The following is a 60,948-nucleotide window of genomic DNA, read 5'->3' as shown; positions in this document are numbered from 1 at the left end:
CGAGTCTGCGCTGAGGAGGGCGGCCCTTTTGATTTGCTTCCCCAAACGCGTTCTTATTATGGTCCCTTTTGAGGCGGCTGGAAGCGCCGCAGAGGATGCTGGGAACTGTAGTCCTGCTCCCTCCCCTCCGTTTGCTTGCAGCGCCCCCTGGCGGCCGGAGGCCTCCCTCCTGCGAGTGACCGAGGCAACCTTTCCCCCCCTTCTCCTCCTCCTCCTCCTCCTCCTCCTTGTCCTCCTTCTCCTCCTCCTCGTCTCCCCATATCCCTCCGGATCCCTCGGGGAGGCCTTTTTTATCCCTCCCCCGGCGGCGAGGCTTCCCTCCCTCCGGAGGCGAGAGGCGGAAGGAAAGGAAAGGCCGGGGCCTGGTCGCCTTGCCTTCTTCCCTGCTTCATGGAAGAAGAGTCCGTGAAGAGGCGGCGGGGAGAAGCTGGAGGAGAAGGAAGAGGGCTACTTCTCAAGTCTTAACCCACTCTGCAGGCTGTTCCCCCCTTCTTTCCCCTTCAGGATGGCCGCCCCAGAGACGACCCAGCTGGAAGCCGGTGAGGAGGACCAAACCCCTTTAGAGCTAGAGCTCTATGTATCTATATGATATATATCTATTATCTTTACATCTATGTATATCTCCTCCTTCTCCTCCTCCTCTTCCTCCTCAGAGCTCTACTATCTGATGGCCCGCTTCCTCCAGTCCGGACCTTGTAAGAAATCCGCCCAGGTGAGAAGGAAAGGCATTAAAACGGGTGGTCCTCCTTTTCCCGGACGCGCCCTCCATCCCTTGCCCCGGACATAGCCCCCCCACGACTGACAACCATTTCAGGCTTCTATGTCATAGGGATTACCCCCCCCCCAAAAAAAAAGGGTCCTCCATTGGGGGAAAATGGGTGGCATTGGGTTCCCCTGCAGGTCCTCTTTTTCCCGGACGCGCCCTCCATTTCAGACCCCTGTCCAGGAGGGACCCCCCCAATTTGGAGAATGCCTAACAAGCATTAATTTATATATCTATTTTGAGCTTATTTATATTATTATTATTATTTGTTTGGGAACGTCCTACATTTCCCTCTCCGCTGTCCTACATTTTAGGGTGCCTTGTCCTCCTTGATGGGGAGGGCTCTACGGATACCTGGGTCCCATTTTCAGAGCTGGGGATGAATAATAATAATAATAATAATAATAACAACAACAATGACCTATTGTTATATTTATTTACATTCCACCCTTTAAACAAAACTGGGACTCAGAGCACCTCACAATATTAAACAAAACAGTATTGTTATTATTAATATTGTTATGAATATCCTCTCCCTTTCCCCAAAACTGGGACTCAGGGTGGCTCACAACCTGAAAAAGACTGAATTCGAATCCAGCTCCCTCAAAGGGAAGGGAGAAGTGGCATTCCCCCATGGCCTCCCTTCATGCCCTTTTTGTCTGCCTTCCCCTCATCCGTTTTCTCTCTCTCTTCCCAGGTGCTGGTGGAGGAACTGGAGGAGTACCAGGTAATGCTGTCCAGGTGTGAGGCGACCGGGAGGAAGGTGGATGGACACCAAAGAAATAGTTGCCTTCCAGTCCTTTCCGACTTATGGCGACCCATATCCTTGGCAATTTTCCTCAGAGGAGGTTTGCCATTGCCATCCTCTGAGGCTGAGAGAGTGTGACTCAACCAAGGCTCCCCATGGGGCTTCCATGGCTGAGTAGGGATTCGAACCCTAGTCTCCAGAGTCACAGTCTGGCACTCAAACCACTGCACCACACTGGCTCCCACCAAAGATAGAAACAAGGGAAGAGTGTATGCATGGGGGGTCTTACATCCCTTCCTCATTCAAGGAGACCGCCTGGTCTCCATTGGCAGCTTCTTGTCCCTGGCTGCTTCTTACATCAAAATATCTTCCTGGAATAGGTCTTCAGTTTTGTATGTTTTTGCTCCAAAACACACTGCAGAAATAATCCGGTTTGAGACCACTTGAACTGCCCTGGCTCAATGCTAAGAATTCTGGAAACTGTAGTTTTGTGAGACACTTTGCCTTCTCTATCAGAGAACTCTGCTGCCATGGCAAACTACAATTCCCAGGATGCCCTAGCATTGAGCCAGGGCAGTTCAAGCAGTCTCAAAGTGGATTATTCCTGCAGTGTGTTTTGGACCCAAAGATACCAAAGGAAGCTGCATGCAATTGAAAGGGTTCTGACTGCCTTAATGTGTCACCTTTCAATTGTTGTTGGATGCCTCCAAGTCGTGTCTGACTTATGGCAACCCTAATGTGATCTTGAGCCAGCGTGGTGCAGTGGTTTGAGCGTTGGACAATGACTCTGGAGACCAGGGTTCAAATCCCAGCTCAGTCATATAAACCAACATGGCAATTTCTGGAGATACTTACTAAGAAAACCCTATGACTCGAAGGCACCCAACAACAGGAGGTGACCTTATCATACAGTTTTCTGGGACTTAGAGTGTATTACTTGCCTAAGGTCACCAAGTGAGTTTCCATGGCCAAAGGGAGGCATTGACCCTGATCTACTCCTAGTCCAGTGTTCAAACTTACAACCCACTGTGAAGCTGAAGGCTTTCACGGCCGGCATCCGTAGTTTTTTGTGGGTTTTTTGCTCTATGTGACCATGTTCTAGAAGAGTGTATTCCTGTTGTTTCGCCAGCATCTGTGGCTGGCATCTTCAGAAAAACCCACAAAACATTACAACACACTAATGCTCATTTTGGGCGCACCTGGTGGGAGCAGGTGGGCTCCAGGTGTATAGGATCATTGAGGCCCTTGGGAATCCGTGGTCTTCCTCCTTGCTTTCTATAGTGACTAACTAGCTTTGTCTTCCTTCCTCGGCCTTGGCTCCAGTTGATCCCCCGGCGCCTGGATTGGCAAGGCAAGGAGCACCGGAGAAGCTTTGAGGATCTGGTGAGTAAAGACTGGCTTTTAAACTTGTGCAAGGAATAAGAAAGGTTGCTGCAACCGAGGAAGACTGGACAGAGCTGGGTAACTTCTTCATTGTCTCCCCTAAAAGATTGGAAAATGAAAGGTAGCCTGGAGTGATCCTTGGTGTATTTTTCTATATGGCTTCTTCCTCCAAGAGGTGTCTATTGTAGCAGAGAATATATATATTTATATATATGTATATTCTCAGGGAGGGTTATTTGAGGGCACGTACAAGGGGTTTAACCCAGGCCAATGGTGCTGCACATACCAAGCCCGAGTTCCGTGTTTGCAAATGAGACTAGCTTCCTGATTGGCTGTTGGCTTGACAGACAGCAGTTGAGAGGAGGGTGCTTTTTGCTGCATTAAGGAAGAAAAATGCTGCTCCTTCTAGGCCCAGTTCTGTTCAATAGTAGCAGAATTTGTACAGACAACGATTCCCACAATTTAGAAATGCTTGAGATGTGAACTAGAGAATGTCAGTCAATGCAGCCTTAAATGGACAATTTTCTTTTGCTTTTCTCTGAGGATCACCAGTGTGTGAAAACATATGGCTTTAAAGATGGAAAGCACTCATGTTTACATATGAATTGACACAGTGGTATTTACAAAAAGCAAAATAGAGAGGGAGACAGGTGAGTGGAACTGGGTTTCTGTTTTAGCTGTGCTGGAGGTAGAATAAATGGGCTCAGAACACAGATCTATAATGTGAATGTCAAGCACCAGGTGTGTTGGTGCAAACTCACTTTTCTGGGTAGAAAATATGAAGAATACATACAGTATCTTCTCCTATTTGTCCTGTTTTAGTAGGTTTGGCTTTTTCAAAATGCTTGCAGCATTTCCCCAGTAGCCAGAATTTGGGTAGTACAGGATTTCCAGTTGTGGCCAAACTGCAATTCCTTTTAGCCTTTGCAATCACAGCCAATGATGAAGCATGCTGAGAGCTGCACTACAGCACTGCCTTGACAGCCATGCCTCTTCTGTCCTGGTGTAATAAATACTGTTCATGTATGTGTTATTTTGCAATTCGGGGTGCTGTAAGAGATCATTTACCAGCTAAAGCATTTTAAAGAAATGGTTGTATTTGTGTATGCACAAAGGGGTCTACCTAGTAGTGCAATTAAATGTCTGAATTATTGAGTAACTCTGCAAAGGAACATCAATTGTTTCTGTATCTGAAGAAGTGCGTTTATATCAGTGATGGTGAACCTTTTCGGGGCCGAATGCCCAAACTGCAACCCCAAACCCACCTATTTATTGCAAAGTGCCATGTCCCTCTGGCTTTCTCGTAACAAACTCTGGCAAACTCTGTGCCGGGGCAATGGCACATGTGCCCACAGAGAGGGCTCTGAGTGCCACCTCTGGCACGCGTGCCATAGGTTCGCCATCACTGGTTTATATCAACGAAAGCTCATGCTAAAATAAAAACCAGTTAGTCTTAAAGGTGCTGCCATGTTCTTTTAGCCAGGACAGTTAAAGCAGTCTCAAACTAGATTATTATTTCTGCAGTGTGTCTTGGACCAGAGAAAGCTGCACAAGTATGTTCGTATGGTCTTGTAATTTTTTTATGAGTGCATACTTTTGTTTTGGCTCAGGGGTGAGAAATGTGTGGCTCTCCAGATGTTTCTGGGGTATAATTTCCGTCATCCCTCAGCACTGACTGCTGGCCAGATTTAGATGAGAGCTGCAATCTAATAACATCTGGAGATTCAGTTTTACATTTAGATCAAGAAGTGATAGCTCTTCACTTGTGGGAATATGTATGCAACCCCACACTATAATATTATGTGCAATCGTATCTTATGCAGAGTTGTGCAAAGGTAAGCCTATTGAATTCTGCTTGGTTTCCTCCTAAATAAATATGCAAAACTTTAAATACTGTTATTTGGACTTAATGAACCCTAAGCAGTATTCAAAGATTAAATGCAGTTGTGCCTTCAAGTCATTTCCAACTTATGGCAACCCTAAGGCCTTTTATGACAAGTTTCATCAGAGGGTTTGCTGTCCTCTGAGGCTGAGAGAGTGTGATTTGCCCAAGATCACTCAGTGAGTTTACATGGCTGACTTGGGATTCAAACTCTCCAGAGTCCTAGTCCAATGCTCAAACCACTACACCACACTGGTTCTCATTGACTTTAATTATATCAGAATGGCAAAACAAATGCGAGTATTTGTTAGTCAGGTGTAGAATCAAGAAGCAAACAGCCAAATATACACCTTGGGGAATCAGCACATGGGAAAGTGCACAGAGGATTGTACGCCTAAATCTAAGTTTTATTTACTTCCAACTAGAGTAGACCCACTGAATTAATTGGAACTGTTAGTCAGCACTAATGTAAGTTCCATAGATTGAGTGGTTCTTCTCCATTTTGTAATTAAAAATTAGATGTAGTTTGTAATGTTTTATGGCTCATTTCAGTATCTAAAATGCATCATTTCATGCATCATCTCAGTAATTGTTACAGATACTTCATAAAGGGGATCAATAATACGGTTGTGATCATGCTTATGATGTGTATGTATACCCTGCCTTTTCCCCAAACCTGAACTCAAGGTGGCATACATGTGTAATTTATGGTATATGTGTTTGTGCAGATAAAAACCTGGCAAACAGGGTACCTCATGTGGCCCAGCAGCAACAACTTGTAGTAGCAGAGAGAGACATAGGACTGGTTGTCTGAAAGTCATGTCTATATTGTTGTTGTTGTTGTTGTTGTTGTTGTGTGCCTCCAAGTCATTTCCTACTCATGTGGACTCTAAGGAAAACCTGTCATGGGATTTTCTTGACAAGATTTGTTCAGAGGGGATTTGCTGTTGCTTTTCTTTGACACTGTAAGAGTGTGATTTACCGAAGGTCACCCCAGTAGGTTTACATTGCTGAGTGGGGATTTGAACCCTGGTCTCCTGAAGTCCTAGTCCAATACTCAAACCACTGTACCACATTGACTCTTGTTTTCCAGTGTCCTGCTATTGCTTACTCTCTGCTTCAGAGGCAAAGCACAGGGTGGTGGAGTGCACTAGAATGGCACTGTTTCATACTCTGGACTTCTGGAGCTGTAGCCAAAAGGGTTGGATACCAGCTGAATAATAGATCCTGGTATTCAGAGGTGTGAATGTTGACTCCACTCTCTGCTTGCAGCTGTTTTACAAAACAAAGAGGCTTTGTTATTTGATTCTTAAGTCTGTCCATTATCACCTGTTTGCCAGTGTCAAGTGGATTTTAATTTACATATGAATTGGTCCTGAGCTCTCTATGGAACATAACCTGCATAGCAGTGTGAACACTAATCATTGCATTACATCGGTAATTGTGTAAATAGTTTAAAAGTAACTAATAATTTGAATCTGTGCACTAGTTTGGGGGATAAGGCTATCAGTAGCTGCTAGATATGATGACTGTACTTTATCTCCAGTCTCAAATGCAGCATTCATCTGAATTACAGTTGTTATGAGGAAAGCCAGTGTCATGTACTGCAGGGCTAGGATTCCAGGAGACCATGGTTTGAATCCCTGCTTAGCTGTGAAAACCGCTTGGTGACTTTGGACAAGGCACACACTCTCAGCCTCAGAGGTAGGCAGTGCAAACTCCCTGGGATAAAACTAGCTAGAAAAAAGCCTCCTTAGGGTTGCCATAGATCAGAAACAATTTGAAGGTACACAATAACTGAAGAAGGGGGATAGAAGTGAAGGTGTTCATCTGTTGTGGTGGTGGGCCTTCATGTTGTTTCCAACTTATGGCAACCCTAAGGTGAACCTATCACAGGTTTTTCTTGTCACGTTTCTTCAGAGGTGGTTTGCCATTGCTCTAAGGCTGAGGGAGTGTGACTTGCCAAAGGTCACCTAGTGAGTTTCGTGGCTCAGAGTACTCAAACTACTATGCCACGCTAGCTCTCGGTGTTCATCTCTTTATTGGCAATTTTCTGCTGGCACCTTGCTGGCCATTGGGAAAAGAAGGTTAAGTAGATAGGCTTCGGATCAGATCAAGCATGGCTATTCTTATGTCTTCTTTTGAGCCACCACTATCCAGTTATCTTCTCTTCTTACATGGAAAACCAAATTCACCTTTTCCATCCCATTCTGCATCTGACCTGCCATAGTCTATAGTAGTTGCATGAAAGGGAAGAAAAACAACTATTTTAAAAAGGAGATGTTTTATTTGTAGTGTTTTTGCACCTGTGGGAAAAGCCTGTGGAATTTTCTGCCATGTGATGTGGTAATGGCTTAAGCAGCTTTAAAAGGCTCAGGAAAACATATGGAAGGTATAGAAATGAAATGCTTAGTCATCATAATTAAAATGAACCTTCTGTTTCAGAGATAGTCATTCTTAATCCTAGTTGTGAAGGATCCCTAATGTCCGGCTGGTGGACCTCTGAAAGGTATATAGCTGGCTATTGTGGCAAACAGGGTAGTAGGCTAGATGGTCTGTGGTCTGGGGCAGGAGGTCTCTTTGGAAGAGCAAATCTTTCAGAGATGAATTCCCCAATCTGTCTGGTGTACTGCTTTGCTGGAGAAGCACTTATCTTCTTACTAAAGAGAATGGAAGGCAAGAGATTCTTGGTTTGTCAGTCGCATTGGGCAAGCTAGAAACCCTCATTTCTACTGCTTTTCACAAAGTTGGAAAATGTTTCCTCATTCATCTAAGTCAGGGGCGAGTAACTGTTGTGAAGATGTTGTGGGTTGTCGGGGTTTTTTTTTACCTACAACTCCCATCAGCTCTTAATAATCTCTGTAGTGATGATTACCAGAGTTGCAGCTATATATCCATTAACAAACTAGATGGGTTCCTGGCCATTACTTCTTTAACAGAACATTTGGTCCCAGAGACATAAGTAACATGCCAAGAATAGGGACTGTTTCTTGCTCCACAAAAAGAAGAGTAGAATTCAAAAATATAGCCTTAGGATTTTCTCTTAAGATCTGTTTTTGTCAACCTTGTTCTTGAAGAACAGTTCTTCATTTTTGTAATTATAATTTGTTCTTCAGCAGTAGCAGAACTTACTCAAACTTGTTGTTCTTTCTGTGCATCATAAATTCATATGGGGCTTTGCAACTGAAAGAAACGGATGGAAAACATGATAACGGTCTAACAGGTGTCTTTGTGAAAACACCACGAAGCCTCTTGCACTGAAGTTGCTTCCAGATGGTAGGCTGAGAAAAGATGTATGTCAGGCTTGCTGATTCAGTACACTTGACACTCATAAATCAAATTATTAAGAGCTATTGCTCTTATTTATTTCTGCTTTTGATGGTTATGCTGATCTTCTTTTTTGGCTTTTAAAAACTGCTATTGTTTCTGTAACATGTGCAAAGGAGGAATACAAATTACTGGATAAATAAAACATTCCATGCTGCTTTTGGCACAGGTCTGATGTACAGTTTGTTACCTATGAATTCTGTTTCCAATTCTGTTTCTTAGTCACAGCTTTGGGCTGCTATTATGAACCATTGCTTTATTACCCTACCTAATAATGGACTCAGACTGGGCTTAAAATCCTGCTTCAGCAAGAAGTCACAATATTTCAGCCTAAAATAACTTACTGATTTGTCAAGAGGAAAAAATGGGAGACAGGACCGTGTATAATGCCTTGAATTCTTCAGATGAGAGATGAAATAAAAATGTAATTAACAACAAGGTTTAACTCTTATTTCCTGTGGCTTGAAAAAGGAGGGAAGCTTTTTATCATTCTACAGCAATTCATCACCACATCAGTTCATCAATACAACTTATAACTGTGCAGCTACTGGTTTGTTAATGATGGGTTTTAAGAGTTGTTTACTCTGCAACTTTGCACCCTACTTTTTGGCCCCCCCCCCATTTTGTGTGTGTGTGTGTACTTCTGCATTTGCCAGCTGAGATGAAGCGAACAGAATTCATGAACATTTGTGTCATAACAATATTGACCAGCCTTTAAGGTGCTCCAAGTCTCATTGGTTTTGCTGCAGTAAATTGACATGGCTGGCTCTTTGGAGAAAGTATTAATATGTGGATAATGCTGACTTCAAGAATGTTGTATGCATTATTAATGTACAAAGTATACATTGAATTTTCTGAAAGCACTGCATAAATGCTAAATATTGTCATAGGACACTTGCCACAGTCCTACAGTAGATTGCAAGTTTTGCATATTGTTTCTTAATGCTGTTTTCTGCATGTTCCTGACTTTTTGCTAAACCGTAGAAAACTCACAGTGGGCACTTCTACCAGGAAGGACCCTTATTTCTGAGTCTGTGTCAGTTCATTCTTTTAAAGTTATAAAATTTGAATAACTTTAAAATGCAAAATTCTGTCTAGCCTTGCAGTTAGTGTTGCCAGGTTTTCAAACTAGCAATAAGGGACAGTCAAAATCCGTGACAAGCAGGTTTGATAAGCAGGAGGTAGATATTAAGAAGTTTGTGTTATGCCTGGGTACCAAAGGAAAGTACTAGTTTCAGTTAATTTTACCATGTGTATCTCTTTGAAAGAGATACACATCAGGACTTGTGTCATGAAACATAGATAGAGGGCAGGTTTTGCATTCACTGCCACAAAATCCTCAATATCAGCATTCTGCTGCCCAGGATGGTAGCTATTATCTTGCATGAGAAGGTAAATGTGTACAATACTTGCATACTGCAAAGAGTCCATGCTCCTCTTTGTATAGAAAGCCATTGCTAGACACATTTGAAAAATGTGTATGGGCCACAGCTGCTACAGTCTTCCAAAAATGTGGCTGTGAAAATGGGCAGTACTTACCTATCTTCACTATAGTAGTAAAGCAGATATTCTGTAGATATATAGTAGGTATTCTGAGCAGACATATTAATGTATATCTTGTCAAACGTTGGTTAAGCATAACAATAGTTTGACTCGACTAACCATAGTTATGTAGTTAGTTAGCTGGGTTGGAGAAACTCTGGTAGACATGAGGAACCAGCCCTGGTCAAAATAAATCATGGTTATGCGGTCTGATCTCCTGATGTTTGAACAATTCTTTCAATAATTCATGACCATTGGCTGTAATAGCTGAGGGGGACAGGAGCTACAGTCCAAAACAGGAGGCCACCATGTTGCCTGTCATTGGAATAGACAGCAGTGGTTTCGATTGGCAACTGATTTGAACCTGATATAAGATAGCTTCTTAAGAACGTTTAGTTTGCCTGTCCTTTGAAGTACCAAACCATGGTTTTCTATCTGAATTATAGTCATACTTGTTAGGACAAAAAGCATACCACTTTTTCAACACTTGCTTATGTGCGCAAACTTCTGTATATTCCCTCTTAATTAAAGCATTTCAAAACAGTATCTCACAATGGGGAGGTGTAGGGCTTTGGAACTGCATTAAAATGCTGTCATGCCCAAAGTGATGCATATACCTCCATCCATGTGAATTGGGAATCCTCTGTGCACATTGCACTGTGCACAATGTTCTGAATAAGGCTGTTTTATTTTATTTACCTAAAGAAGAGTCACTCACACATTTCAATATTGTTACTGTATGCCTTCAGGTCATTTCCGTATTATGGTGAATCTCAGGTGACTCACTCTGTCGCTGGTTTTTCTTGGCAAGATTTGTTCAGAGGGAGTTTGCCCTTGCCTTTGCCTTCCTCTGGGGCTGAGGGAGTGTCACTTGCCCATGGTCACCCAGTGGGTTTTCATGGCAGGGATTCAAACCTTGGTCTTCAGAGTTGTGCTCAAACCCACTACATCACTCTGGCTCTTACTTTTTGGCCCTCTTTTTTATTTTTGGTAGGCACAGGTAAAAGACCCTTTCCCTATTTTGAAGTCAGTTGGGTAGGAACATGGAGCCTGTCACTCCGCTAAAAAAAAAGGCATAAGCATGGGGAAAATAGATACTTTCCACCTCCTATACATTAAGGGAAAGGTCTGAAAGTGCCTCTCATTTTTAAACTACAGGTAGCAGCCAATGCTCACATCCCTCCAAATTACTTACTCAAGATTTGTGAGCGGATCGGACCCCTGTTGGACAAGGAGATCCCACAGAGCGTACTTGGGGTTCAGACTTTACTGGGGGTGGGTCGCCAGTCCTTGCTACGGGCAGCTAAAGGTAAGTTGTGTGATATTATGAAACCAAGCTTGATTATATATGTTTCCTTTTTTTATTTCAATATTTATATTCTGCCTTTCAGAGGCTCTGAATTTGGCTTCTGAAAATCTTACACATGTTACAATACTAACCACACATAAAAGAAACAGTTAATGTAAAGTAATAGTACTATTTTAAAGGCTAATTACTCTCAGCTAGGCAATAGTACTGTAAATAAAGAAATGAACAGATAAATGGTAACGTGTTGAAGTATTTTTAAAAAGGCAACAATGCTTGTCATGATGGATTCTTGTCTGTCATTTCTTTTGAATGACTAAAAACAATATCCATAAACAGTTTTATGCAAAAGGAGAGCATAGGAAGAAGCTCAAAGAAGTTTTTGATGTTCGGGGGTTTAGCAGGAAAAGGCAAGTTTTGTTGTAATCCCTGAGTACTCGGTTCGAAATTTTGATCAGCTTTGAATCCTGTTTAAACAGACTGCAGGCACACATCATGGAAGGGATCAGCATTTGCAGCACTCCACAGAGGCAGGCCTCCAGAACTACCTGTAAATTATGGAAAACCACCAAATGTGGGTAAGAAAAGTTCTCTTACCATCTTTAAGTACCCATTTTGATGAACATTTATGTGTCAGTCTTTTGAGAACTGGAACTTTTTCTTTAGCCAAGATGTTAATCTTAGATTTTTTTGTGCAACCAAGAAGCAACACTAGTCTAAGGGTAAGATTAACTTTCTGGGCTAAGTAAGTAGCAATTCAGCTATCAAGTATCAGCTAACGTTTATCCACTTCTGGAGTATGTGGACAACACCCTTAAATGTGTTGTTGTTTTCACCTTGTAAGGAAAATTTGTCTAATATAATGCTAACGATTGGAAAGTATCAAAAAGTAATCTACTTTGTATCATGTTGCAAGACAGGACCATCCATTTACCAGACTTGCTTGTTAGGGTCTTTCTTTCTTCCCTTCCACATTGAGAAGGAATTGCCATGGTTAAATATTGCAATGTCAAAACCACATTAATTGAGCATGAGTGTCACATATAATAGAATCAGTGATTGAGTGCGAGGCCTGGATGAAAAATAAAAATATCTATTTAAACAAATGGAAACTTCTGAAAACTAGCAGAAACAGGGGAATTGACAAAATACACTATGCTTTCCTTCTAAATTTGGTTTCTTTGGCTTAGTGCCCAGATTTCTGTTACTATTGCCAAGTTCAGTGTTATATAACATGCAACCCAAGTTTGCCAGAACTGGTGCAAAGAAAATGTGTACTTGTTCTAGTCCTGGGGACCAAATACCATGCACAGCATCATTCCCCTTGAGCTATTTTTTCCATGTTTGAATTGAGGTCTGCCCAGCTATTGAGGGCCCTTTTGCTCCTGCTTAAAATGGTAGTATAAAGCTTTTGTTTTGGAGGTGGTATAGAGATTGAACTATCCCATATTCAGTAGAAAAGATTGTCCCCAAATTTGCTTAAGATCCAGCAGTTATTCCATTTTTGTGGGGTCTTAATTGTCCTACATTTCAAAACTGTCAGAAAGAAATCTAGGCAAAATATCTTTAGCCAAGTTCTAATCCTGATGCATAATGCTGTTGCCTTGCAAATTTGTTCTTCTGCGACAGACAAAATTTAACATGAGGTAAATGCAAGCTAAATGAAGACATAACTTTTGCCTTTTCCATATTCCCTTGCATATCAGTCAATATAATCTGTGCCAGGCAGACAACTGGATATGGGCGTTTCAGCCATTTGTTCCCATCGTCCTTCTATCAGCACATCAAGATGCACAAGAGGATTCTGGGGCATTTATCGTCTGTATATTGTGTAGCATTTGATCGCAGCGGGAGAAGAATTTTCACAGTGAGTTCAACAAAAGTGAAATAATCCAGAACAGTGGAAGGCTTGAAAAGGAGTGTTGGGTTTTGTTTTTGAGTTTCATAATGTCTTCCTGACATTTTAAAAAAGAAAAACGATCAATAATTAATTTAGATAGACAATACAGGGATTGTATATAACATTTATACACTATACTCTAGAGCATATTTCTTGGCTCATAGTACTAGAGAGTGGCGCTTCTGCATGTAACACTTTATATGGTGTTTTTTGTGTGAAATATTAGGGTTCAGATGATTGCTTGGTGAAAATTTGGGCTACAGATAATGGACGTTTGCTCTCAACGCTCCGAGGACATTCAGCTGAGATTTCTGACATGGCTGTTAGTTATGAGAACACCCTCCTTGCTGCCGGCAGCTGTGACAAGGTAGTCAGAGTCTGGTGTCTTCGAACCTGTGCACCAGTTGCGGTGCTGCTGGGCCATTCAGCTTCCATTACTTCCATACAGGTAAGGAAAGTAGACATAGTGGTTGTGTTCTGGCCTGCCTTTAGAAATTAGATCCATTTTTGCTTGTTTACATATTAATATTATTTCAAGTATTTTGAGATTTCGTCTGTTAAATGACTTGTCTTGCAAAATGTGTTGTTTGATGCTTCCTCACAGCAACATCAGCTCCAGACAGGTCTTTCTTGAGGCCAGCTACACTTATTAAATAACCGTGTGGCATACAGACAGCAAATAGCTGCTGCTGATGTTTTATAAACTGGAATAATTTTAAAAAAACATGCATACTGTTTGCAGTAATTTTCTTTCTTTCTTTTAATCTTTAGTTTTCTCCAGCAAGAATAGGAACAACTCGATACCTCACTTCTACTGGTGCTGATGGAACCATCTGCTTCTGGCAATGGCACTTAAATACAATGAAATTTAAGTATGTATAAAGTAGTTTACAGTCCTTAGATTATTATTTTTTTAGATCTGCCTTTGGAAAATTCATAGAGCTGTCCATTCCAGAAAAGGCATAATTTGTCAGTCTTCAATATTTTCATTCAAGAACTTGTTTTGACCAAACCTCAAAAAAGCCAGTTCCATTATTTTAATTGGAGATACTCACAACTAGAGGCAGTTCAGTTCCAAATGGGTTTAGTTCAGTTTTGGCAGGCAACAAATGAAGAGATTATATATTTTTTTCTTTTGCAAACAGATATTATTATTAGGAAAAGTTTATGTTTCCACTTAGATAACGTTCATATACTGTGATTTGGTGCAATTTCCAGCAGTAACCTATTATACAAATCTAAATTGTGTTCTTAACTGAGTTAATGTAACCTTTGTACCACTTGGTAAAGTCATTAAAAATGCTACATATTTACATTTCAGGGATCGGCCAGTCAAATTTGCTGAGCGGTCCCGGCCTGGTGTTCAGATATCTTGTTCATCTTTCAGTTCTGGTATGTACAATTTTTCCAGGAGCAGAAATTACTTAGACAGTATAAACATTTCAGTGTGAGAAATATTGCTCCTAGTTTTTTTTTTAAGAGTTCAGAATTCAGAGACATAGCCACATTAACTGTGTTACTGAAGACACTTAGAATGATTCTGAAAGGAAAGGGAAAAAAAGAGAGCATACAGTTGAAATGCCTGAGATAAGCAGATTTCTGAAAGATGCTAATCAGAACCAATATTAATTGACAAAGAAATCTAGAAAGTCATTGGGAGCTAGGGAATTGTTTACTTTGCTGTACTTTAGAAAGATAACTGATAAAAGTTTCAGCTTTGCGCAAAATAGGCAAGCATATGTCATTAAGTGTGTATTGAGTCCTGGTAATTTGATTCTGTTAAGAGTTGATTTTCCTAGCATGCTTTATTTTGGGGACAGGCTGTCTTATAGCTGAACAGTTCTGTTGAAGAAAAAATGTTTGTAATAGATTCCACCCTGTTTTTGTTCTCTTCGTCAAATCAATACAGAAATTCATTTGATGTTTCATCCTATTTCAACTCGAGTTTAAGTGTTATACCAAATAGTAGCATTTTCAAATCTAATCCTCCCAAATTAAAATAATAGTTCAGTAACTCTGAAGACACCAGATCCTACCTGATCTTTGAAGCTAGACTAGGTCAGCCCTGGTTAGTACTTGAAAGGGAGACCGCCATGGAATACCAGACGATGTAGATTATATTTCAGAGGAAGGCAGTGAAAAACTGCCTCTAAGTATTCCTTACCAAAGAAAACCCTATGAAATTCATGGGGTCAAGATAGATGATATGAAGGCGCATGTGCGTGCATACACACCCACACACACACATACAGATGCTTTGGTTATGCTTTGATAAAAATATGCATCTTCAGTATTTTGTTTGCTCACAGTAGAGGGATCATTGCTCTAAAGGACCATGCAGCTTTTGAAGGAAAAAGGCATCCAGTGTTTGTCACCTTGTTCCTTTAACATTTTTATTTTAGAATCTGACATTGCAATTTGCTTTTGTGATTGAAAAGGATAAATTTGCTTTCCTTTTCTCTTTTTCAGGTGGTATGTTCATTGCAACAGGGAGCACTGACCATGTCATACGAATATATTATTTGGGCTCTGAATCTCCAGAAAAAATAGCTCAGCTGGAATCTCATACGGTAAGAGCAGAATAGGACATCACTAGTTTTGGGGTTTTTTTTAAACTAAACTTCTATAGAGGCTTAGGTTATATTTATTTTTTATTACATTTTCTCTGAGTAAAAAGAACTCTTCTCTGTACAGACTTCTTTGTTCTCTTTAGTGGGTTATGCAGCTTGCTTCTTCAATGAAATTGGCAGAAAAACCCTTGCAGACTAGTGGGTGTGCTGCTTGCCTTGGAGCCTTTTGTCTACAAGCGACTCTTGGTTTAAAGGAAGCCATTTTTGTTATACTGTTTATCAAATATTCATGCTAGCTGACCAAGATCTGCTATAATAAGCAGCCAAAAAAGGAAATAAAACTGATAATAATGACACACATTGTGTTGGTTGTCTTGTCGAAAATTATCACAGCACATTGCTACTCATTTCGCTTTTAGTTTAAAACATTTTGTAATAAGGAAAAGCAATGTGTGTTGGTTTTTTGATTGCAGCAGCTCGGACACCAACGTGTGGTGAAAGGACATGACATTCTGAGCTCCTGTAATGAATACATTGAATGATGTGTGATGAACAGCTCAGGTTTTTATGGGTAGCAGATAGAGAGGAGCAGGTTATTTTCCATATACAATCAACCCTCCACTTTCACTGGGGTTAGGGGCAAAAGACCCCCATGAAAGTGGGAAAAACACAAATAACTGAGGGGCTGTGGAGGCCCACCTTCCCTCCCAGGTTTCTGAAAGCCCAGGGAAGCCAGCTGGCATGGGAAGGAGAGGAGCAGCCAGAACAGGCCCTACCTACCTTCTGTCCTAGTAACAAGCTCGCAGATAATCAACTTTGCAAAAGTCAAAGCTGTGAAAGTGGAGGGCCGACTCTATAGCCCAGGGGTAGGCAACCTTTTTGAGCCGGGGGCCGGGTTGCTGTCCCTCAGACGACTGGGGGGCCGAAGCCAAAAAATAAATAATTAAATATATTTTTAAAAAAATTAAATATATAAATAAACCAGGACAAAGGTAGGACAACATTTTCAAATGGAGGACACTTTTTGAAAAATGGAGGACACGCGAAAAAATTTGCTGATTTTTTTAAAAATGTTAATATAAATGCATGTTTCTGAGGCTTCTATAGACAATTGGCCCCCAAAGGCCCCAGCAGCAATCGGCGGCAGGACCAGGCAGGGGCCGGTCCCAAGGCCTCACCGGGCCGCATCCGGCCCTCAGGCCGCAGGTTGCCTACCCCTGCTATAGCCAATACATTGGACTTCTGATTTGAGCATCTGTGGTATTAAAAGGAGGGATAGCGGCGTGGAAATGTGTCAGAGGCAGCAGTTATTGAACAAATTTATGCACTGCAGAAATAATCAAGTTTGACAAAACTTTGACACAACAAGCAGAACTTTGGTGCCACAACAAATCACAGTTCCCAGTATTCCATAGAATTATGGCAGTTAAAGTGGTGTCAAATTGGGTTATTTATGCAGTGCAGATGCACCCCTTGAACGACTGATTCACACAGGACAGGCCCTATGACTATTTAATACCAGGCTGTGACCATACATCAGCAGTTCCCAACCTGTGCTCCGTGGAACCCTACTCTTCGAGTCAAAAATGTTGGGAACTCTTGCCATACATTGCTCCCAGTACCTCCTGTTTGGCTCCTCAGTAGTTCACTGGTATGCCATGGATCTGGGTTGCTGCTAAAATGGATTGGATAACTAGTAGCCACCAAGATGTTGTTCAGCTGCAGCTTCTATCAGCCCTAAATACTATAGCCAGTAGTGAGGAATGCTAAGCGTTACAGTCAGGCAACATCTGGAACGCCACACTTCACCCATCCATGTTCTGATAAGTTTGGAACATTTGAGCATTTTGGGGGGGAGATAGAGCAAATGAAATTGTAAACAGGGAAATTTAAACAAATTGACTAAAACAATGTTTGTTTGTTTTTTAAACTTAAAGGACAAAGTAGTTGCTGTACAGTTCTGCAACAATGGAGACAGGTAAGATCTGTTCAGATCTTCTTATGTTTCAGTGGTGACATTTTTACATAATATATTTTAGGCTCTTAAACAAGGAACTGAACTGACCAGTTTTGAACTCTTGAACAGAAGCATCTTGCTAAAGAGGAGTAGGTTATCCTTTTGTTGAATCTCCTCTTTTTCTGTGAGCATATGTTGGGGTAACCCAACTATTCTAAGTTTCATAGGTAGAATTCACATGTATTATCCTCTTACAGAATAACAGGGACAGTTGAGTTATTCTTTTTCTCTTGCTCCCTATGGTTTTGCAAGTTGCACATGGGTAAACATTACACAAGTATATATGCTCATGCATGTGCTTGCACACACAGGGAGAAGCAGCTGTATCACTTTTACTTTTGGGGGTGGACAGGGGACATCATTATGCCTATGTTACCCCCAAGAAGTAACATGTTGTAGGTACTGCTGTTGGAATACAAGACACTACTTCCAAACTTTCACAGAAGTGGAGGGGTCTGTAGACTCAAGGTTGGCTGAAAGTAGGTATGGATCTGGTTTATCTAAAATAGGTCAACAAGGATTTCTGATTCATAATTGTTTAACAATAACAGCAAGAAGATGATTCTAATTACCCCCCAAATCATTCTGCCAGATGAAAGAAAACTTGGGGCAACTAGAAGTAGATTCATGTGCAGGATTAAGTTTTTCCAGCTGTGTTTCTGAAAGAAGATTATTAGGTCTTTTCTTCTCTTTTGGTGACTCTTGGGTTCTTGTAAGAAATAAAGTAGACCCTGCAGATCTATAGTTTGCCTACCGCTTTACAAGTGTAATTGTTTTTGTTTCATTTTGTTTTAAATCTTCAGATTAAGATTCGTCAGCGGAAGCCGAGATGGAACTGCCAGAATATGGCAATATCAGCAACAAGAATGGAAGAACATTGCGCTGGATATGGCTACCAAGATGACTGGGTAAATGACAGAAACAAATTTATAATTTAGCATTTTACAGACAAAGGAATGTAAATAATTCAAAACACAATAGGCTTAATTTCAGCAGTTGCAACGTGGAGTGTTTATACACTCCACATCATTCTTCTTCTCCAACACACTTTTTTTCAGACTCAGTCAGTCAGTCATAATTTATTAGTCTGTAGACCCAAAATTTAAGTATTCTGTCAAGATATACTGACTGGCTTACTCCTCTAATACTCTTCTAGTTTAGCTTTTGTGCAACCCTCAAGACTCTTGAGGATGACCCCCTTCCTCTCTTTTCTCTCATCTGTTCTTTAGGCAAGTTTTTGTACTGGTATCCATGGTAGCATTATGCTCTTCCAGAGTTAACTTCCATCCTTCTCTAGCTGCCTCTCATCGACATGATACGTGTGGCTCGTGGAGCTTGCTGTTGAACATTTGTGAAGCTGTAACAAAATACATGTGCACATGTGTTCCACCAGGTAGCAGCACTGGCCCACTTTCCAAACTGTACATGAATTGCTTGTTAAGCCAGCTCCAACTAAAGGGAGCTCTTCTTTCACTGCAGCAGGCTAAAGTTCCTGTAAGGGAACTCTGCAAGTCAGTGTTGAGCATAAAACAGAAGAAAATAACTGCTAGGAATGTTTCTGACTGGCAAATCTCATATCATTTCAATTGCTCTGTACAAACTTCCATTTCTTGTTCAAGGTCTAGCAACGTTTCGAGCGTTGCTTTGGCACAACTTCTGGACTCTTAGGATGCATGCATACCTCCAAAGTGACCCGAAGCAGCTTTATTTTGGCCTGTTTGTAAGGGACCATAGCTAGCAAATAAGGTTTACTTACAAATCAAGGCCAAGTAAAAGCCAATGTGGTATAGTGGTTTGAGGGTAGGAATTAGACTCTGGAGATTGGGGTTCAGTTCTCCACTCGGCCATGAAAAAATCCATGGGATGACTTAGGGCAAGTCATACACTCTCAGCCCCAGAAAACCCCATGGTAGGTTTGCCTTAGGGTTAATATAAGGTAGAAATGACTTCAAGGCACACAACAACAACTAACATTATATTTGGAGAAATACTATTTGCTTTCTAGGGTCCATTCAGTGATATATATGGGAACTGCGGGTTATGAGTAACATCAGTACAAAAAACATTACTAAGGATTCTATATGGTGTGGCATGAGAGAAAGGCAGTGGGGGTGTTTGTGACACCATGAGTTACTGCACTGAGTGAAGCCAATCCCAGTAGTGCCACTGGTTGGTACTAAGAAGCTATTTTTTATATAGATACCTTTTAATGATTTTTTTTCAGGAACAGCCTGCAATCTGGAGAAGACAAGGTGTCAAAACTCAAGGTCACTATGGTTGCTTGGGATCGATATGACAGCACTGTAATAACAGCAGTTAATAATTTCCTTTTGAAAGTGTGGAACTCTTCTACGGGTCAGCTTCTTCACAGCCTATCTGTAAGTAGATGTCCATTCAGCTGGCTTTTTTTCTTTCTTTTTTTAATGTGCACTTTGCAGTGCTGTGTTTGAGGTGACCAACATATATTCACATGTGTTTGGGATATGCTGAGCTGAATAGCTGTGGCATAACTAGCAATCATAGGAGTGACTACTTTGCCATTGCGAGAGACCAACTAGAGGCAGATTATGTGACCAGAAGCCATTTGTTCCTTCCTATGATTTCTCCCTGCTTTGTATGACCCACTAGTGATGGAGCAAAACTCCCAAGTTGTGTGGTGTCTAGATTTGTCTGCATCTGAATTTTGTTGTTATGTGTGAAGGAGTAATCCACTATATGAAAGCCAGTGCAGTGTAGTACTTTGAGTGTTGGACTAAGACTTCAGAGACCAGGATTTGATTCCACGCTCATCCATGAAAGCCTACTGGGTGACCTTGGGTGAGTCACACACTCTCAGCTCAAAAAAACCCCATGAAAGGATTGCCTTAGTGTCTCTGTAAATCAGAAATGCCTTAAAAGCACACAACAGAATCTACTATATTACCTGCAATTTAAAATAGTTCAGCCCAGATACTGGTTGAAGTTCTTTGTAGGAGCAAGGTGGTTGTTGTTGTTGTTGTGTGTGTGAGAGAGAGAAAGAGAGAGAGATGGAGAGAGAGATGGGGTGAAAGAGTGAGATAGAACCACTTGCACGTGTGTGGTGGAGAGTGAGAGGAGTCTGAAGATCCATTCCCCTGGATGTGTCTTCTCCCTGAAATATTACTTCATTTGCATTTGTTTCAGGGACATGATGATGAAGTATTTGTTTTGGAAGCTCACCCATTTGACCAAAGGATCATGCTTTCTGCAGGCCACGATGGGAACATTTTCATTTGGGACCTTGAGAAAGGAACAAAAATTCGCAATTACTTCAATATGGTAAGGTATTACATGAAATGTGCAAGCAAGCCTGTGGCAATTATACGTTCTGTGTGTGAGAAAGGAAACCAATCATTGTTCCTGATATCAGAGACAGTAATCTGCAACCCACTTCGTTTTAGAACATTTCCACATCAAAAATGTTACCTGTTAGCTATGCCTTATTAAAAATGTATGTGTGCTTTACACTTTCTTATCGTTAAAAATGAATGTGTATGCTCCTGCTAACTGCAAATGAAAGAGGGTATTGTAAGCTGGAGAAAGTACAGTAAGGGACAACCCAAATGATCAAGGAACACTAGAAAGGATTGTGGTATTTTGGACCTATTTAACTTAGAAGAGAGGTGAATAAGTAATTAATAAGATTATGGCCATCCTCACTAAGGTTGTTTTTAGGTTAAAGTGAAGTACTGTGATGGAGGAATGGTAGAATAAATGCAACCCTAGCCACCCATTTCCTCATGCTTACTGATAGCTCATTTTAGCTTCTCTCACAGCCACACACACACAAAAAATGTAACCAGAAACACCATATTAGAAAACCAGACTTGTGCAGTAATCTATAATTTCAGGAAAGAACAACCTGAGATAAATGGAACCTTATTATAAGACCTTTGTCTGGAGAAATAAGGAGTTTCTAATGTATATGTATTTTACAGATTGAGGGCCAAGGTCACGGTGCTGTGTTTGATTGCAAATTCTCTCCAGATGGTCAGCATTTTGCCTGTACCGATTCACATGGACACCTCCTATTGTTTGGCTTTGGGTGCAATAAATACTATGAAAGGGTATGTCAGAAGGCTGTTATTGTTTTCTTGATGTTTGAAAATATGTTGGCAGTGCGCATGGTCCAGCCAAAATCAAAAATTTTAAACCTGTTTACTCAGTGAGAGGTTTAAGGATGTTCGTACTTATAATCTCTCTGAAAGCCAATGGGACTTAGCAAGTTTTATCTACCGTAAGCAGATTTTCCTGGGCACACTTTCTTCAGGATACAGGAGCTAATGTAAATTCCCTTTGTTGAGGCATTGACAAGATATCTGCCTTTGTCTATTTAGGGCTTCACTTCATTCCAAAACATGTGAAATTTTATAGGGCATTGCCCTGATATGACATTTCTCTTTGCACTCATAAGGGCAGAGAAGCATGCTTGTGATTTAAAACTAAAAGCCACACAGGAAAGTCACCAGAATCTATGCTCTTATATCGAATATATTCAGACCTGCTTAAACTTGGTCCTCCTCCACCAGAGTTGGAATGCTCTGATGAGGCCAAAGTAAAACTTCTCAATCTCTCAGATAATTTCTTGCCAGAACAAAACCAAAAATAGTTTAAAATTTTCTGTAGACTGTGTTACATACAGAGAAATAAACAACATTCCTATATTTTGCACTAATTTCTAAGTTTGTGTTTCATGTAGATTCCAGATCAGATGTTCTTCCACACAGATTATCGTCCCCTGATCCGTGATGCTAATAACTATGTGCTAGATGAACAAACTCAGCAAGCCCCGCATCTCATGCCTCCCCCCTTCTTGGTAGATGTGGACGGAAATCCTCACCCCACAAGATACCAACGACTGGTGCCAGGGCGGGAAAATTGTAAAGATGAGCAACTCATTCCTCAGCTGGGATATGTCGCAAATGGTACTTATTCTCTAATAGATCTGAATTGAATTGTATGAGGGTGGGTGGAGCATCACCTCTTATTGAGCCTTTTTGCAAAAATTTAGTTTAGATTTTTCAGTTGCAAACACTATTTCCTACTGATAAGGATGTATTATTTAATCAAAGAAACATGCTCTCAAATGGTGATGAATTGGTAAAGCAAGATGAAGGTATTCCTAAACATCTATAGGACAACTATAGAGAACAAGGCACTCCTATCTTTAATAGAATAAAGTAGTCCTTAACATGGAGGATGCAGATTGTAGCATTATACAAATGTTCCCTAAGTTTCTCTGTTAATTATTTTTTTTTAAAGTTCTGTGGAAATGGCATCAGCTACTTAATAAGTTCTTGGTGCCCCTTCAAAGCTCCTCTTGCATTTATAGTAATCTTGGCTCCATTTGAGAATTTTTCATGCCACACCTTTTGGGAACTGCTGTAGCAGATACATCTCAGATGGCTTACTGTGTATTTTTGATTTCACAAAGGGGATGGTGAGGTTATGGAACAAGTAATTGGGCAGCAAACCAACGACCATGAAGAGAGCATCCTTGATGGAATGATTAGGGAACTGCAACGTGAGCAAGATTTGAGAAGGCTTAATGAAGGTGAAGCACTTCCAAATCGTCCACAAAACAGACTGCAGTCTGTTAACAGTAAGAGTTGTTTCCTCTCGTCTTTTATAGATTTCAAAAATGTTCTTTTGGTACTACAAATGCAATAAAATAGTCTTGCGGTATTTTTGTTTGTTTGTTTTTTGGTAGCTTTGAGAAGTCCAAGTTTGGATATTGCTTCCCCCCCAAATGTTGGACTTAGACGGAGTGGTCAGATTGAAGGTGTTCGGCAAATGCATCACAACGCCCCCAGGAGTCAGATGGCCACAGAAAGAGATCTCATGGCATGGAGTAGGAGAGTGGTGGTGAATGAGTTGCATCCAGGGGTTAGCAGGTTTGTTTGTCCATGTTTATGATGTGATCTGTTTCAAGCCAAATGTAAATTCAAACTATTCCACCCATGGAATGCTGCATGGATAACATTCCCAGCCAACTGCTCTCCATAGATTTAGAAATAAGCATGAAAATATCTAGGAAGTATATTTGCAAAGTTGTAGCCAATAACCTTAGCTTGTTATGCTTTTCTGCTCAAGAGTTCAGGAGGAATGCAGAGCTGCCAAAGGTGAATTAGAAGTCCACCTGTATACATCTGAAAAGAAGAGAAAACCTTCTTACACTTTGCAAAGGGTAAGAAATACGTATTTTTAGTAGTGTGATGTGTTTTACGAACAGAGCTACCTAGTCATGTGAAAGTGCAGTGCATGGATGAGACAGCAAAATAGGGAGGAAGTGTTTAGATTTGTTCAGGATTGGGAAAAGCCAAGCTGATACAGAAGAGAATTGCACTTGAACTGTGGTAAAACCAAATAGCCAGCATACAGCAGAATAAAGCTTGCAAAGTAACTTTGAACCTGACAGTTGGGGGAGCTGAAGAATGTCTTATGTGAGATAACTCATCCTTTTAGGAAGAGGGTTGTGTGTTAAATCCACAAGAGGACTAAGGATAGGGTACTACTACATTGGGAATTAAAATTGTAAGAAACTATTACCATATTGTGTACCAATATGTCTCCTAGCTAGTTACTTGCATTATGGAGCAAGGGTGGGCAGGATTTTGTTTATATTTCCTGGAGTAATTTGTTGGGGCTGTACACCGTTGAGGGAATGAGTTGCAACCCAAACTAAGTAAGCCCAATCCTCTTTTCTCTTTCTTCTTTATCCTCTCTCTGTCTCTCTTCCTTCCCATATAGTGGCCTTCTTGAACAGGTCTAACTGATAAATTGCAATGGGCTTTTGAAACTGGGGCAAGGGCCACAGGTTACCCGTACCTGTTTGAACCCATAGATTTATTTACTCATAAAATGTTTGATGCTATTCCCTAAAATCTTTTTCTTCTCTGGTATTGTGAAAGAGTGATTATCAGCCCGGCAGTGGGAGATTGTTGCGAAGAAACCAACGCAAGCGCCAGCATGCTTATCAAACACGCTCCACCATTGAACATAATTCACAAGGTGCAAGGAGAGGTTCACATACCCAGGAAGACTCTGAAAGCTCCTCTGAGGTCAAGCATCTGACTTTTTTTTTAAAAAAAACAAATCCCAGTCTTAAACTCTCTTTCTGAGATTAGGGCTGTTCTTTTGTTCTCCAAACACTTTAATTACCACTTAAGAATGTTATAAATCCATGTTGGGTCAGGATGTATTACAACCAAGAATCAGTGTATGCTTCGTTTTAGAATATAACTCATTATGTTCCATGTATCATGATAACTTTGGTGCTCATGCAATGCCATAATATGCAAAAATAAGTAAGGAAAATTGGGCATTTGGGACATTTTTTAATTGGTACTGACTTGTGCATGGGTGTTTTGTAACAACAAAGACTACTATCCTCTGTGAAGTTTGCTCACATAAATCATTGTATTTAAGAGTTGTTGCCACATAATGGCAAGGAAACTGAACTTGGAAGTCCTTGACTCCAATCTCTCTTCTGCCATGAACTCTCAAAAAATGATTTTAAGAAAGATACTCTTGCACTTAAACTCTAGGAATACAAAGGTAGTACTGTATGCACTGTAACTTTGGCGGGATACAGACCGCCCCTTTCCCCGACAGATCGGGGCCTCAGCGGCCACAGCAACAGCCCCAGAGGCCCTGATCTGCCGCTTTTCCAGGCCTCAGGGAAGTGGCAAAAAGCCGCTTCCTCGCGGCCTGGAAACGGGTGTCCTTGGCGCCGTGGTTACGTGCTAGGGTTGAGGGGCATCTGTAAAGGATGCCCCGAGGCAACCCGAGCACGTATCCAGGCCAGTGCCGGTCTGGATACCACCTTTGAAACACTTGGAGCACTTGAGTGTGCTATGTAGTAGCCACTGCTTCTGCTGATAGTGATCATTATCTAACTTCCTCAGAGAAATGCAAGTTGTTTACTCAAAAAATGTTCTCTGTTATGGATGTGGAACTCAGCCATTTCTGGAATGCTGTTAGAACAGCTTGGATGTTCAGGCAAGGTACTCCTACACTTTTGTTCCTCTTGCATATCTAAGGTATGCAGCAAGGTTGCCTTTAATGGCTAGTAGTTTTTGATTTTACAGTTTGAGAGGGAGGCACACATTAGCACTCTTTCAGCTCAACCATTTATTGAAAGCATTCTTTTGCCCTGCATCCCTAGAAGGGTGTTGTTGAAAAGCTATCAGAGATGATGTTTTGCAAACAAAAAACCTTTAGGGTAAATTTTAAGTGACTGTAGCAAATTGCTGGAGGAGATGGACACAGTTTCACTTTTTCTTTGCTTTTCTTCTTATCTCAGGAAGATGATACAGCTGGCACAAGCGATGCCTCTGTGGATGATAATGTGGCTGCCTGGCAAAGTGAAAGCAGTTCGAGGTACTTTTGTAGTGATCTCTTTAAGGGCAGCATTTTTAAAAAATGCTTGCATAGCTACAAGGGTGCCCAATACATGGAGGTTGCAGTGTATATGGAACAGTGTACTGTTGAATAACTGAGATCTTATAACTGGAAAGAGTCAGTTCATCTATGTGGTAGTCTAGTGTGCTACATGTAACCCTTTGGGAGGCCTAATGTGGTGCTTGACCACACTAGACTCCCTGACCAACCCAAACCCCCAAAATCTCCACTAAAATTTAACACCCCCCCTGAAAAAAAAGGGACGGGCAAAAACTTCCTTAGGCAGATACTGCTTTACAACATTATTTCAGAAAGGGAGGGTTATCATGAAACAACACAAAAAGGTTCCATGTGCTACCTAAAAGTGACTAGGTCACTTATTTTTGCTCCAGAGAGTGGTCATAAAGGCTGTGTGGGGTCTTGGGACAGCCAAAAATGGTCTTCAAAATTTTAGAGGATGTCCATCCTTGATCTTTATTGAGCTGAAAGTAAACCTATGAGACATTACTGTTCCATTTATTCATCTACAACCCTGTACTGAATATCATTCTTCTAAGACTCCTATACATTTTTATTCAGAAATAAGAAACGTAGAATATACTTCTGTTTAAACAGGATCCTGAAAATAGGTCCTCCCCCCCCCCCCCCCCAGCAACCTTTAATTTTCTAGAAATGTAGAAATCTGCCCTCTATTGAGCCAGAGCATTGGTCCATCTACCCACTATTGTCATTCCCGACTGGTATTTCCATGTGGGCTTCTATTAACATATTGGTCAGGCCAGAGGTGAAAGGTGGCTCCAAAAGACAGTGAATTCACTTTCACTTTGGGACAGTGAATTCATAATGGGTTTTACAGGAGCTATCCACAGTGTTGAACCTATTTTGGGAAAACTGGAGTAGCCCCCCAGTTTTCAGGTTCACCATTCCAAAGCAATGGAGCCACTGACCACTTCTGAACAAGGCCCAACCTAGCTTAGCTTGTGAAATCAAAGGAAGTTGCATGTATTCACAGAAGTAAAAGTGATCCATAGGTTCCCTTTGCAACTTTTCCCCACCATCTCCCTTGTATGTTTTTCTCAGTATTTCATTGTGTGATGTTTTCAGTGATTCGTCCAGTGAATATTCTGACTGGACTGCAGATGCTGGAATTAATCTTCAGCCTCCAAAAAGACAAACAAGACAAGCAGCTCGCAAAATATGTAGCAGTTCTGAAGATGAAAATGTAAACGATACAAAGGGACAAGAAGAAAAACGCAAGAAACCTAAACAGACACGAAAAAAGGTGAGGGTTTTTTTGGGGGAGGGAGAGAAACATTTTTGATAAGCCTTTTTTTCTTGGAAAGACTTAAATCAGCCATTCATGAGTTCTGATTTATTTCAACCCTAATACTTCTCTATTTTAAGAAACCCGGTGGATTACTTTCAATAGACGGCGAACCCACTGAAGAATGGTTTGCTCCCCACTGGATATTGGACACTATACCACGACGTTCCCCCTTTGTCCCACAAATGGGAGATGAGGTACTTGTTCATTTATGTAGTTCCATTTGTCATCTTCTTCCCAAAAGAAAGCTTGCATCATAAAACAAAGTTGTCCGGTATTCTCAAACTAGCAAGTGAAAACTTGTTAAAGAAATAAAATGAAATGAAAACTTTGGGGCATTTATTTTCGGAATCTGACAGTTCATACATTTTAAAGCTCAGCTGCTTCCTGAATCCAAGTTTGGTGTATGAATAACATTTTCTCTCTCTCTCTCTCTCTCTCTCTCTCTCTCTCTCAATCTTAGGCAATCTATTTCAGACAAGGACATGAAGCTTATGTGCGTGCAGTCAGAAAAGGAAAAATTTACAATGTTAACATGCAGAAGCAACCATGGAATAAAATGGACCTCAGGGTAAGTGGCACTTCAGACATTCTTTTATTGCCAGTTATCACAGGAATCTACCTTCCTTTGTCCAACCACTGTTTCACACACATAGTTCAGTATCATGAAGAGTGTTGGGAACCAGTCTTCTTGTGGTTCAGACATAGATCATTCCCAGTTTTATACTAACCAGTAGCCAGCCTCAGAAAGTCCATGTTTGCATTTATTTTGTTTGCCTATTGTGAACTTGTATTTCTATTCTTCCATTTGTATTCTCAGTGTTTTCTTTCTTGCTCTCTTCTGCAGAGTAGCAGAAGCAGCATAGTCACATTGAGGATAGTAAGTTGTTTTTAAACTTCAAAGAACAGCTAGAGCATACTGCTCCAGTACAGAAACCTTAGTTGTTTGAACCTTAAGTGCCAAAGATATCAGCACCCCTAAACCACCACATAATCTCCCACTACCTTGAGGATAAACAAATAGGGAATCATGGATTGTTACTGTAAATATATTGATGGGAACATGGACATGAATGAGTGTATATGTGAGTTAAAGCAGAATGAAACAGTGTTGTGTTGATTGAGTAATTTTTTAATCTTTCTGTAAAAAATTCAGGGCCAGTGTACATTATTGTTTTCCATAGTAACTTAAATTGAAATGAAATGTCAGAATTCAGTTGAAAAAAACGGGATGAAATTTGAGGTTTCAAGGATGTGCGTTGTTTCCCAAATCCTAAATATCTTGATGTAAAGTTTCCCATGATGAGCTGCACCTGTTTGTTTTTCAAGTCATGTGCATGTTATATGCCTATAGAGTGCCACTAGCTTGTCAGTGCACAGAGGTGCATCTCATTTTTCTTCCAGAAATGGAAAATGGGGAAACATCCATACAATGGGAAAATTTTGTAGTTTGCCTCCTCTCCCTAAAGTGTCAAGTGCTAAATAAAGAGAATCCAACTGAAAAGAGGATCAAAATCAATTGAAGTGATTTAGCTCAGTCCTCTTCATTTACTCTTTCCTAGCCACTCAGGGAAACCTGGCTATTTGGGCCCAGGTTCTCCCCATCTGAATTCCCCACCAGCCTTCATCATATCCAAACAGGAGTGCAGAATGTTTCAGGCCAGACTGGATTTCCATTCACATTTATTAGCAAACGTATATCCATACTGAGGTCAAAGCTTGAAACATGACATTTTAAAGCAAGATGTTATAAAACTTGTCATTGTTAAACTTTGTCAAATTCTTCTTTTAAAAAAGTTTAGTGCGTTCTGCTATAAACAGTTTTATGTTGCCTTTAAGACTAAGATTAATTTTTTGTATGGGCTTGAGTGTACTACAGTCTTGCATAAATAGTATTCATATTTCAGGTATGCATAGGGGTAGCTGAGGATCCCATACCAGATAGGTAGTTAGATGGGCAGGCAGGCAGGCAGGTGGATCGGAGTGAAATTAGATACAGATAGTTTATACATAATAAGCATAATATTGTAAAGTCATTCATTACATTTTCATTTTAGCAGAGAGAAAACAATCTTTAAACAGACCTGTAATTTGGGAGAAAAATTCCCTAACAATGCATTTTGTTGTTGCTGTTGCTGTTGTGTGCCTCCAAGTTCTTTTTTGGCATCTGGTAAAAAAAGGAGACCCTATCATGTGTTTTTCTGGCAAGATTTGTTAATAGGGGGCTTGCGTGTGCCTCAGAATGTGACTTCCCATATAGGGGGGTTTCCACGAGTAAGTGGGCATTTGATCCTGGTCTGAGAACCAGAATGGTGTAGTGATTTGAGTGCTGGATTATGAGCCTGGTGATCAGAGTTCAGTTACGTACTTGGCCATGGAAACCCTCTAGGTGACCTTAGACAGGTCACACACACTCAACTCCAGAAAACCCTATGATAAGGTTGCCATAAGTTGGAAATGACTCTGTGACACACAAAAACACCAGCACTCCCAGGGTCCCAGTCCAGCACTCAAGCCACACTGACTCTCAATAAAGCCCTTTGGCCTCTCAAAGTAACTAGAAAAATAAATTCATAGACATAGCTGTGTTAATCTGGAAAATCAGCATGCAAAGGGATCTTGTAGCACCTTTGAGAGAGAGAGAGAGAGAGAAAAAGAAAGAAAGAAAGAAAGAAAGAAAGAAAGAAAGAAAGAAAGAAAGAAACAAGCTGGTAACATGAGCTTTTGTAGACTTGAGCCTACTTTTTCATTCATCTGAGGAAGTAGGCTCAAGTGTACGGAAGTTCATGTGACAAGGTGCTACAAGATCCCTTTACAAGAAGAAAGAATGATTCATTTCCCTCTCAAAGGTAGCAATGTTACATTATTATTGTGTTATGTTATATTATATTACATTATTTGCAAAAGGAACATTGTTATGCCATTACAACCCTCCCAAAATATCATATGATACATGTATTATTGCTGGCAGATCATTTCTCCCAAACTCAGACCCAGGCTGCCATGTCATTATATAGTTTGTCTGGCCAAGATCAGTTAAGAAATTCCATATGGTCATGTGCAATAACAGGATGCTAGCAAACAGTCTTGGCATACTGCAAGTGGCATGGAGTTTGAGTTGCTGTAGACAAATGTCTCTTCTCAGTGCATTTGAGCAAATGGAAAAACCTTTCTGTGTCTCTTATGCATTCAACTATTCTCCATGGTTCTGATTGCACTCTGTTTTAAAGAGTAAAATATCCATAATATACCCTATTCTGCTGGTGAGAAAAAGGGAAGAGATTACTTGTACAATGTACTTGTACATCATTCACAGAAGGAGTGCTCATTTTAACGCACACCATTTTTGTATGTGCTTCATATTTTGAAAAGTCACTGCCCTAAGGTTTTGACCTCAGTTGCTGTTCGACAAATAGGAACAAGAATCTGTGAAGATTGTGGGAATTAAGTACGAGGTTGGACCACCTACGCTTTGCTGCTTGAAGCTTGCCTTTCTTGATCCAATCTCAGGCAAAATGACTGGTGAATCATTTTCCATCAAGTAAGTGGCTAAGTAAAGGCCTGCTTGACTGCTATGATGATATCTGGCTACTATTTGCTTGCATTCTTCCCCTCTTCTTAAACCTCTCTCCCTAATAACATGTAGGAAAAGAAGTGCATGATATTTACCATTTTCCTTCTTCCTGCATCAGTCACCTGAACTGGAGCAGGGGACAGGGAAAGAACAAACATGATGGGGACATGAGTTCCTTTTTGTAAATATTTTTGGGAAGATGGTGGGGAGCAGCAGAAGCCATCCCTGTAACATTTAATTCAAAGCCGAGTCTTGTCTCCAAATAGATATTTTTCGGTAACTCCTTTTACTAGGCAGCTGTTTGTATTTACTACTACTACAATGAACTTGGAATAATAATTCAGGGGCTATGAAATTAGAAATGGCTTTAAAATGTTCATAGAAGACCTGAGCCTGTGGTTGTACTACCACTTTCTGGAGAGTTATTTCATTCCTATTTCACAGATACCATGATATGCCAGATGTAATTGATTTCCTTGTGCTACATCAGTTTTACAATGAAGCCAAAGAAAGAAAGTGGCAGATTGGTAAGTGTAGAATTTCTGTTTGGTAGCTTCCTATTACACATGTAAAAATTATTACTTTTAGAATTGCTGCATACGAGATATTGTTTGTTAATTTTTATAAGTTGTCATGCCTGTTTCTGGCAGGAGAAAATGAACCAAAATAAGATAAATATTCACAACTAAAACACTACTTTTGAGAATGTTTCTGCAGAAAATAGCATGTTCTAATTTTTCTCTTTGTCTACAAATATCTGCATGTATCATTCTGACTTTTCTGTTGCAGGGGATAGATTTCGCAGCATAATAGATGATGCATGGTGGTTTGGAACTGTAGAAAACCAACAGCCTTTCCAGTCTGAGTATCCAGATAGTTCCTTCCAGTGCTACAGTGTTCAGTAAGGATGGATATAATAAGATGGCTGTGTGAATTTTTGTGCATTTCAGAATGCTGAAATACAAATCGGGTTCTACAGCAGTAAATTTAAGAGTATATGGATTGATGACAATTATTTAATTTACCCATTCCTTAAAACTGACAGATATAGTCTATACCCCTGTTCCCACCTATCCCACATATCAGTCTATGGTGTATTAACCGGACAGTTGAAAATGATTTCTATTTGGATACAGGCACGATTGCTGCTTGCAAACATATTGCAAGGCATACTGAGGGGAACGTTCACTCTATCATAGAGCACATGCTGTGCAGGCAGAAGTTAGTGGGTTCATTGTGGTACCTCTAGTTGGAAGGATTTGGTAGTCTGCCTGAGCCCCGGGAAAGCCACTACCAGGCAGAGTAGGCAGTATAAGTTACCTTTAGTGAGTTCTTATTCTGAAAAGTGGAGCGTATATATATATATTACAATGGCTCTATAAATAAATGATTATACTTAGTATTTCAGTTTATAAAGTAGACATGTTCCAGCCTTCTAGGTGATACTAGACTCTAGCTTCCAACATTCATCATCATTGACAGGGCTGATGGGAGTTGTAGTCCAACATTTTCTGGGGAGCCACACAATCCTCACCCCTTATGCAGCACTTTACAGTGTTCAAAGTAGGTCCAATCTACATATACATAAAATAAGCCATATTGTAAATGGGCTAGGATGCTGAGACTAAGGAAGAAAACTCTCTTGCAATGCAATCTGGGCAGGCATTTTTGACTGGCAGGGTGTAAAAGAATTAAACCTGCACTACACATGGTCCTAAAGCTGCTCAGGCTTTCCTGATGCTACTGTTTGTAATCATGTTCACAAAGTTAACCTTGGCCCTATCGTACTGTTCTGTACTAGATCTACTTATATTTTAAAGTAATTTAAACTCATGTGTTGTTGTTTTTTAACAGCTGGGACAATAATGAAAGAGAAAAGATGAGCCCCTGGGATATGGAGCCAATTCCAGAAGGAAGTAAACAATAATTTCTGTCTCACTTTCCCCCCTCATCCCATGTCAGTGTTTGTAATTTTCACACTTAGGTGGCATAGTAAGATACAGGTTCTAACTGGATTCGCCCTTCTCCCCCTTGTTTTCTACAGTAGCCTATCCAGAGGTGATTGGGGCTGGAATTCCTGTGACATCAGAGGAGCTGGCATCCCTGTTGTACAAACCACAGGAAGGCGAGTGGGGTTCCCATTCCCGAGATGAAGAATGTGTGCGGGTCCTTAGGGGCATAGATCAACTGTTATCTTTAGGTATGGCAAAATTTAGTTGGACTTGTAAAGATGATACTATGGGTCTGCTGGACCACAGGTAATGGTGAAGAAAGTGCCCTTTCACACGACACAATTCCAGCTTAATATTTGCACCTTAACTGCCACAACTGCATCCTGGGGAATCCTGGAGTTTGTAGTTTGAAGCACTAGTCTGACTGAAAACATTATGTACCTCCCCTTAAACTGAAACATAGGATGCCACAGGATGTTGCCATGCCAGTAAAGGTGGAATCATAGTGCCATCGTTGTGTAATGTGAAAAGCCACCTGGTTTATATATATGCCACCCACAGACCATCAACAATAGCAAAAATGAACAAAAACCAGACAATCATTACAGGAGCTGTCAATCCAAAAGATGAACATTTTAGGCCTATTACCAGTTACAATATTTAAACAGTTGGTAACATTAACAGTAGCTAGAGAATTGTTTAAATGATAAAAGCTCCATGTCTTTTCATGTTTTGAGATGGATCTTAGGTTTTTTTGTGATCAATTAAACTTGACCAATGTGTTTTATGAGGTCAGGGTTTCACTAAATGAAATGAAATCCAAAAGGCACATAGGAACTTTTGATATTGGATGCCTTGACAGAAATTTACAGTAGTATGGGTGTTCTGCATTACAGCTTGGAAGTGCAGCAACAAATATATTAGTAAGTTAATGAGATGTATGCCTACCATTTTGAAGTAAAGCTTCTGACTTCTGTCGTTTCACCGCTGCCATAACTGTGATAGGTTCATCTTTTTTATCTTCTCTTTCAGATATTTCTAACCCATTTGCTGTCCCAGTGGATCTTAGTGCCTACCCTCTGTATTGCACTGTTGTTCCTTATCCAACTGACCTCACCACAATAAGGAGAAGGCTTGAAAACAGATTTTACAGGTCAGGTTCTATTATGTGTTGGTGAATTGTGTGTTAGTAAATATCTCAGCTTTATAAAGAAGTTGTTAAATTTTGGCACATTACATTTGTTGTAGCATTAGCAAAATTTTTGGCCTGTTACAGACTGCCAAAATAAAGCTGCTTCGGGTCTTTTTGGAGGTATGCTGTTTAAATGATGCATGGGTCCTACGAGTCCAGAGGTTGCGCCAAAGCCACACTCCATTCCTAAGCACTGGAGTGCAGCTTTGGTGCAGCTTCCGGATTCTTAGGATGCATGCATCATTTAAATAGCATACCTCCAAAGAGACCCAAAGCAGCTTTATTTTGGCAGTCTGTAACAGGCCTTTGTTACCCTTCAGTTCCACAAAACCATATGTACACAGAATACTGTAACATAAAGGCTAACATCTTCAATATCTAAGTATGTTCCCTGACAATTGTGCTACTGAAATAAGTGAGATTGTGTAACAATTAACCTGTTCCCCTTTGGCTTGTGAGTCTGATCTTGACTTAATATATAGTTGATGTTCAGCTTCTTGTATTGTGCTAAGATTTGTATCACAGAGGGTTTTCTCATTTTGGGTTATCTCACTTTTTATAAGAGTAATGAGAAAAATTGCTCTTCTAATTGTCTAGTTGGACTTAGCATTTACTAACAAGTGTGAGGGTCTTCTTTATCGCATTCCGCTTTTTCCTCTTTTCTTAGATCAGGGATGGGCAGTCAGGAGTCCAATTTCTTACCTTAAGAACTTTCTGAAGGATGCAACTACCCTACTCAGCAAGCTCAGTACCTCCATTTCCCTCTGTAGTCCTCAAAATGGTGAACAGAAGTCACCACTTTCAGTCACCATTTTGCGAGGGATTACTGAGAAAAATGGAAATACTTTGAGGCAATGGGAATATTCTCTCTCTCTCTCTCTGTTTTCAAATAGTGGAGGATTTTCTGAATAGTTTTCAGGCAAAAATCATGCCATTTTTTTGGCCTTTAAAACACCAGTGTTACATGTGGAGCTTTGGGATGGGTGCTTCTGGGGCTGCAAAAGTGCAGTTTAGAGATCACATACACCCCCATGGGCCTTACTCCCATCCTGTCCTAAATGTTTCTTGTTGTCATTTTTTAAATGTCAGTGTACATGAATAGCCCAAGTACAGCTTTGTATTAAAAATGATTTCTGTTGCAGAAAAGATATAACACTTATCTCTTTCCAGGAGAATATCAGCTCTGATGTGGGAGGTACGATACATAGAACACAATGCTAGGACTTTCAATGAGCCCGATAGTCCTATTGTTAAAGCAGCCAAAATTGTAACAGATGTCTTACTTCACTACATTGGGTAAGCAATCTGTTTCTTTGTGATATTCCACTGTTGAGAAATGTATTTTCCTAAAATTTGTCTAATAAGCAGAGTATTTCCTGACTCATGTGCATGTATTGTGTATATATATATTTATGCCAACAGGTAACTTCCTCTTCCATCAACTCTGGATCATGTCAAGTTCTAGTGATAGAGATATGTTTCTTCCATGACCTTATCATTCTATGTAGTCTTGATAAGGTGTTATATCTGACATGGGGATACAGGAACTAGGGCTACATCTCCACTGCAGAAATAATGCAGTTTGACACTGCTTTAACTGCCATGGCTCAGTGCAATGGAATTCTGGGAATTCTAGTTTTGTGAGCCTTCGCTGTCAGGGAGCTATGATGCCAAAATACAGTACAAATCCCAGGATTCTATAGTTTTGAGTCATGGCAGGTAAAGCAGTGTCACTACATTATCTCTGCGGTGCAGATGCAGTCTGTGACATACCAATAGCACCTGAATAAGCCTTGGCAAGAATAATGTTGTTTTCACAAGTTCCCTGGCATTTACTTCTCTGGCAATAGTGCTGATAACACTGTTACCTTTTAGGGATCAGAGTTGTACAGATATTCTGGAGATCTATAATAAAGTGAAAGCAGAAGACCTGAGCAGCACAGATGAAGAAGTGGTAAGATGGAAAAGGCTTTGACAAACTTTATTGGAAATAATTATTGGTGAACAACCTGAGTACTGTGCTCAAGTTTCTTTTCTTAATCATGAGGACTAGTCACTTTTTTGATTTTTCAAACCCTGGGAATCTCAAGAAGCTATACTCCTAGCACTATGCTATCGTTGGCATTGCACAGAGAATCTATATATTCTCATCAAATTTCTGTTCTTTTTGTTACAGCCCAGCTAGCACAAGGAGTTCTATAACAGGCGGACTCCTGTGAATTTCAGCTAGCATGGCTAACCATCAACTAATATGAGAACTGTACTGTAAAATATATGGGGTACACCAGGTTGCTAATGCCTGAGTGAGGCTTTCTTTAAAATACTCAAGTCATCTGAAGACAGTGGGAAGGGCAGGGAACTGTCTAATTAAAAAGACTGTATGTACAGCGCTGTGTAAATTTATAGCACTATATAAATAAAGCTTAATAATAATAATAATAATAATAATAATAATAATAATAATAATAATAATATAATAGTGAGTGTAGCAGCTCTTAGTGTTATCACAGCAGATGATTTCTCTCTTTTGCTCACTTGCTCTCAGAATTAACCATTAATATCAGGTTAATTATTGGACCAGATTCCATAGTACTGGAAATCATTCAAATCCATAGTTTTGTTTTGTAAAGAGTTTTCAAGATTAGCTTTTCTTTCTCACATAATGGAGTAATTACACTTTCCTTCAGGTGGCAGAAGCAGATGCAGATTCGGATGGTCCAGGAACCTCATCTGGGAAAAGAACTGTGAGTGCTGCTTAGTTACTATTCAGGGCCAACTTTTGGATAAGACCAAAAATCAGGTTTAATCGCATGTCACTGCTTCTAATCCTTTGAATTTTCTGTGACCATTTATGCCTTTTGTTGGTTCAGTGATTGTCATGGTCTTCAGGATGTGAATCACAAATCTAACTTATAAAGCATAGAACTCTTTTTTAAAAAATGGATGAAAGAATTACTCATCAATCCATTTCTCTTCCTTTACCACACTGGAGCATTCCAGGTGTCTGTGTGGAAGATAACCAGTAGTGATACTATATCATTGGGTACAACTACTGTAGAGGATAGCACCATGTTGAGCAAAACAGAGCTATGAAGGCTGAACACAAGCTTTCTACTTGCTTTTAAATGACAAGACACAGAGAGCCAGACACATGGGTGAATTCAGTTGCTGTCTTTTATTGAAAACCGGTGATCTTATGAAAGTTGTGCTTAAGACTCAGACTTGCCATTTGTTGTCATTCAGGGGCCTAGGCCAGAGGTTCAAAAGCTATTTTGGGGGGCAACAAATCCCCAAATAACTCCAACCAGCACAGGAGATTTTGGGAAACGGAGGTTCCAGGACTAAGTAGGATCTCAGTCCCATTCACTGTGAGGCAGTTTCTTTGGATAACAAAGACTTGGCAGGAGAGTGGTCTAGGAAGTATCTCCCTCGCCTCTCTAGAACAACAGTTCTTTTTGCCTTCCTTGCTGAATTGCTACAGGTTTAGAGTGATAGTCAGTGTTAAATGGTTCATACGAAATTGTTTTCTTGTTTACAGGCCTGGTTAAAAAATTTCACTAGCTTCTGAGCCAGCGATAATAAGACAAGAAGAAAATCTTCTATGTACAGCTCTTGTAGGACTGCATGTGTACTGCAATATAATTTTGTCATGTTTTTTTCCTTAGGGAGTTAGGGATTTTATCCACTAGGATCAGGACTTTTTCTGTGGTAACTCCAGAGATTGGTAATTCTCTACTGAGAAATCTTTGTTCTCCCCAGGTCACCTTTCATAGGCAAGGATTAATGGAGATCCTCCTTGTTCTTGTGTATATTTTTGTTCATTCATTTAGCTGGTTTGAAAACCATGAAACTTGTACACCTGAACTTAACATACAAACTGAGGGATCCCATGTGTTGGTTGCATTTAAAAACATCCTATTTTAACTGAGATATGAAGCCAAGGGAGAGTACTTCTAGGAACAGAGTTATAGGACTGATCTCTCAAGCTTGCTATGAGAGCTTTCTTTCCAGCAAGAAGTATATAGAACTAGTTCTTGGAAGGCTGTAGGGGTGTAGCACAGCAGATAGTACTTCTTGCTGGGAAGAAGGCTCTCATAGCAAGCTTGAGAGATCAGTCCTATAACTCTGTTCCGTGAAGTACTCTCCCTTGGCTTCATATCTCAGTTAAAATAGGATGTTTTTAAAAGCAACCAATGCATGAGATCCCTCAGTTTGTATGTCAAGTTCAGGTGTAAAAGTTTCATGGTCTTCAAACTATGACTCTGACAGGCAAAGACAGATGGGTTGTTTTCATTTGTACCGTTAAAGTATTATACACAGAATTGTGAACCAAATGGCATATGCACATTGCAGATAAATTTTTAAAAATACATCAGGCTGACAGCTGGCCCTGTAATTATATAGGAACTCAACAGAAGCTTAGTATGTTGAGAGACATCTATCTCTTTCTGTCACATCCATGCTGTGTTGCTGTCATCTTAGATGGAAGAACAGATCTTTAAAAAAAAAATGACCAAACTACATTGTTCCCCCTTTAAATACTTTAAGGTAAAGCGGCAGATGAAAAAGCATCCCTCCAAAGTACATGCCGATGCCTGGAAAGACCAGTGCAAGCAGTTGTTGAGCTTGATCTATGAACGTGAAGACTCTGAGCCATTCCGACAACCCGTTGATCTCTTTTCTTACCCTGTAAGTTTTGTCATGTTTTGGTTCAGAGCAGAAGCATAAAAAGTTATGTAGCAGCCCCATCACCCATCAAGCTTTGTCCCACAGCCTTCTCAGAATCCAGTGTTCTGCTATGTATTGCCCACATTATTATTATTATTAACCTTTATTTATAAAGCGCTGTAAATTTACACATATGTCCAACCCTTCTTGAGAGCCTATTATAAATATATATTAAGCACAAGATTGTTGTAATTGAGTCCTACCTTTGGATACTGAGTTGGTATACTATAGTTGTGGTTCATGATTAACCTGAATAAAATGTTGCTCACAGGATTACCGAGATATTGTAGACACTCCAATGGACTTCAGCACTGTGAAAGAAACTTTGGAAGCGGGTAATTACACAAACCCACTTGAATTCTACAAAGATGTTCGCTTGATATTCTGCAACTCCAAAGCATACACACCTAATAAAAAATCAAGGGTAAGATGCAAAAGAGTGGTAGGTAACTGTGCAATAAAACATGAAAGAAATTGGAATACAGTCTTATATTTTTGATTCAAGCCTGCGTTAAAGTCATTTGCCCTGATTCAGATCTGTATGTGCACACATCACCTGAGCTGTGGGTAGTGCTCCTTTCTCTTTGCAGGAGCTCCATGTTCCACATATAGTTTCAATCTTGGCGCTGTCTTCTCTCACACCTTGAACCGTGAAATTTTGGGTGGTGATAGAATCTATGCCCATAGCAAATTTACTGAGGCAATTGCTTCACGATTATTATAGAAAAGCGGGAGGGAGAAAAGCCATAGCTTCAAGATGAGTCTTGCATATTGTTTTGAAGTCACAGGCCAGTTAATAAAAACTAATATATTTAACTTGATTCATTCACTCCTGATGGAAACAAATCATCTTCATTTAAAGGATGTTGGGTCATAGAAAAGAGAGAGAAATGATCAGTCAGATGGACCAAGAATATCTCAAGATTTTTTAAAAAACTATATTTATCTCTATAGTTGCATTTTAGTATTTTTAATGCACTTTTGTGTCATATTGATCAGTGTTGCTTCATATTAAATTAAATGTGAATACATTTATTGAAAAATTGAGAGAGATGTCTGAATGGGCAGACAGCAAGATTGGTACCTTGTATTTTGGCTTCTTTATTTCTGTATAAACAGCCCCATTTCCATTATGTTCTGAAAGTTGGAAGATGACTGATCTTCTTCCTTTATTTCTCACCGTTCATAAATTTGGTAATTTTTGCTAAACTGATTGTAATAATGTTAGATCCCTTCATCCAAGGAGATCAGATTAGTGTACATCTGATTTATCCTTTCAACATAGAGAGACTGAGACTTGCTCAGCATTCAACAGACTTTCTGGCAAAGCCAGGATTTGAACCTAGTTCTTTTCAGTCTAAATATAACCTGTCAGGAAACACTGTACCAACTCGGATCTGACCATGTATTTCTTCCGTACCACCCCAGATCTACAGCATGACACTCCGATTATCTGCCTTATTTGAAGACCATATTAAAACCATCATTTCCGAGTACAAGTCAGCAGCGCAATGCCAAAAGAGACAAAGACCAAGGTTAAAGTACCGAAAGCGACTCCAAAGCAGCAGCAGTTCTTCCTGCAGTAGCAGAACACCCAGGTAACTACCTACCTACCAGTGCTGTCTAGCCTCAGATCAATAGCTGTATAATATGCTTGTTTATGTTTATGCCACCCAACCAGGGACCTCATTAATTGGCCTTTACAGCTTTTTACATACTAAAGTAACATAAGTGAAAATATGTTCTCAGGGGAAAAGAGAGGAAATGATATACCATGTTGGAGTGTATAAAACATATTCAGCTACACAGAAAACCACAACTTATCTTAGTGGGTAAGATTTGTGGGTCAGACTTATGTCTATCCTTCAGTCTTCACGAAAATGAGAGAAAAATATTACCATCCCATGCATCCCTTAACTCTTGAGGAGTGTGTTTTTGGTACTGCTTGGAATAAAGGTCTTTAGACAACACTTATTTTACATGAGACTTGGATGATTTCTTGTTAAAAACAATTTCTTCATTTGTTTCCCATATCTCAGTCCAAAAAGAAAACAAAAGCAACTGAAGATGCAGCCTAAAACAAACCTTAATACCTCATTGCCTGTAACTAGGACTAATTCTTCAGTTTCATCTCATGGTAAGTGTAATTGGTTTTATATGGCAATAACATTGATTATCATTCAAACAATCCAGACTGAAGAGTTGCTACCTTGTCTTGCTCTTTATGAATGACTAAGAAGCAATAACCTGAACACACCTTCCCTTCAGAAAGTGTATATAGCCTTTTACACTTCAACTTCTGTCTGTTGTTTCTGGCCAATACCCTTCACCCTCAAAGACCAAGCTCTGATCCCATACCAGTTCAATCCCAGAAGCCTGGGTAGACAGAGGGAATGTCCTATTTTATCCTAATTCTGGTACTGACATAGATGTGGATGTGGTAAAGGAAAAGGGACTACCCTTTTCTGCACATTCAGTGCAGGTAAGCTTCATGATATACAGAGGAATATGCATTATTTTCTTTCAGCATCCTCCATTTGATAGATTTTTAAAGTTATTTTTGACATCCCAAAACATAAAGTCTCATAACAGTACAAAGTCAGTTGCTGCCCATGTACTGTCTGGCTTCCATCTTTTCTTTCTTTGATTTGCATATGCCCCACACCTTTGATTTTGAGGCTGTATGTCTGTCCATATGTATATATCTATTCTAGCCAAGTGAGGAGGTGTCAAGCCATTAGAGTAGTGGTTCCTTGATTGGATGCTAAGATGCCGTTAGACTACAACTCCTACAATCCCCAGCTATTGGCCATGATGACTGTGACTTCTGGGAGTTGAAATCCCAACAGCATCTGGAGATCCAGGTTTGTGAACTATTGCATTGAAGCAGTGATTCCCAAACTCTGGCCTTCCAGGTATTTTGAATTTTGCCTCCCAGAATCCCAGACCATTGGCAAAGATGGCTGTGGCTTCTGAGAGGTGAAGTCCAAAATACCTGGAGGACATGAAATCATTGTATTAAAGGAACAGATTAGAATGCCTGGGCTCCTTTCAGTCCAGCAGTCAATTCTCATGCAGGCTATGAGAGTTTAAGACCTCAGTAGTCTCTTCAGGAATAAAAACCAAATTGGATTGTAATGCATTCAACAGAGATGTCTGTTTCTTTTTTTATTATTTATGTACAATGCCATGTACTTGGATGGCACTATGTCAATATAAGAACAACAGTTAAAAGAAAGGATTAAATTGAAATCTTGCATTGAAAATGTAATTTGTTTAAAGATACTCTCCTAGCAAGGATTTGAAGCATCATTACCCTCATTCCATTAAACTGAATTAAGGCTCTATTTTCAATTTCAAATCCATTTATTAATATTTTCTCTGAATGGTATTAATTTGCTTGTGGTGCCATCCTGGTGATGTTCTCTCTAAAGTTTCAGATACCACAGAAGAATTGCCTGGCTCCGTTGATGCTGAAGAGATGGAAAGTCATCCTTCTTCATCTGGCTCAAATATCCAGAATCGTAGTGGAAATGATACTGAACCAGGGAAAAATAGACCAGTCAAAAATAAATCAACACCAGTTAAACAAGGTAGGAAATGGAGAAATCAAGGTTCTCTATTTGGCTGTTTCACTATGGTTGTATTTGGTTACAGAGGCACTGGAGTCTTCTGTTTTCAGCAGTACGTGTAATGTTAAACTGTGCTTCAGACAATAAAATGGAATGAGGAACGCCCCTAATCCTGTTTATTTGTCATATAAATATCTGCTACTCGTTTCTGTAGCCACAGGACAACCAATAATGTGGCAGAATTTGGGAGGAAGGTAAGCTGGGCATCCTCATAGTAATTATTGGCCCCAGTGCCTTGGCAAGGCTGTGACACACACACACACACACACACACACACACACACACACACACACACTTTCTAAGCAAGAATGTGTCAACTAAAAATAGATTATCATATTTTTAACATACATATTTTTCGGGATCTGGAACTGTTGTGTCACTTTATATAGTTCTAAAACAAAATTATCCCAGTTGGCAGAGATGTCGTTATGATGATTTCCAAAATGATTTAGTATCATACATAGTTTTGCTTCTGGGACATTTAGGCCAAGTTCTGTAGTGGCACTAAAGCAAATCTGTATATTTCTGTTTCAGTATATGTATATATTTATTTTAATTTCTATAGATCAGCCTTCTAATAAGCCCCTGACAAATGGTGATGGGAGAGAGCGGGCAGCGACCAAGCGAAAGCTGCCAAGTGCATCAGATGATGATGAACACACTGATGAAGAGAAGGAGAGAGAGCGGAAAGAAAAGCCAAGTCTATCCACCTCAGAAAGTGGGGATTCACGATCGGGCTCAAGTTCCGAAAGTAGATGTGCCTCTGATTCAGATTCTGAATCAAACTCTAAAACAGATCAGGACTACATAGATGGCGATCATGACTACAGCAAATCGGTTCAGGTGAAGCCGAGAAGAAAACTCCGAAGGAACGTCTCCAAAGGCCAGAAAAACTGGCAGGGTAGAGGGACAGCGAGGAGAGGGAGATGGGGCCGATGGGGTCGGTGGAGCAGAGGGAGCCGAGGCAGCCGGGGAGGAAGAGGCTGCAGCAGAGGAAGAAGGAGAGGCAGAGGAGGAAGGAGAGGCCGAGGGAGAGGAACTTCCAGAGGAGCCTCCAGAGCCAAACGCCGGCGAATGGTGGATGATGAATTTGAGAACCTATTTGGTGGCCGCTTCGGTGAGAACACATTTGGGGGGCGATTCAGTAGGCCCCCTCGAATTAAAACAAGGAATGAGGGGAGGCGAACAGTTTTGTATAATGATGATTCAGACAATGACACTTTTGTGCACACTGAGGATCCTCTGAACCTTGGTACGTCCAGGTCAGGCAGGGTACGGAAAATGACCGAAAAGGCCAGGGTCAGCCACCTCATGGGATGGAATTATTGACAGACTGGAATGATGGAACTGGACAATGGTGTTAGGACTTCAAAGGCTTTCTACTGCAGGGATATTTGCCAGAAAATCTACTAAGAAAATTGTGGAGGGACTCCACTCACATTTTTTCTGTGGTGCTTTTCCATTTTGTTCATATGGTTTTTGTGTTTTTGAAGACTTCTGATTGCCACACTTTTTGGGCCAAAAGAAGCCTTACCCATGTGTTCTGTTATCTGCAGATATGTTTCCCCACACTACACCCTGAATTGGTCACAGCACTGTGACATCTGAATCATGTTTTTGAAGTCTTTCCTTGTTCTTTTTGTGTATGAGTGTGGGTGAGTGTGAGCGTGAATGCGTGCGTTATAGAAACAGCACCTTCTTACAGAATTTTTAAAACATTGTCTGCCTTGAATTCCTTACTTACCGTAATAACTTTTGCACAATACACCGATCCTAAAGGCAGCTATAAAATGTTTACAGTTTCTCTATTGTGTGCAGGATCTGGATTATGTTAATCTTCCCAGGCCAAACTTTCATGAATTTGTGATGAACATTACTGCGTTCCTATTTGGGTAACTTGATAATGCTTTTTCCACTGGGTTTTAATTCATAATTCCAAAAGAAGAAAGGATTGGTGCCTTGTAAATATGTAGCAAATCTTTGATGTGAGATGTCTAACATGTGTTAACATTAATATAAAAAGAATACTTGAGAACTATGAATATCTAGACACACCGGTGCCAAACGCAAAAATGGACTTGCATCTATAATCTTTTTTGCCACTCTTCATCTCTTTACAGCATTAATCGAGATTGCCACTTGGATGTTAACATCAGGGTTTGAAATGGCCACCTTTCCCCAGACATGGTTCATCTAGTAGCTTGGCTGTCTCCTGACTTGCAAATAATATAACCTTTACAGAGATAGTTCATTTTGTTTCCTTCAGTAATAGGGCCATAGTAGGTTACGTGGAGTGGAATCATTCAGTAAGCCGCAAAATAACTATGAGCCTCCAGTCTGACAATCATACTCAGTATGTTTTTCACAGTTTCGCTGGTTAGAGAGTCAGTTGTCCTTGCGTACTCCCCCACATCACCACATTGTGTTTGTTTTTATTTAGCAATCAAAATGTTAACAAATTTCTTTTATGCAACTGTATTTTTGCCAACTCCTGTGTCTCAGTGCTGTGTTTTTTGTGTGTGTGTGTGTTCAACAGTTGTAACATCTCAAGCGTCTAGGAAATAATTTATGCCTTCACATCCAAAGACTTCTAAATGGTGCAGGAGCTCCTGTATATACTCAGAACTCCTTTGAATGGCTTTTTCATTCACTTCAATGGAGGAACCTGAGTGGGTTGCTTTTATTTCTCTTTGTATTTGATAGGCTTTCCCCTTTGGCATGAACAGGGAGGCTCATGAATATAGAACATCTGCATGTAAGTTTTTGCATGGGTGTGATGGCATATCTTTTACTGGAAAGATACAAGTCTTGTAGCAGCGTCCGATGGGTCTATCAAAATGTATCATACTGTAGGGATCCTAGAGTTGAAGAAGTATTATTTTGTTGTCATTCTAGGCGGAAACCTATTAATGTTCTAAATATGCTTTCCCCCTCTTCAGACAACCCCCCCTTTTTTCCCTCTTTGTGGACAGTGTCATAATTTACAGTATAAAACATTACACAGGAGAATTGAGGGAGTACAAGAGAGAACCAGAAAGCCATGGTAAGATGATGGATAATATTGCATATAAATATTTTTTAATCTTACAGATAAACCTTTTGCCAGAGGTATTTGGTCAGTACTGTTCATGAAATGATAGCAGGATTGCTTATATGCTATGTGTAATAAAATAACATGCACAACTTTGATTCCACAAGTAAAACAATATTTTTAAAAAAATCAGTCATATGGATAGTCATTTGCCAACTTGCTAGAGATTGCTAAGGCAAAAACAGAATAATGGTATCAGTGAGTAATAAAATGAAGAGAACCAAGCATTGATATGCATTCTATTTGTACATATAAACCAGACAGATGGATTTGGCACACAGTTGCTACAATTCAGACACATCTTCTGCCCGTGGAATGGCTGAAGCATGCATGGATTTCCCTTTAGCCCAAATTGCTGCAAGCTTTTTGTTCCTATATCCAAATGGCTTAGTCCCTTTATTGACATAAGTGAAACAGTTTTAATGGCATGTTCCCCATATTTGCATTTGAGACAATAAAAAGCTCTAACTTGGGATATGAGTAAAGAGTACAGCATTCCAAGTATATGTACTGGGTGTATGTTGAAATGACGGCAGCTTCTCTAGAATAACATTGCTATTTTAGTTTCAAAACATTCAATTGGTTACCCTTAGATGATGAGAACAAATAATGTTATGTTAATGAACAAAATTTTGGCCCTTAGAATTGCACCTTTTTATTTTATTTTTTTATTCTATAAAAACTCTTGCTTCGCTTTATTTTTGAGGCATTCTCCCTTGGGATTGGAAAACTGATACCTTTTCCTTTCTTAAAATTTAGATGATGGGTGGAATACAGTTGGTTTTGTAATGTTTACCTTATGTGTTGCAGAGACGATGGCAACGACAAATCACATTGTTGAAATTTGGTTATCCGGATAGTTTTGTGTGACAATTCCTACTTGTCCTCATGTGCTTGTTTCATCCTGTAGATGTTCAAGGATGTCAAGTGTTGTTGGTCACCTCAGTATGTGGTTGATTGGACAGTGTTTCTTTTCCAGTGTTGAAATGAGATAGGGATATGGCCTGGAAGGAGCAAAAGAGTTTAGGACACATTCTCCAGTAGACAGCTGTCATGTCCTCCCAGATTAGGCTTGCATTGCTTTATTCCATGCATGTCATTTTCCTTATCCTTTTCTATTCCTTGCAGTAGCTTCAGATACTCCAGTATCACCTGTCCTGTGGATGTTTTGCATGATACTGACTGCATCCTGGGTGTCAGTAGTGATGGCAGCTTCTTCTATAGAAGGATGAGCTCTAGGGGAAAAGAAATCCAGATAATGTCACATTAAATCATTGTAGGGTGGATCAAGAAAACAATCTACAATTCCTTTTCAAAGGCATAGTCAGGATTCAAGCTTGGAAAAGTTGCTTTTTGGGACCATAACTCAGAATCCCTGAATGCTGCTGTTATAATCCAGAACTCTGGCCTTTGTTGCTCTTGCAGAACCTTAAGCAAACGAATGCTTAATACAGCAGCATATTGTCTTCAACCAAGAATAGAAAATGTACTGACTGTTCTAGTATGACAACTGGATAACGCTGGTTTTGGGATCTTTATACTTGTAGCCAGATTGTGCGGTAGAATCCAAAGGTGATAGAGCAGGCTATATTTCGATCAGCTACAGATGGAGAAAAACATTTTTGAATGCCCCCTCATGCTGAAAACACACAAACGCACACACGCAACATGGTATCTGGAAGAAAGATCTGGTCTGCTCTCAACAGCTATACGTTTCTCCTTGCAGGAAGGGTTTTTTTATTCTTTAAAATATATATATATGTGCTCCTAAAAGTACTACAGCTCTTTCCACTGCCTCATCTGTTCCATGCCTATTTCAAGCTTTGGTAGAGCTGTGGTCAGATTACCTGAACATGGTGAGCATCTTGTGCATCATCAGCTAAGTCAAAATAACGTTGTTTTGTCCTACAGATTTCAGTAGTTTTTTGTGGGTTTTTCAGGCTATGTGGCCATGTTCTAGAAGAGTTTATTCCTGATGTTTCACTGGCATCTGTGGCTGGCATCTTCCTCTGAAGATGCCAGCCACAGATGCTGGTGAAATGTCAGGATTAAATTCTTCTAGAACATGCCCATTTGGCCACAAAGCCTAAAAAAACAAAAACAACTGGGTGCTGGCCATGAAAGCGTTCGACTTCACATTGGATTTCAGTAGGCTTACATTCTTAGATGAATGAATGGATGATGTGTGTTCCGACAGTTTTTTAGATTCCTTAGTTCTTTTGCAGGGTGCGACCAAACAATGTTCTAGTCTGAGAATGAGGAATAAAACAAGATGTTCCTCAGTGGGGAATGAGACAAAATATGTCTCCTCCACCGGCCCCCTGTAAGGCCATGACTTTATTGACTCTTGGTCTTCATTCATTTTGATCCTCTCTATAATCTCTTTACTTCTGTGATGTTTGACCCACAGCATTGAATAGCCTACTTCCGTTGAGTCTTAAGATTTTGTTTTACACCATGATTTTGGTATGCTTCTCCAATCATTCTCTGTGTGTCTTTCTGCGGCACTGCCATCTTCTTATTCATCCCATTAGGCTGTGTGTCTTTGCCCTCTAAGTTGGTATGTGTCCTAGTATAAACTCCCAATACGTTGGACTGGCAATAACTTCATTATATTGATACCAAATTAACATTTGTCAATAATCCTCCCAAAGAAAATGTATTTAGAAAGGAAGTTGTAATGGATTGTATTAGGGAGCTGCTGAACAGTCTGAACATTGTTGACTTTATGGACTTGGTCATTCATAGTCAAAACTTGGCCTCCAGTTAAGCATATTTTAAATTGAAACTGGCTTTAGTGTGCTTTGATCATAGTTCTTCTTCCTTTCTGGCTCCCTAGGCTGCGTATGCAATTTGGCACATGGTGTTTTAGGAGTGGGCTTTCTAACCGAACCATAATGTGGACATCTTCAGCAATAACCAGTGTGGTATATGTGGAGATCTGAAAAACTCTCCTTGTTTTCTCCAAAGATTCAGGGATTACCTACATGCTTAGAGAAGAGAGCTTTGAATTTTAAATGCAAGCTTTGTACAGTGTGGGAAACCTATCACTACTGTCAAGAGCAATACTCGATGCTTCATCTGCAATGTCTGTAAAGCTTTGCTGAGCTTCTGAAATTAGGAGAACATCTTAAACGTCTGATCAAATCAAGTGAGTTTTAACCACCTCTCTCTCTCTCTCCCACTCACATAAGAATCCTGTATCTTTGGCAACCTTAAGAACACTGGTTCCGAGGTATTTTTATTAAAAAGCATTAATCTAATCATGTTTTTTTCTTTTATTTTTGTTACTGGACTCATAAAACTTGAATAATTTATCTGGTGCAGCTGATAAACCTATTGGGACAAAAAGGAGATGAACTAGACTTAGGTTAAACATGATTTGCCAACTTTATTTTGTAGAGAACTGCTTCCACTCAGTATGTATTCCAAATGTTAACACCTTTTAAAAAGTTATATGTGTCCTTTTCATCATTTATATTATAAAATGTCACGAGAATTTTTCTTTCCTGTAAAAAATAGTTAAATATTTATAGACTGAAGAGGTTCTTTTGAACACTCAAGGGTGATCAAACAGAACTATCTTAAGGCGTTCTTGGTATGCTCTTTAAAGTTATGTATTATAAATGACTGTACATTTGCAAGAGGTCACTTTTCAAATACTACTCTTAGAAAATGTTTTACACTTTTTTCCTTTAAAAAAGGATTTTTAAAATGGCGATAACAGTCTGAAATGTTTTTAACAATTCTAGGTATGTATTTTAAAGAGATCAATTCAGAGACAAAGAGAACCAGTGAACATGTGCGGCTTAATGTGTTGGATATCAGCTTATGGCAAATCCATGTGTTACAGATACCTGCAAAAATGCTACCAGCACAATGCATGTTGTTTGGCTGTCACACAAGCGGCATTAAAACAAACAGTAAACACTCATGATCTTTGCCTTGGCACACCCCATGTACTTTAAAAAGCGCATGCCCGGGAAAGATCCTGGCTGGATTGTGCTCTGCATTTTCCAGTGGCGTTGCTGTCATGGCCTTAACCTATAGTATTATATAAGATGGTGCTTATGAATACATGTATATGCATGGAAATGGATGTGTCATTATTGGACTGAGTGTTTAAGTGAGCAAACTAGAAACTAATAATCTTGCTATGTACCATCTCTAAGGGTTTGGATTTTTTGTTTTTATTTTTTTCATTTTCCATCCGAATATTTAAACTCTCAACAGTATGGTAAAAAATAAATTAATAGAAGGCCTCAATCTTCATTAAATGGTAGTTGATACTCTTCCTATTCCCCTCCAGAAAAAAAGTGTGCAAGAAGGTAGGATAAGAGTGTGCCAGGTGTGATAGGATGACATGAATGGCATGGAATTCAGTTGTTTAGACCATCAATTGAATTGCAAGTCAACCCAAAAGTAAATCCCATTGATTCAATGGTTCCGTTCAGGCCATTGTCAGTATTCACCAAGTAAATATTCAGTGAGTGTCTTTCCATAGCCAAACTGTTTTCCTTTTTGTACAAGTAATGCTTATTTTTGTCCTACTTTTCATTAAAGCATCACAGAGAACCTTGCTTAGAACTATCAGGGTGCGTATGTTTGGGACATATGGAAAGTTTGTGCTGTCTGAAGGGTCTCATATTATATGTGTGTGTATTGTGTTCTTGACAATGTAAACTCCTCCACCAAAAAACATAAGCGAAAGGTGCACGCAAACTAGTCGAAACTGATACCATCTTGCTTCTGTCTTGGTTTCAAGGGATGCTCTGTGTCCATATCTTTACATCTGCGATCTCAGGTCCCTTCAAAAATGAAATGTTTCAGGGATTTTTAATGCCACTTAAACAATGGCAGACCAAATGTATTATTTATATGCAATGAGCTATTAGTTTTTTGTATTGTAAAACAAATAATAATTGTAAATTTGTAAAGTTTTTTCTTTCTTTCCCTTAGAGGGTTTTTTGGGGGGAGAAGGGGGAGCCGTGGGGAAGGGGAGGGAAGTCACTTCATGTAATTTAGGATGTTTCATTTTCCAGCTGTGGGATTATCTAAATAATAATTAAAAGAAAATCAATTTTTTGTTTTGTTTTGTTTTTGCATTTAATTAAACTAAGGCACAATTGCAGAAATGTACTGATGCTAAATTAAATTAAGTTCTTGGGAGAAGAAAAAAACTACACACAGCCTAATTTCTTTTTCCCCCCGATGAACCAAAATGAGCAAGACTTGCACATCGCTAGCAAGAGAAAAGCTACTGCTTCACTTAGATGCTGTGGCCCTTCCACATTAGACAGTTATAGCACTGTGATTCCATTTGAACTGCCAGGGTAACATCTTATGGGTTCCTGGGATTTGCAGTTTTGCAAGGTACATTTCAAATTTGCAATGGGACAGTTCTGCTGCCTCACCAAACTGCAAGTTCCAGGCATCCGCAAGATGCAGCCCTAGCTGTTTAATGGGAATCCTGGTTGTGTAACTGAGGTGTGAAAGGGCCCTTGGAGTGGGGAACAGTGGGGACATGCTGGAGCATGGCAATATATGTACCGTGCAATGAATCCTGTGTCCTGTCCATCTGCTGCTTGCACCAAGACAAGCTGCCCAGAGTGAACAACAAAATGGCACCTTCCCGAAATCTCCATTTGATGCTAACCATGGGAAAGCATCCTCTGCTGCACCGTATGATCACAATTTTGGGGGCAGGATATCCCCTAAACTAGACATATTGTGCCAAGCTCTTGTCCTCTAAAACCTTGCTTCTCACCCCTTACAAATTGCTAGAACACCATCTCACTGCTTCCTAACACGGCCGGCCTTGGAGGTTGACGTAGCTAAATTCAAGTGCCAATCTGGTTGACTTCTGGACTGGTACAAACTTATTTTTCCCTTCAAAGAACAAAATGCCTTGGGCCTGCTATCTGGAAAAACTGCTTGGGATAGTATCATAAAAGCCCTGAAAAGCACATTGGTGCATATAAAAAGCATTTGTCAATTTTAATTATGATAATAAATGTGCTTAAAGGGAAAATGCAGGAGGGGCACTTTCCCTAGGACTACTGTGAAGAAAGATGACTTGTAGTTAACAGTCAGCCCTCCATATCCATAGATTTCGCCCCCAACTCGGATTCAAGCATTCATGGCTTGAACATATTCCAAAAATATGTAAATTCCAAATGGCAAGGCACCATCTTCTTCCCATTGTATTTCACGGGACTTGAACATCCATGAATTTTGGTATCCATGGGAGGTCTTGTTTCACAAGGCTAGTTTTGGTGTTACTGCTGAGTCACTTTTGACTCATGTAACCCAATGGCAGAGAGGCCCCCAAGAACCTCAGGCATCACCTGCCCCTGCTCAGGTCTTGCAAACTCAGTGCCATGGCATCCTAGATTCTATCAATCTGCTTGTAGTGCCATCGTCCTCTTTTCCTGTTACCTCAAATATTATGGAATACTATCATTTTCCCCCATTATCTGTTCAGTCCAAAGCATGACAGCCTCAGTTGAGTCATTTTGGCATCTGCTGTGAGTTTTGTCTTGATTTGCTCCTATGCATTTGCCTTTTTGGTAGTCCATGGTATCTGTAGAGCTTGCCTCCAGCAAGCACATTTCCAATGAGCTGCTTTCTTCCTGTTACTTTTTCTTACCGCCCAGCTTTCACAGCCACGCATAGGCAATCATAACTGCTTGGCCAAATAAACCTGGAAACTAGGAACCACACTGAATGGTTTCTACCATTTGCCTACATAATTGGTGCAATTGAAGGCCTCATCCCCAGCAAGCAGCTTGAGGTACTGACGTCAAAAGGAGACGCGATGGGCTTCCACTTCTAGCATCCTATCGCTTTCCAATTAGTTTCCTTCCCTCTTACTAAATATCAGAGATAGCGCTGTTGAAACAAGGCTTTCCTCCCACGCAGGCCAGGGTTACCTCCTGTGCTGAGCTTGCTTGGGCTGTCAAATGCAGCACATTTTAAACAATTTAAAGTCTTTATATGCAAGATGCATATGCTATTTATTTTATGGAGGACTTTTATAGTGCTGCTCTTACATGTTGTACTGCATTTTAACACTCTGCACGCGGACTTTGGTCTAAGCGTGAATAAACGACTGACTGAAATGCAGCACAAGGGATTTTCCTCAAGAATGGCTCCCCTGCTAATAGGTTGTGAAGTCCCAAATGCAGCCTTTAGAAGGGGAAAGGTGCAGAGTTTTGTCTTTGGGGTGGGAAAGGGCTTTACAGAAGCTATTTCTGCCCTTTTAAAATTGCAAATGCTGTAATAATACTATAAAGGTAAAAATAAGAAACAACCCTCCCTACCCAGACACGATTTTATAAAGGACTATAAAAAGTATACATTGAGCCGAGAGCCAAAATGGTATAGTGCTTTGAACATCGGACTACGACTCAGGAGACCAGGGTTCAATTCCCAGCTTGGCCATGAAGTCCAGTGCGTGACTTTGGGCAAGTCACATACTCTCAGCCTCAGAGGATGGCAATGGCAAACCACCTCTGAAGAAATCTTGCCAAGAAAACCCCGTAAGTCAGAAACAACGTGATGGCACTCCATTTCAGATAAGAGAGTTTCAACTTGTATAACCAATTTTAAAATTAGTCTATATGCAGAGTTCAAAACAAGGTGGGCAACATGTCCAGATATTGAAATGAAACTCCTACCTCTCTGCCAGGTGCTCAAGTCTTGGAAAGAGTTGTAAAGTCATGGCGGCAAATATAGCAGTCTCTTTCTGCTATGCTGTTAGTTTCATCATTGTTATGTCCTAGTTTCTGTACACAATATACACCACGAAATACCTGATGGAAGGTAAATAGGAGCATTCTTTAAAACAGTAACCCTCAAAAACAGTCCTCTAGATCTTTTAATTTAAAAAGCCCAATTCCCAGTTGTATCAGGAAAGTGGTGCCACCCAAGGATGGCCTTCTATACAATTGGAGGAAGAGCAATAGCATTTGCTCATTGCAAAAAAGAAAGGAAAACGATGCAAAGAGGGCCAATATTTGCTTATGATAGACGTTCCTTACTCTATTAGTGTAGCTGTAAATGTGAATTACAATTCAAGCAGAAATATAAATATATCTGAGCCAACATGGGCCCTTGGTATCTGCTGGGGTTTGGTTCCAGGATCCTTCATGAATACCAAAATCCACGGATACTCAAGTCCCATTATATATTATTGAAAATGATCTGTAATCGTACAGATAAAAGGTAAACCTTGATCTTTACTTTAATACTCCAGTCATAGGGAGCAATGGGAGTAGAAAGAAAAGATAGGCGAGGGAAATAATTTCCCCTGAAATTGCTTTTCAATGGGCATTTTGAACATGCCATTATGCCTCTGGGGCAGATTTTGCTCTCTACACAATTCTCCATTAATTTTAGATCCCATGATATTGTTGAACTAAAGCTTCCAGTATCCTCTTCACTGGCTATACTGACCAGAACTGATGGGAATTGTAGTCCTGCATCTTTGGCTCCTCCAGTCTAAATGCATTTTCGGTCCCAACTAAAGTTGACCCATTGAACTGAATGGGATAGATAGGTAAGTGGCGATGAGCAAGTGCCATTCATTTAGATGGGTTCACTTTAGTTTGGACTAAAATTGGATTCAGGACCAAGTATTCACCCCTCATCCCTGTCGACAACACAAGCCATTGAATGACATACAATGGGTGGGGGAGAAACTGGTATAGAAAGAAATCCATTTTACGCACATCATACAGATTTCCAAGAAAGGCTTTCTAAACTGAAGGCAAACCATCCGCCCGCCCGCTCAAAGCATTAAATGCCCAGTAACCTTGGATCAAGAGAGTGTGCAGCTCATCATGTTACAGGAAGCATTTTGTTCAAGAGCTTTTGATCTTGCTGGGGGGGGGGGGAATAAATGAGGAAAACATGGCTCTTTGTAACCTTGCCTTTTAAAATCCAGTTGGATTTCAGGAGCATAGAATTTAGCAGCAGCCGGTCTTGGGTTGGGAGCTTCAGAACAATATATAGCAAGTACATTTCTATACCACTTATCAGTGCACTTAAGCACTCCCTAAGTGGTGGAAGCCAATTGCCTCCAACAAGTTGGGTCTGCATTTTGGCAGCCTATGAAAGGATGCATGACTGAGTCGACCATGGAACCCCTGGCAAATGTTTTCCTACATCAAAATGTCTATATACAACTTGGGGATCATTCACATGTCGTTCTTAGCGCAACGATGTGAACCATCTCACACATTCTGGGTTTGTTATTAACACTATGTAATTGCATTGATGCACCCCTCTGTGAGTTTGATTGTTCACATGTGCAAGCGTTCGGATAAAGGAGTTGATGCAAATGCATTTGGAACCCTTTTTTCGATATGCAGCGTTTTATCTCAGGTCTATTTGCATTGGTTATTCACACTTAATTATCCCAAATTAAGTGGGTTTTTGGGCAGCCCCCCCCCCCCCAAAAAAAAAACCCCTTAATCGGGTGCATTTGGGATGCATGTGAATAACAAAGGTTATTTGGATTATTTTCACAGTGTGAATAACCCCATGTATAGGTCACATATGTATACATATAAAGGGAAGTGCTGATGTGTGTGTGTCTTGGATGTCCTATACATCAGACATCCAGATGGTTTGGATTGCAATTCCCATAATCCTTGATTAGCTAGTGCTAATGAGATTCTCCAACATTGGAAATGACAATGTGAGGATCAGAGTTTGTGGGTCACATGGAGCATGGTGCGTTCTGGAAAAGACAGGTATCCCCAAACACCTGGAAGGCACCAGTTTTCTGTCTCTGACAAAGCATCTGCCTGTGGTGAACTCATTCTCCTAATATCCATCTTTATGTAGCTCAAATGCACTAACCCATAACTTCAGGTATGTGATCCAAAATGAAAGGGATGGATGTGATGAAAGCAATGGACTCCTTCCCCAGAAAAATATGTTTCAACTTATGTGCAGATCTTGCCAAGATAACTTGCCATGATAGGCTTGCCATAAGTCGGAAACGACTTGAAGGCACGTAACAACCTTTGTGGATCCATTGGACAAAGCCAGCAGGTCAGGAGGACTTCATGGCTGTGTCTAGCTGCCATTTTAAATCTCCACTGTGCTTCTGGTAGAGAAGGACTTTGGGAAATTGTGGGAGAAAGATAAGACTTGATATGGTCATTGGGTGCTGACTGTAGCACCAGACTGTAGCCCAGTTAGCTGCCCAGAGATGCCAAGACACTGGGATCAGTCCTGGTTTGTTCAATATGTAGTTCCCTAAATAGACCAGTGTCTCTGCACATGTGCAGAGTGTATTTTTGTGTGTGCCAGTTGGCAGAGCTACTACCAGTTCTTCCCTTGCTTCTAACATTCACAGTTGCTTAAATAAGAGAAGGAAAGAGCAACAAAATAAGATAACGGATAAAAAAGAAGAAAGGAATTTTAAGCTATGTGGTCTCAATAAGGATTAACAAGAAAAATAAATGAGTTTGTAAGACAATTGGGCATAAGATATGGCAGAAACAAGGAATAACATATAAAAACAATGTTTGCGTGTATGGTATATTATTTTATTGTAATATTGTTCAGTCATAGTAAAAGGAAAACCTTTATCCGAAGTATAAAAACAAACATTGTGCAGAATCTGAGATGATGTAAATAACTGACCCCCCAAACTTTGGTCCCACAGATGTTTAGGTCTTTTTTTTTAATTATTTTATTGGTAGAATGAAATTAATACATGTTATTATAATAAATTGATAAAATATTGATTAAATTCACCTTACAATAATATATAAAAAAGACTTTTACATTATATTCCCCATACATATAATATATCCCTTTATATACCATTCTTTACTACTTTATCTAACTTTAATTCATATTTCTTTTCATCATATATGTTTCATAATTCCCCCTTCCCCCAAGTGCTCCCCATCCCCTGAGCCTGTCTTCTTATTACTCTATCTCCAGAATTGTAGCTCTTCCTCTGCTGGTAAAACACCTCCTTCTTTTCCTAAAACTTTTTGTACAAATGTTTCCCATATTGCTTCGAAATCATTTCTCTTGATTATTCCTCTTCTAAACTTAATTTCACTAGTTAACTTATCATTAATTGCTATTTGCCAAATCTCTCTATACCAATCTTGTATTTGTAAATCTCCCTGGTCTTTCCACTTTTTTGCTATCATTAATCTCGCCGCTGTTAATAAATTTGTAATTAGATCCTTTATAACTTGGGTGCAGTTAATTTTATCATATAAAGATAATAACGCTATCTTTGGACTAAATTCTAAATCAATTTTTGTTATTTCTTTTATCTCCTCAAATACAATTTGCCAGAATTTCCTTACGGTTCTGCAACCCCACCACATATGCATATAAGTGCCTATCTCTTGACACCCTCTCCAACATAACCTTGAATAATTCTTATTTATATGACTTAACCTTACAGGCGTTAAATACCATTTCCAAATTATTTTGTAGTAGTTCTCTTTTATTCGTATAGAATAAAATTTTAAATGGCGTTGATTCCAAATTTTCCCCCATTCGTGGTCATTTATTTTTTGTACTAAATCATCCTCCCATGTTGTCTTTAAATAATCTTCTTTCTCATTATATTCTAATAATAATTTATATATTTCACTTGTGACCCCTTTCAAAGTTTCATTTGCCTCTATACTTTCTCTTTGCCTAATCAACTGTTCAAATTTTGTGTATTCTCTAATCTCTCCTATATTTTTCTCATACTTCTTTATCCATTGTTCCAATTGAATACAATTATACCAAGTTAATTTTGATCCTTGCCGTTTCTCCTTTATTTTCCCTTTCTCCCTCATAGTCTTCATCCATTCTCTTATCCTATATATTTCTTGACCTTTTACTAATTTCCCTACTTCTTCCTTTAAATTTACTGGAAATTTTTTTAGCATTATAACTGGTGTTAAAGGTGAAATAGCTGGCATTAGTTTTTCTTTATTTTTTTTTTCCAAATTTCTAATATATTCTTTAAAAAGGGGTTTTCTATTTCCTTCATTTCTTTCAGAGTAAATTCTTTAAAATATATATTTTCCAATTTTTCCTCTATTCCTGTTGTTTCCATCTCTAACCAATCTAATTCCCCTTTCTCTATGATTCCATCTATAATATATCTTATTTGGTTTGCATTATAGTACAATTTTAAATTTGGGAGACCCAAACCTCCTTCTTTTTGGGGTTTATACCAAAGATGTTTAGGTCTTCAGCTCCCAGAAATTTTGGCCAAATTTGTTAGGGCTTCTGGGAGCTGAAGTCCAAAACACCTGGAAGATCGAAGTATGGAAACCACTGATGTCAATATATTAGGTTACTGACATCAGTGGTTTCCATACTTCGATCTTCCAGGTGTTTTGGACTTCAGCTCCCAGAAGCCCTAACAAATTTGGCCAAAATTCGGGATTTCTGGGAGCAGATGTTTAGGTCTTCAGCTCCCAGAAATCCCGAATTTTGGCCAAATTTGTTAGGGCTTCTGGGAGCTGAAGTCCAAAACACCTGGAAGATCGAAGTATGGAAACCACTGATGTCAGTAACCTAATATATTGCTGTATAATAGGCATAAGATCAGGGAGTTGCAACAAGAAATTTGTGTTAAACGAAAAGGAAGGACACATTTGCATTTCCGCATGACAATGTGAATAAAAAACCTTAAAATCAAACATTCACAGTGGCTGTTTTCCTTCTGTTTTCGAAGTTGGAGTCCTGAGTTTTCTGAGGTGTTGCCCATTTCATTAATTGGCACTATTACTCTCCAGCTGGTTTCTTGTTGCATTTAATGATGCCATCAGCAATATAATAATGGAGCATTCCCAGTCTCCTTGGTTTCTGCCCACGCAATGGCTTGGTTAGAACGACTCCATGAAGCTCATTGTGTACCTAAAGGGCAACAAAGCCGAATCCTCGTCAAAAAAATAAATCAATGTCTCTATAAATGCTCCTGAAAATAGACCGCCGACGTCATGTTTACTACTGCCTTTGAACTACATTCTCTTCCGGAAGGTATCTGATCAACCTGTTGAAGGCTATCTGCCTGATCTTGGAGAAACTTATTGAGCTGATTTGTTTGGTTGGTTTCTATCATCATCATCATCATCATCATCATCATCATCATCACCACTACTTATATTTTCTTTCAATCCTTGTTTCATATTTGGTTTCAAGACTTTGGCAGGAGATAGAGGTGCTGCATACTAACGTGTATGTTTTACCATGTGCTTTTCCTACTGTTACACCACCACCACCATCTTTATAGCCCACCTTTCCTCCAAAACTGGGACTATGTACCTTTTTAAAAAAACATATTTTATTTAACGCATGCATTTTTGTCAGAATTTTTCTCCTATTGACTGAAGCATGCAGGTGCAATTCCCCCCCCCCCCAAAGATGCATAAATGAGTGATGTATGCATTTGAGGAAGTAGGCCCAAGTCTACCAAAGCTCATGCTACCAACTTTTATCTTTCACTTATTCTCAAGGTGCTGCAAGATCCTTTTGCATAATAATATTAAGTGGAATCTCTTTTCTCATAATTTGGAAAACATTCTCTGAAGATACCAGCCACAGATGCTGGTGAAACGTCAGAAAGAAACTCTGCTAGAACATGGCCACATAGCCTGAAAAACCCACAAAATCTATGTTCAGAGGAGGTTTGCCATTGTCTTCCCCTGAGGCTGAGAGAGTGTGATTTGCCCAAAGTCACCCAGTGGGTTTTATGGTTGAGCTGGGAATCGAACCCTGGTCTCCAAAGTCTAGTCCAGTGATCTCCAGACTTTGTTCCTCCAGGTGTTTTGGGCTTCAGCTTAACCAGCAGTCAGGAATTCTGGGAGCTGAAGCCTCAAACATTTGGAGGACCAAAGTTTGGGAACCACTGATCTAGTCCAATGCTCAAACCACTAAACCATGCTGGCTCAGCATAATGCATGCTGGCTCAGCATGAAAATGACATTTCTTCTTAGTGGGAGCAGTCGGGTAGAACATTTGCATCAAATGTTTCTGCATGCCTATACTGTATTTTGTGTCTGCCTTTTCCTCCATAAGAAAGAAACTCCAGAGTTCTTCAGGGCATTCTTTTCTGAGTAGTCTTCTGACATTCTCTCTGCTCTTTCTTCTCCCATTGGGTTCCTCTCAAACTTTGCAAAACTCAAATTCACCGTGAACAGGATACAATATGGGCTCTTCCTTTTTAAAATGGAACCTGAGGAAGGCCAGAATAATTCCCAAGAGACTAAGAGGCTGTACAAACCACCGCTTTTAGTGCCAGACCAGACCCGCAGCAACCGCACGCCACGGCCCCGATCTCGACTTTCCTTGGTGCAAAAAGGAGCTGCAAAAAGTGGCTCCTTTCCGTGCCAAGGAAGGGGCATCGTAGCCACCGGTACGACTGCTTTTCAATGCTTCTTTGGCACTGTGCCATCTAGATGCAGCACCAGAGGAGCACAGTGACACCGCCCACCATGTGGTGAGGTGCGCATTGCCAGTCTGGGGGCAGAGTCGGAGCATGTGTCATATGGATGGCATGCCCCAACTCTCCTCCAGGCTGGCCTTAATGGCCAGTCTATACAGCCTCTCATACCCTCACAGGCCTCTTGCAGTAAAGGCCCTGATGTAATTCTGGCTGAAAATTGTCGCAGTGTCCCCCATCCTTAGCCACTGTCTCTTTCTCCCTCCTTTTGTGATGTCTGTGTTTCAGTTTTATCATAATCCACAGAAGTGACTTGGAGACTTTACAACTATCCTGAGTCATCCCTGGTAAATCCAATTTCCTGCGGAGAGCAGATTAACTTCGGTGATAATTAGAATATTGATTTGTTGTTGCTTTCTCTGAAGAATAACCCACGACAAGAGTGACAAAGCTCTGGATCTCAAGACTCTAAAGGAAAAAAGGAGGAGGAGGAGAGAGAAAGTTCTGATGAATAAAGCCCTTTGATTTTCTCATCGGCCTCAGTGACTTCTTCCTCATCTGATTATTCAGTTACAATCCAGAGCCAACAGAAATGTTTCTTTGCCCAATCCCTGCATGAACTTGGGTCAAATTCCCCAGACATTCCTTAAACCATTAGAATGGCCCAGAACCTCAATAGGAAAGAAGACCTTTCTCACCCAGGGGAGGGAACTCTCAGTGTGTTTCTACTTGAGCTTGGGAAGCCTAGGGGTTATTCACACGGTGAAAAGAATCTGGGATGAATTCAGGTTGAATCTTGGTTCTTCATATGCATCCTGAACGCACCTGATTCAGGTTTTTTGGGGGTGCCAAAAAACCCACTTAACCTGGGATAATCGATACGGAGTTTTTAAAAAAGATTCAGATCACCAGCAGTGTGAATAACTGATGCAAATAGACCTGAATCATTTCTTCTCCTCCCTCCTCCTCTTCTTCCTCCACTACTACTACTACTTCCTTCTTCCCCTGCTCCTCCTGCTCTTCTTCTTCCAACATCTTCTCTTCCACTACTTTTTCCTGTTCTTCCACCACCTCTTCCTCCACTTCTTCTTCTTCTTCTTCCTCCGTCTCCTCTTCCTCCATTACTATTAATTCTTTTTCTTTTCCTCCTCCTCTTCCTCCTTCTTCC

General features: G+C 40.1%; 1 protein-coding gene across 2 annotated transcripts; it reads left to right on the top strand.

The window, feature by feature from the left end:
• Positions 1-342: 342 nt before the first annotated feature.
• LOC149308826 (bromodomain and WD repeat-containing protein 3-like) lies at positions 343-50,466 on the top strand. Of its 2 annotated transcripts, XM_089536527.1 has the most exons (40): positions 343-539; positions 654-712; positions 1,461-1,490; positions 2,835-2,894; positions 10,804-10,954; positions 11,431-11,529; positions 12,658-12,818; positions 13,078-13,299; positions 13,623-13,723; positions 14,173-14,243; positions 15,321-15,421; positions 17,359-17,399; positions 18,242-18,346; positions 19,663-19,816; positions 20,601-20,735; positions 21,395-21,523; positions 22,156-22,381; positions 22,891-23,058; positions 23,167-23,350; positions 23,550-23,643; positions 24,368-24,517; positions 25,762-25,838; positions 26,964-27,141; positions 27,264-27,380; positions 27,647-27,754; positions 30,600-30,724; positions 31,202-31,284; positions 31,547-31,658; positions 32,612-32,673; positions 32,802-32,957; positions 33,742-33,862; positions 35,072-35,197; positions 35,777-35,855; positions 36,589-36,645; positions 38,450-38,590; positions 38,901-39,053; positions 40,058-40,227; positions 40,669-40,766; positions 42,064-42,222; positions 42,827-50,466. In XM_089536527.1, exons 1-40 carry the CDS (start codon positions 506-508, stop codon positions 43,588-43,590), a joined length of 5,361 nt encoding a protein of 1,786 aa, XP_089392653.1. In that variant the 5' UTR covers positions 343-505; the 3' UTR covers positions 43,591-50,466. The 2 variants fall into 2 exon arrangements, with proteins under 2 accessions (XP_089392653.1, XP_089392654.1); XM_089536528.1 differs by lacking the exon at positions 21,395-21,523.
• Positions 50,467-60,948: the final 10,482 nt, after the last annotated feature.

Source organism: Sceloporus occidentalis, unplaced genomic scaffold (assembly GCF_023333645.1).
Source record: "Sceloporus occidentalis isolate IW3139 unplaced genomic scaffold, rSceOcc1.0.p SCAF_8, whole genome shotgun sequence".
Classification (NCBI taxonomy): Eukaryota; Metazoa; Chordata; class Lepidosauria; order Squamata; family Phrynosomatidae; genus Sceloporus; species Sceloporus occidentalis.
Note: the sequence above shows the minus strand (reverse complement) of the source record. Positions and strands in the feature narration are given on the sequence as shown.

Bases quoted from the DNA above. Each gene is read 5' to 3' on its own strand.
- LOC149308826 (XM_089536527.1), top strand. From the start codon at position 506: ATGGCCGCCCCAGAGACGACCCAGCTGGAAGCCG. The intron at 32,958-33,741 runs GTATGGCAAAAT...CTTCTCTTTCAG, and splicing joins AGATCAACTGTTATCTTTAG to ATATTTCTAACCCATTTGCT. The intron at 35,198-35,776 runs GTAAGCAATCTG...GTTACCTTTTAG, and splicing joins GTCTTACTTCACTACATTGG to GGATCAGAGTTGTACAGATA.